This window comes from Xyrauchen texanus, chromosome 4, assembly GCF_025860055.1.
Source record: "Xyrauchen texanus isolate HMW12.3.18 chromosome 4, RBS_HiC_50CHRs, whole genome shotgun sequence".
Taxonomy (NCBI): Eukaryota; Metazoa; Chordata; class Actinopteri; order Cypriniformes; family Catostomidae; genus Xyrauchen; species Xyrauchen texanus.
In genome coordinates, this window is record NC_068279.1 from 31188668 (window position 1) to 31260756 (window position 72089).

At 38.4% G+C, this 72089-nt stretch overlaps 4 protein-coding genes and 1 long non-coding RNA gene across 8 annotated transcripts; 2 read left to right on the plus strand and 3 right to left on the minus strand.

Annotated features, from left to right (window-relative positions):
* Positions 1-4540: 4540 nt before the first annotated feature.
* On the plus strand, positions 4541-25729 carry LOC127635228 (protein RUFY3-like). Of its 4 annotated transcripts, none has more exons than XM_052115121.1 (18): positions 4543-5030; positions 14507-14680; positions 14993-15110; positions 15193-15294; positions 15417-15540; positions 15906-15970; positions 16475-16540; positions 16637-16706; positions 16926-17018; positions 17213-17296; positions 17763-17930; positions 18092-18189; positions 22221-22340; positions 22933-23056; positions 23169-23245; positions 24539-24563; positions 24669-24746; positions 25363-25729. In XM_052115121.1, exons 1-18 carry the CDS (start codon positions 4766-4768, stop codon positions 25504-25506), a joined length of 1995 nt encoding a protein of 664 aa, XP_051971081.1. In that variant the 5' UTR covers positions 4543-4765; the 3' UTR covers positions 25507-25729. The 4 variants fall into 4 exon arrangements, with proteins under 4 accessions (XP_051971093.1, XP_051971081.1, XP_051971102.1 ...); XM_052115129.1 differs by lacking the exon at positions 4543-5030 and adding an exon at positions 8477-9758; XM_052115133.1 differs by lacking the exons at positions 22221-22340; positions 22933-23056; positions 23169-23245; ... (1 more) ...; positions 24669-24746; positions 25363-25729 and adding an exon at positions 20876-22213 and having other exon boundaries at positions 4541-5030.
* A 78-nt stretch (positions 25730-25807) lies between these two features.
* Positions 25808-33742, minus strand: LOC127641237 (uncharacterized). Its single transcript, XM_052124074.1, has 3 exons — positions 31395-33742; positions 27339-27475; positions 25808-27225 (listed from the first exon to the last, which is right to left on the minus strand). The coding sequence occupies exon 1, from the start codon at positions 33740-33742 to the stop codon at positions 31778-31780; it is 1965 nt and encodes a 654-aa protein (XP_051980034.1). The 3' UTR covers positions 25808-27225; positions 27339-27475; positions 31395-31777.
* A 1473-nt stretch (positions 33743-35215) lies between these two features.
* On the minus strand, positions 35216-41439 carry grsf1 (G-rich RNA sequence binding factor 1; the record flags this gene model as incomplete). The annotated part of the gene is given in 9 exon segments (XM_052124097.1): positions 35216-35925; positions 36737-36755; positions 38136-38204; positions 38305-38404; positions 40515-40606; positions 40699-40781; positions 40784-40872; positions 40985-41138; positions 41277-41439. Coding segments are annotated over 9 exon segments (1479 nt in total), but the record flags the coding sequence as incomplete, so codon positions are not given.
* Positions 41440-43453: 2014 nt separating this feature from the next.
* mob1ba (MOB kinase activator 1Ba) lies at positions 43454-58236 on the plus strand. The gene is made up of 6 exons (XM_052115460.1): positions 43454-43607; positions 50182-50348; positions 54803-54896; positions 55011-55144; positions 55687-55850; positions 56107-58236. Exons 1-6 carry the CDS (start codon positions 43594-43596, stop codon positions 56182-56184), a joined length of 651 nt encoding a protein of 216 aa, XP_051971420.1. The 5' UTR covers positions 43454-43593; the 3' UTR covers positions 56185-58236.
* An 8960-nt stretch (positions 58237-67196) lies between these two features.
* On the minus strand, positions 67197-68076 carry LOC127635472 (uncharacterized). Its single transcript, XR_007969479.1, has 3 exons — positions 67957-68076; positions 67628-67808; positions 67197-67312 (listed from the first exon to the last, which is right to left on the minus strand). It is a non-coding gene; the product is annotated as an uncharacterized LOC127635472 (long non-coding RNA).
* Positions 68077-72089: the final 4013 nt, after the last annotated feature.

Here is a 72089-nt window from a genome sequence, read left to right on the forward strand (position 1 = left end):
AGTGCATGTGCAAACGTGTGCAAAAGGTACGGGACAGTACAATAAATTACAAAAAATTAACAGGACAATAGGCACAGTAAGAGACAGTGCAGTGCCGACCAGTACACAGTATTGCAAAAAGATGACAGTTTCTAAATATGCCAAATGTAAACATAACATACTATGAGATAGTGTTCTATGCACATAGCAGTTATTGAGGTAGCAGCCAGGCATAAAGTGACAATAATTAAAGTGCAACTCAGGACACGTGTGTGTGTGTGTGTGTCAGTCCAGTCTCTGAGTATTGAGGAGTCTGATGGCTTGGGGGAAGAAGCTGTTACACAGTCTGGTCGTGAGGGCCTGAATGCTTCGGTACCTCTTGCCAGACGGCAGGATGGTGAAGAGTTTGTGTGAGGGGTGTGTGGGGTCATCCACAATGCTGGTTGCTTTGCGGATGCAGTGTTTTTTGTAAATGTCTTTGATGGAGGGAAAAGAGACATCAATGATTTTCTCAGCTGTCCTCACTGTCCTCTGCAGGGCTTTGCGGTCTGAAACGGTGCAAGTCCCAAACCAGGCAGTGATGCAGCTGCTCAGGATGCTCTCAACAGTCCCTCTACAGAATGTAGTGAGGATTGGGGGGTGGGAGATGTGCTTTCCTCAGCCTTCAAAGAAAGTAGAGACACTGCTGGGCTTTCTTGGTAATAGAGCTGGTGTTGAGGGACCAGGTGAGGTTCTCCACCAGGTGAACACCAAGGAATTTGGTGCTCTTGACGATCTCCACAGAGGAGCTGTCGATGGTCAGTGGAAACCGGTCACTCTGTGCTCTCCTAAAGTCAACAACCATCTCTTCGTTCTTGCTGATGAGACCCACCACGGTGTCATCTGCGAACTTACATATTTACATACATATATGCATTTGGCAGATGCTTTTATCAGACCACATCTCTGTTATGCTAATTCCAGCATACAGACCGCTCATCAGATGCAATGCTGCACACTGGTAAAGCGCTTTGACTGCCTTGTAAAGCGCTATATAAATGTAAAGAATTATTATTACATTTAGACAGATTTTACACCCAGACTCACTGTTAACTATGTTAACAGTCTTAACAGTTACAGGTGATTTTTGTAGCAGCCTCTCTTTGATTGAGGCTTATACTGAAGACATATACATGGAAACAGTTCATCATTTACATGGTTTAAACCAGACATGTTTCAAAAATCCCAGATAGATCTTTGGTTTGTAACTGATATGTTCATTTATTAGTACCTGCTCTATTTCTCCTGCACCCCTTACTGACCATGCTTGCATTGACCTTGAAATATCTCAGGAAAAATGTAGAGCTTCTAGACAACCAGAATATTGGGAATTCAACACCTCTTTCTAACAAAACTCCATGATATGTTCAGGTATTAGAAATATTATTAGGAGTCATAAAACAAAACTAAATTTGCCAATCACAAAATGGAAATTGCTTAAATATGAATGTCGTAAATGTTCTATACAGTTTGGTAAATGACTTGCGAAAGCAAGGGAATCAAGATACTCTAAAATTATAAGAACAATATTTTGTGTCTGGCCTCACCAAGTGATCAGGAAAAAGAGAAGCTGTATTCGTTGAAGGAGGACATTAAGATGTTTTATGCTGAGAAGGCCAAAGGTTAATTTATCAGATTAAGGGCAAAGTGGCTAGAATTTGGAGAAAAAGAACTAAGCATATTTTTTTAACTTAGAAAAGAGAAGAGGTGATTTAAAGAAGATCTCTTCTCTTTACATTAATGATAACAAAAATCTCAAAGTTTGTATCGGAACTCTAGATATTATCGAGCCTTTCAACTATTTATTTTGTAAAGTAGAACCATTAGAACCAAACTTTGTGAAGAAAAGTGAGCGGTTTGTGAAGATGAGATAACTCTGTAGGAATTGGACATTTTAATTAAAAAACTCCTCTCAATAAGAGTCCGGGTCCTGACGGTTTGCCTTTTGAATTTTATCGCCTGTTTTGGAATGACATTAAAGAGTTAATTTTGGATGTATTCAATGAATGATTCTATGAAACAAGGGCTAATTACTTTAATACCAAAACCTAATAAAGATGTACTTTTTTAGGCAATTGTATAGTTAGTAGTTTGTAATCTTTGTTTAATTCAGATTACAAACTATTAGCTGCTTTATACACTAAAAGACTAAAACCCTGTTTGGAAGAAGTTATCTCGTTCACACAATCTGGCTTCATGAAAGGTAGACATATTTCAAATAATATTCATCTTGTTTTAGATATTTTAGATTACTCTGAGTTAGTTAATGATGCAATTATTTTGTTCTTAGATTTCTATAAGGCATTTGACACAGTGGAGCATGCTTTTATGTTTTAAGCTATGAGTCGGTTTGGTTTTGGGCCTAGGTTTGAAAACACTGTACAAATGTTATACAATAATATCAGAAGTAGTGTCTCTTTGTCTATAGGGACTTCCCCACATTTTGTCATTGGGAGAGGCATCACACAGGGATGTCCGATTTCTCCTATTTTATTTTTACTTGTTGCAGAGCTTCTTAACCTTTACACAGTACACTGCTCCAATGTTAATGGCATCCAAATTGCAGATAACTTAATTAGTAAACTTTCAGATGATATCTGGTTGTTTTTAAAAGATAAATGGCAGGTCCCAATTATATTAGATAGTTTAAAATTGTTTTCTGATGCATCTGGTCTCTTCATTAATCAGAAAAAAGAGATATTATAACAGTTAGTAATTTGGATGTTGATAATGTACAAACAGTTAGATATGTTGGCATTTTAATTAGTAAATCCCCAAATGACAGAATTGAATCAAATTTCAGTAGGAAATTCCGGTGTTCAGCAATTGACAGAGTTTTATACAAGATGGTGGCACTGCCCCAGCATGCAATGCGGCGTGACGTAGCTTCACATTCTCTTTACAAACAGGCAATGGTGAAGCATGCTGTTGTGTTTGATGCCATACCTCAGCAGGTTACACATTTTGTAAGAGCTTGTAGAAGTGATATTTCTGAGACAATATATGTAAAAGACAGCATGTTTATAGGAGATATTAATATACTTAAACACCATTGTACCAATAAACATATTAGAAATATTATAATAGGCGAAACAGCTACTCATAAAATGTCATTGTGGAACAATGTATTTAGAAATATAAACTGGACTAAAGCTTGGAACATCTGTGAAAAATATTGTTTAAATAATAAAGTAAACGAGGTTACATTCAAGGTTTTACATGGTATATATCCACCTAAAGGTGTATTAGAGAGATTTAATTTATATATTGATTATTACTGTGATTTTTGCTCAACAGAAAAATTATCTATTGTCCATCTTTTTTGTAATTGTGTATACTCTAAAGTTTTTTGTGTGGATATGGAAAAGTCAAACTAAATTATTTTGATATATGTATATATTATTCCAATGAAAATAATAAAAATAATTAGATTGTGCAACTTCTTATTATTTTAGGGAAGTTCCACATACATAAGAAGAAATGGTCAGAGGTAGGGTCCAAGCAAAATTTCATTAATTTTCTCCTGGAGATCAAGAACTACAGCACCTGTTTGGAGAATATTGTCAAAAAAAAAAGCAAAAAAGACTTGTAGTATTTTTCGTGATGTTTTTTTTTTTTTTTTTGGATTAAGGAACACACATGTTCTGTACACACTGGTATATTTGTACATATTTGTATACTGTTGTATATTATGTTCTGTTAATAATAATAATAATAATATAAAAAAAGCAATGGTGAAGCAGTTTGAAGCACAAAGTACTTGTGATGCGCCGTCTGGTGGTGCATAGGACAATCTGCATATTTATAACAATGAACCATAGTCAAATTAAAGGAGCAATATGTAATTTATTTACTGTACTAAAGCATAAAACTATCATAATAAATTATCAGAGATTTATGAATCATGCTAAATTGAAATACTGGCTTCTCCGAATACAATGATAACATTGACAGAGTTATAAATAATCCACATAAGATTGTTTATCATTTGCAAACAATAAAAACATTACAAACATATACATTAGCTGATCAACTTACAGGCTCGTCGCTTGCCATTGTCTGTTGCGTGTCCTCAACCTGGCTTCGAGTCTGTGGCGGGGGATAGGCTACGTCTCTCTAGAATATTTTTAATTTGGACTGCAGTACCCATTTTAAACAGTTGATGTCAATGTTACATATTGGGAACTCATCTCGGTTTTTGAGCAAGAATGTTCCTCAAGTACAGACTGTCAGTTTTTGCTGCTCATTTAAATAAAATAGGGTAGAAATTATTTATATAAAATAAGGTAGACATTATAGAAATAATTTATATAATATAGGGTAAATATTTAATTGGATTTTTGTATTTGTCAATGTTGTCATTACTGTTACTGTTTTTAATATTGTACCAATGAGAGAGTTGTATAATTGTGTGATATGACAAACAAATAATGAATATATAGTTAGGTCTACCGTTTGATGCGTCTCAGTTTGCCCTCCCACAGTTTATTCAGGTAAATGACAAACTTCTGTTTATGCTGCTGCTCCTTTAACTGCGCTCAGCCAGCTGGAAATCTACGTCACACCATATGACCTGCATTTATATCATTTGTTATATTAATTTATCTTTTCGACCGGGGATATTGCAACAGCGCAGACTGCAAGCTATTGATTTGCATCACATGAAAATGTCGCAAACGAGCGATAAATGATAAAATGATCACCAGAGCAGAGTTGTGTTGACGCAGAGCAGTCACATGAACTGAAGATGGCGGACCACAACTCAGGAGCATCCGAGCACCCGAGCACTGAAGTTTCGCCAACTTTAGTTTCATCGGATGAATTCATCAAACCCCAGATTCTGGACAGCGATGGACATTTAGCCAATAGTCCGGAAGAGTCGCTTTCTCCTGCCTCGGTCATTTACTTTAAGGAGGCGCTAACTTACAACTCAAGTATACAGGTTACAAAGCAAGGCTTATCATCTCTTCCTGCACCAGTGCAATATGAATACCAGGCTAAGAAAACAAGAAGTAAGTATAGGCTATCTGGTTATGTATATATGTATGTGATGTGTTGGTGTTTGTTTCACCATTACATTGAGTAACAGTTGATCCGAACTGTCAGATCAGCAATCTCCCGTTTCAATGTCAACATTGCAAAATGACAGATACTGCAGCGTGTATTCAAGGTTCAATTTATCAAATGTATCACTTCCTATTCAACGGGAAACTAAAATTTGAAGCCCAAAAAGTATAAATGCAGCATAAAATAATCCATGGGACTCCAGTGGTTTAATACATGCTTTCAGAAGTGATATGATAGGTGTGAGTGAGAAACAGATCAAGTAATTTTTTACTTTAAAGCTCCACTTTCAAACAAGCCATCCTAAGAACTCTTCTCTCCTAAAAGTTCTTTTACTGCTATTTGCAGTCTTCATGCTGGGCAGGGAGGGAGGATTCCTTTTTTACTATTAATTATTTATCTGTTTTTCACCCACACCTATCATATTGGTTCTTAAGATATGGATTTAACCACTGGAGTCTTATAAAGTAATTTTATGGTGCCTTTATAGCTTTTTGGACACAAAGGCTCGTAAGCTCATCTGTTAAGAACTACCGTGTTATGCCTGGAAGCATTTACTATTACATCTATGAAATATTTAATATATTAACAACCACATAAATGCAAGGTCAAAATGTGTGTGTTGAGTGTGAATGTCAGATGTAAAACACACTGTGGCTCAAAACCAAATGCGTTGCCTACATTGACTGCATGTTTGGGCATCAGAACAACCGGTTCTAATGTGAAAAAATGTTGTCTATATGTTTAAGCATCTGGCACAGCCTTAAAGTCTCAGTCTTCTGAATTCTTTTGCATCAAATGCACATCTAGAACTGTTGTGAAATATCTCATGGATATGTCATTGCTGTCATGTTATTTATTTACTTGCCTAGATTAGAGAGTTGGCCACAGGGGCATATCTAGCCTTTTATTAGGACTGGGGAGCAAGTAAAAAAGGTCAATTATTTATTTGAATAAATTTAATAAAATAATTGTTTACACAAAGATTTAAACTCTCGTAATTTGCTCACCCTCATTCCATCCCAGATGTGTATGACTTTCTGTCTTCTGCAAAACACAAACAATGATTATTTTAGAATAATATTTCAGCTCTGTTGGCCCATAAAATGCAAATCAACAGAGTCCAGAACTTTGAAGCTCCAAAAAGCACAAAAAGGCAGCCTTAATGTAATCCATATGACTTCAGTGGTTAAATCCATGTCCCCGGGGTAGAGGTTTGCATTCCCGCAGAACTCCCTTAGGATCTGCATGAGCGAGATGTCGTTCAGCTCACGCAGGCACAGCCATTCCCCATCCACCGGCACGCAGACGGTACGTCCATAAGTTGTGGATGGAGTGGGTGGTCAAAGAATACCCTGAAAAATACAATGTGGACATCTGTTTTTATTATATAAATTTATGAATACAAAAAAAACAATAATTCATATTTTATTTTACAACAAATTTATTTCTGACAACAATAAACAGAAAATGCAATGTAAAAATGTGCACACAGCACTTGCATCAAATTATTCAATATTTAGAGCATGCTATGCAGGTAGTCAATGGCACTTAAGATGAATGGCAGATCAGAGCGTGGAAACACTGTGACATCAAATGATGTGAAACTCGGTTTAAAAAATGGTCACTTTAGTTTTAAAAAATCAGATGGGCGTCATGTCACGCGCCATTCGAAATAGCAACAATACAAAAAAATGTTTTCTTTGTGTACACTTGTTGTTTATTTGTATGGCCCAATGTGGAAAATGAATGCGGGGTTGCGGTCGAGCAGAAATGACTGCATACAGAGAGTGGGTGAACTTGGTGAACTTAAAATTCAGCGGGAGCACTTGGGTGCAAGATAGCAAACTTGCGGGGGCGGTAGGTAAAAAACTGCCTGCATTGTCTTCTATTTAGAAGCAATATATATGTGGGTGAGAAATCTATCTATATTATGTTCTTTTTACTATAAATTCTCCTCCCTGCACAGTAGATGGTGATATGCACCATAACCTTTAGACAAGGTTTCTCACCTATACCCTCAGATTGCTACAGAAAATATAGATTTAGCCACTAGAGTCATATGGATTACTCTTATGCTGGCTTTGTGCTTTTTGAGCTTCAAAGTTATGAACACTGTTGATTTGCATTGTATGGACCAACAGAGCTGAAATATTCTTCTAAAAACCTTTGTGTTCAGCAGAAGAAAGTAAATCATACACATCTTGGATGGCATGGGGTGAGTAAATGATGAGAGAATTTTCATTTTTGAGTGTACTATTTCTTGAATATTTGGGAGAGCCCCCACTCACCAACCGAGCACCATGCATTCAATACGGTGACTTTGGGAGTGAGAAAACCCAAAACTATTCATTGCTTGAGTAAGCTGTGACTAAAATCAATTCAGAATATTTTGCTTACCTGCTTTACCAATCATTGAAATGACAGAGTCAACAGAATGATTCTGTTGTGAAATTGGGGCATTGTTTGTTCTAATTTTTGAACAACCGAAAAAAAAAAAAAAAGACAGACATGGTTGCTGAAATGCCAGGAAAATGCTTCTCGGTAAAGACAAGGATTGTCACAACAGAAGTGTATCGCGCACGTGCCCCTCATTGCCCATATTGAGACATTGGGCTTTATTCGTGAACCAATCAGTACACAATTTGTGTAAATAATTAAAAAAATATTCTTGTGTAAAATGTCCCATTGAATTCAAAGGGAATATTTACACAAGAATGGATTGAACAATTTACACACAAATATGTTCTGCTCATGTTTCACGAATTAGGCCCATTGTGTGTGCTGCTTAGTTGTGTTGTTTCACACAATGTGTTATTATTTAACTATATTTGTTGCCTGATTGCTTTTTTTGAGGAAGTAAATTATTAATGAGCATGGCCACAACTACTGTAGACATTCAAGGGGATGCCCCCTCTCTTTTATTCAGATTTTTGGTCAATCAGTACAGGTTGATTCAGTAACACATTCTTAGACTTTAATGGAATAATTCACCAAAAATGAAAATTCTTTCATCATTTACTCACCCTCATGCGATCCCAGATGTGTGTGACTTTCTTTCTTCTGCAGAACAAATTGTGATTTTTTTTTTTTAAAAACATGGAATTCAACATTTCAGAGAAAGTAAAACAAATCAAATAAAGGCCACATAAAAGAAATTCGGTGGTTAAATCCATATCTTTAGAAGTGATATGATAGGTGTGGGTGAGAAACCGATCAATGTTTAAGTTATTGTTTTACTATAAATCTCCACTTTCACTCTTTCACATTTTGAAAGTGAAAGTGGAGATTTATGGTAAAAAAGATTTAAATGTCCATAATTAGTTTTTTTTCTTCATCATATATATATTTTTTTTTACCCAAATCTATCATATTACTTCTAAAGATATGGATTTAATCACTGGAGCCTTATGGATTACATTTATGAAGCCTTTATATAATTTTTGGAGCTTTAAAGTTTTGGTCACCACATACAGATTTTAGATATTCTTCTAAAGATCTCAATTTGTGTTCTGCAGAAGGGAAAAATGTCACACACATCTGGAATGGGATGAGGGTGAGTAAATGATAAGAGAATGTTAATTTTTGTGTGAACTATCCCTTTAAAATTTGGTCCCCCCCAATACTGAAGATTTGGTTACATTCTTGTTGATGAGGTTTAAAAAAAAAAAGAAGAAGAATATTAGGTTCTTCTCTTTCAAGGGCTTTGTATTATGCTTTTTTCATAATTTCAAACACTGTGGACACATTGATTCGTCTTGCATGAAGTGCCGTGTTTATCCATCTGGCTCATCTTAAACACTTTGCCCAGTAAACAGCAGTTTTATCAGCAATTATCTGAATCAAGTCTTGACCATTAGGACATCCATCCTTCTGTTGTGCAGCATGTGGATCATTGACAACAGCCCCCCACATCTGACAGGCCTCTCGGGAGCCGTGTCTCTCTGCTAGCACCATCTGCTCACGTGACTCCCACAATCCTCCTCAGCATCATAACAGCCATCTTGGTCAACATCCTCCCTCTTGCAGTGTGTGCAGCCAATCCAGTTATTACAAGCTGCGCTGTGAGGGAGGGAGGAAGAGAGAGAGAGAGAGAGAGAGAGAAAGAGACATCTCTGATTGTAGCTCCACTGAGGCTCATGCAGCATTTCAATCCTCTGGCTGTGTAAAGCCAGACCAGAGAGCAGACGAGCCTTTATTCACATTGTGGATTTTAGCTGTTGTTGCTCATTCACAGGACAAGGCTATTTAGCCACAGCAAAATTGCATCCCTTCTGTCAGGTTTGCCGTGGACTGCTGTTTTCTCTTCCCTTGCTTCCTTCTTTGTTTTCTTGGTCTCTCTCCTTTTTCCTTCGTAGTGAAGAAGACTAGCGGTTGAAGTGGATTTTTTTGTTATTATTATTTAATTGCTTTGTTGGTGTTTTACACTGCATCTGTCTCTTCGCTGAGGGCCGCCTCTGGAAGTGTTGTTGTCATCGCAGCTATCAGCTGAGTCACCATGTCTGATCTGACGTCCCAGAGTGATGCCCCCACCCCCACTACAGACAAGATCACACAGGCTGCCAGAGAGACCATCTACCTATGCAACTTCCGTGTGTCGGTGGATGGGGAATGGCTGTGCCTGCGTGAGCTGAATGACATCTCGCTCACGCCAGATCCCGAGCCGGCTCATGAAGGTAGGCACGCACACCATCACTAGGCCTCTGTGGCTCTTATTGTACTGGGCGGTGCTGGCTCAGCCTTCCTCCATCATGCTCACAGCATTCCTGCAGGCCTGTTTGGAAATGTTTTTTTTTTTATGTAGAACAATTGTGTGTATTGGTTTTTATTTAATTTCAGTTAAATTACCACCGTTTTGTCTAGTTCTTTACCCAATACAAATTGATCCACTTTACAAAGAATATTGCTTTACAAACTTTATAGTTGTTTTAATTATTGTCACAATGAACAAATTAACCATATACACCATGCAGTATAGAAAACTCCTTGCACTGAAAGGCACTGCAATGCAAAAATAGTATCTAGTATCTGTTTTGACAGACTATTTCGGTTAGTATTTCAAACTGTTGGGATCATTAAATGTAAGACAATGTTTTGAATGCTTGAGCATACAATTTAAAATAACTAAAACAAATGGCCTATGTGACATCATAATGTACATTCTATGTATGCTAAAAGTGCTATGTTTTAAATTTTTTGTTCTGTTCTGAATATAAATAAAAGGCATTTTGGAAACGTGTTTTCTTTTGGTTTTTATTTATTCTCTTTTATAAAGAAAGAAGGTGGCATTTAATTGTTTTGGGTCTTAGAATAGTGTTGGGCTCAGAGCTCTTAATTGGCTGCCCTGACTATGTTGTATTAATCCAGTGCATGGAGAGTCAGGATTTACTGTGTCAGTTGTTAGAATAGCACACTGGGAAACACAATCATGTGGAAAGTTTCTATTGGAAACAATACTGTTGCCCTGGAGAGGGGCCTGAGATTCCCAGTCAATGAAATGGCTTAAAGGGATGTGATCATTCGGCAGTAGTGAAGTTTGACCAGCAGCCATGCAGGAGACTAACAGCAATGATTATCTCAGGCTAATTAACTGGCAGAGCTGGAAATGGACATTGACCAAGACCAGGACTAGACAACAAGTTTTATCTGTTTACAGCGTTGTGCTAATATGTCTCAACCAAGACATTTGCAAACATAAGAATTGCTGGACCAAAATGGCATGTTTTAGGTTCTGCATTTGTATTTTTGTTTTGGTAACACTTTACAATAATGTTCCATTTGTTAACATTAAGGAACTAACTAACAATGAAAAATACTTTTACAGCATTTATTAATCTTGGTTTGTTCATTTCAACATTATACATTTTTAAAATCAAAAGTTGTATTAGATAACATTAGTTAATGCAAAATGAAAGAAAATTGTATTTTTATTAACTAACATTTAACAAAGATTAATAAATGATGTAACACATATATTGTTAATTGTTTGTTTGTGATGCCTAATGCATTTACTAATGTTAACAAATGGAACCTTATTGTAAAGTGTTACCTCTTTTTTTTAAGTCTACCAAAAGATTCCAGGAGCTAAAAAATAATTTTTAGAGTAACTCTTATTTGCTGTCATATTTTATATAAATAGCCGATTTAAAGATGGTGACTAACAATCATATCATTAATGTTTTGTGATTCAACATCCCACATGTAGCTCTCATTTTAGTGTATGCTCACTTGACTAGACTCCAGTCTTACTGTTAATACATCTTCAAGGAAAGTCCCCTTGGAGACATTTGACATAAATAAATACATCGCAGTACCGGTGAGGTTTTTACCTTGTTTCAACATTTTCCTGGTGGCCTGGTCTGTTTCACTGCATGTAGGTGTTTTTTGTAATGTATTCAGTCTGCTCTTCTCTGCTTGTTTATGTTTTGATTTTATGATTGATTTTTATATTTTCCTCACAGCCAAGCCACATAGAAAACCTTAAAGCTAAAAAGCATGTATGAATATGTTCAACAAAAGGGATGTCATTTCAAAGGGTTTGAATAAAGAGGAAATAGTGAATTCTTTCTTGAGGAATTCTGTCATAAATAAGTTTAGATAAGTTGTCACTACAGTCTTGCAGAACAAATAGGCCATTGTTTGAGATACTGCTTTGTCTAGTGTTGACACATTCTGCCGAATTACTGAGAAGCACCATTCCCCATCATTCAATTCAGATGTAATCACCTTTCCATCTGTCCCTACTGATACTGCGTTGCACGAGCATTCTCAGAGACACTTGTTCTGGTCCCCTTTAAACCAGGAAGTATTCACATTCATATAAACCGTGGTGAGCATGGTTCAGAGGTTGCAATTTTCCTGTAATGTATGACAATCAGTAAGAGAGAGATAACGCAGGTACTACTATATGCTTGTTACACCAAAATATGCTAAAACATTGTGTATTCCCTCTTGTTGTAATGTTTTGGTTTACTCCCATGATGCGCATGACCCAATCCTTTTATGCATTTATTTTCCATGGCCTGTTGCAAAGACTCATTTGAGGATTTCAGAGATTTGGTGGAGCAAATACAAATGGTTGATTAGTTTAAAGGTGTGTATGGAGGAATAATTTTCCCTTTCCACCTCATTCCTGCCTCGGGCACCATCCTAAATCCACAGCAGGTGTGGCTGTGCAGCCCTGTTTTTACTTAACAGCAGCCTAAACTGCACATAGCACCAGAGATGACAGGCTCAATTTAGCAAGAGTCAAACACCTTGGCCTTTTATAAAGTTGATCCAAGCAACAAGAAATGTTTTAGTTCTCTTTGTAACTAGCAAAATATCTGGCTACCCATTTGGCTGATTTGCACTTGTCTGGCCTGGTTTAATTTTGCTTCTCATGTCTTGGCTGCCCCACCCCATTCTCAGGTTGATTTGTCTTTTTATTGCATGGTGTGACTAGCATTACATGCCAATTTCCTGGTTTTTCACATGTACTGTATCCACTTGGAGGCCTTCCAAAAAACTTAGATTGAAATTCTCCCATCATTTACTCACCCTTATGCCATTCCAGATGTTTAAGACTTTCTTTCTTCTGCAGAAGATTTTTAGAAAAATACTTCAGCTCTGTAGGTCCATACATTGCAAGTGAATGGTGACCGAAACTTTGAAGCTCCAAAAAGCAAATGAAGGCAGCTTAAAAGTAATCCATAATACTTCAGTGGTTTCATCCAAGCGATACAATCATTTTTGGGGGAGAACAGACCCAAATATATCCCCTTGATGATCATAACTACACTTCTAGCGCCATCTAGCGAAGTAATCGTGATGATTTCAAGTGGGAGTGGTGGTGGCATAGTGGCTAAAGCACAGGGCTGTTAATCAGAAGGTCGTTGGTTCGAACCCCACAGCCACCACCATTGTGTCCTTGAGCAAGGCACTTAACTCCAGATTGTTCCGGGGGGATTGTCCCTGTAATAAGTGCACTGTAAGTCGCTTTGGATAAAAGCGTCTGCCAAATGCATAAATGTAAATGTAAATGATGGTCCCTGGAGAATGCATCAAAAGACATGGATTAAACCACTGTAGTTGTATGGATTACTTTTATGCTGCTTTTAAATGCTTTTTGGAGCTTCAAAATTTTGGTCACATTCACTCGCATTGTATGGACCTACAGAGCAGAAATTTTCTTCTAAAAATCTTAGTTTGTGTTCTGCTGAAGAAAGAACGTCATACATATCTAGAATTTTTGAGGGTGAGTAAACGATGAGAGAATTTTCATTTTTGGGTGCAGGATTACTTAAACATTGGACATACTGTATATAATTTTAGGGACGCTGAATCAATCTCAGTTTTAAAGGAGGCAACCTTTCTGTGTTGCATAGTTTTGACATTCTGGTTTTGCTTGTGTAGCCATAATACAGCAGTTCCCAACTTTTGAACTTTCACAAATGTTAAGTTATGGTTTGCTTCACATTTTCTTGTGAGACTCAACAAAGCTACACAGCAACCCTACACTTAACATTTTCATTGACAATCCATTATTTTGTATGAGTGCTGGTAATTTAAAATAAACTTTAGTTGAAGCAACAACACTTAAAGACTCTCTCGTTCCATCGTTTTTAATTTTTACACTCAATGCACTGTGAAAAATGACCTGCCTCTTGGATTATAGCTCCTGTCTCGCCACCTGGAAAGCAATGAGTCTTTTTTGTGCTGTGTAAATGCAGGCTCAATTGAGCAATGAGTCAAACACCTTAGCCTTTTATAAAGTTGATCCAAACAACATTAAATGTTTTTGTACTCTTCAGCAGCCTTTGTCATTCCTAACAGACTCTCAAATTCTTACTGCTATTGCCAGACATGGATTAAGAATAATGATGTTGCAGTAATAATTGCATTAGTTTGGGTGTGTTTTGGATCAGGCTGGGTAAGGCTTGTGAACTGAAATGTGAAAATGTAATTATCTACTTTATGTAATTTTGATTCGTAGTGTGGTTGGAATGTTCTAGTTGGAGATTTACAACCACAATCAAAAGCATCATCTGTCAAGGAGTAGATTTTAATATGAATTTCTCTGCTCTTTGAAGAGAAGCATAACTGAGGAACATGAATGTGAAGTTTCAGTGGGGATGAAATCTATGACCATATACTATGTGTGCATGATATAATTTGAATGATGTTAATTGAATACATTTCATATTATATCAACCAGAACCCTGCTTTGATTTTGTGTAATGGCAGATGTAAAGGAATGCATGTAACCACAGTCAGTGGAAAGTTCCCATGAAGACTTTACTCTGAATTATCTGAGAAAATCTACATTCCAAACCTTCATTTACTTCTGTTAAATAATAAGTTGGATGTCTATGAGTTAGAGAATTGTATGATATCAAGCATAGAGTTATAATTTTTTATAAATCTCCAATTTGTTGAATTGCAGATCCTAAGGACCCCATTGCCATCGAGAGGCTGAACCTGATGAACATGGCCAAGCTAAGCATTAAAGGTTTGATTGAGTCTGCACTGAACCTGGGTCGCACACTGGACTCAGACTACGCCCCACTGCAGCAGTTCTTTGTCGTCATGGAGCACTGTCTGAAACACGGACTTAAAAGTAAGCACAACAATTCCCAACTCATATTTTACTGTACTCATATGGGAACATCTGGTCCAAATTTGTGTCATTTAATTTCACAAAATTGACATGAACTTCTGGGTGCAACCTTTTCCTAATTACAAATAGAAATAGTGTTTTGGTATGTTGTGTATACCTACACAGCACTTGTTAATTCTGCCATTACAGTGTACACAGTACAGTTTGTACTGTTTTGTAATGCTTAATCTTAACAGTTTTGTGAAACTACACAGTGGTTTAGACAATGCAACCAAAGTCTGAAGTCCAAAATTCATGTCTCCTACTTTTAAGGTAAGAAGACGTTCCTTGGTCAAAACAAGTCTTTTTGGGGTCCTTTGGAGCTGGTTGAAAAGTTGACTCCAGAAGCTGGGGAGATCACAGCCAGTGTCAAAGACCTCCCTGGGCTAAAGTAAGAAAAAACCCTCAACTTGAACAATGCATTTCTTTTATGAATTTTCTGTTTATCATTCTTAAGTTGTCTTTTTTATCAGAACCCCATTAGGTAGAGGCAGAGCATGGCTTCGCCTGGCCTTGATGCAGAAGAAGCTCTCAGACTACATGAAGACCATCATCAACAGAAAAGACCTGCTCAGGTACACTTCCTGCTATTGGTCCACCATCTGTTGATTGCTAGTTCTAAATTAATGACGTTAATGTGACATATAAAAGCCATTGTGGTCTTGTTCCTTATATTTGCCGCTGTTGGATTCCTCAGTGAATTCTATGAGACCAATGCTCTAATGATGGAGGAAGAAGGAGCAGTGATCGCTGGGCTGTTGGTTGGGCTGAACGTCATTGATGCTAACTTGTGTATGAAAGGAGAAGATTTAGACTCACAGGTAACTGTTAGTTATTATTTATATATATATATATAATTAAGCAGTGATTATCAACTGCTGGGTCACAGTTCTGTTCTGATAGTGTTCCAGACAGCAAGAAAAATTCTCAATGCAAATCATTAAATGCAATTAACTATGTATGTTGCATGTTTTTGTTTACTTTTGTACTGTAAAACATTTTAGTAATGCGTTGATGAACCACTTGATGTCAAATGTAAAATCTGATTTGTGAAGTAAAAAAAACATTCTTGTTGCATTTTATGTTATTATCGTTGTCCTCTGGTTGTTTGTCATAAAAGAGAACTAGTCAAAAGGTGAATTCATTGGTATTAGGGGGAAATAAGTTGTCCACTGATTCTCTTTAGGTTGGAGTTATAGATTTTTCAATGTATCTGAAAGACGGAGCCCACAGCAGCAAGAGTACTGAGGGGTAAGTTCATGTTCAACTTTCACAATAAAGCGATTTGTTGTTGACTGACAGGTTTTTTAAAGGGTTAGTTCACCCAAAAATGACAATTCTCTTATCATTTACTCACCTTCATGCCATCCCGGTTGTGTATGACTTTCTTTGTTCTGCAGAACACATTTGAAGAAAAATAGAAAAATATCTCAGCTCAGTAGGTCCTTAAAATGCAAGTGAATGGTGATCAGAATTTTGAAGCTCAAAATCAAAGACAGTCATCATAAACCTCATCCATATTGCTACAGTGGTTAAATTAATGTCTTCTAAAGTGATACGATCGCTTTTGGTGCGAAAAAGATCAATATTTAAGTAATTTGTAACTAATAAAACAAACAGATACGAAGACAGATTTAAACCAAAACCAACGAAGCTTCTGTACAGCATTCCTCTTTTTTTTTTTTTGGGTGCACTATTCCTTTAACTCAAGGTCAAAAGCTCCATATTACCTCTAAATATGCTCTTTGTTTGCAGTGATGGGCAAATCACAGCTATTCTTGACCAGAAGAATTACGTAGAGGAACTGAACAGACATTTAAGGTGTGGTCATGTCACCAACACGGCTGCAATTTTGTTTAGCTGCTGATTTGGAAAGCATGACTAATCTCACATTCTCTCTCTGAATTCCCATTTCAGTGCATCAGTGAATAACCTGCAAGCCAAAGTGGATGCACTGGAAAAGTCCAACACAAAACTTACAGAGGAGGTGGGTAATAATTATAACTTCATTGATTACTGAAGTCATACGAGACTAATAAAAAGGTGAATAATGATTTAACAGAACTAGATTAACATGCACACACTGTCTATTCAGTATGTAGTTGAGTGATACACTGGCTTTGTGGGATTTAATAAAGTAAATGAATAGATGTTAGTACTAACTCTAGCACTTGCTAACTCCAGCTAACATTTTCTCATTATTTAGCTTGCCGTCGCAAACAACAGGATCATCACTCTACAGGAGGAAATGGAAAGAGTGAAGGAGGAAAGCTGTTACTTAGTGGAGTCCAGTCGCAAGGTGAACTTCATTTGTTTTCAACCCACAATAATCATTAACTCGCACAACATTGGTTCACTTCATGTTACTCAAAATCTTATCTTGAACTATATACACAAACAGAGTTCCCTAGGAAGAGTGCATTCACATAACACAATTTATTTTGGAAGTGGTGTGCTATTTGGTCTGATATTTGAGCTGCATTCCTCTTGAAGGCCTTAAGGGCAGATGGTACTGCAAATGGTCAAGTTCTTGGAGAAACTCGCAAACAGCTCAAAGAGGAGACTCAGCTCAGACTGGTGAGTCATGCATTCATTACTGTGTGTCTGTACAATTTTCACTCTCACATCTATATCAAATACTTTTATCACTCTTGTGGAATGTTCAAAGGATCAAATCAATGTTCTGACATCTGAGAAACCTTATAGGTATAGTCTACCCAACATGAAAATGAGTTTCATTTACTTAACCTCATGTTGTCCCAAAACCTATAAGACGTTATGTCTTAAGTGGATATTAAAAGAAAATTTTAATTGGAATGTTGGAATGGACTGACAGCCTCAGTCACATTCACTTATATTGTATTAAACAATATGCAATGAATGAATGGTGATGAATATTAAACATTCTGCATAACAACAACTTTTGCATTCTATGGAAGATAGAAAGTCATATGGGTTTGGAACAAAATGAAGGTGTGTTAATGATGACTGAATTTCTTGGTAAATTATCCCTGTAAGATACTGAGTGTGTGTGTTTATGTAGGATGTAGAGAAGGAGCTGGAGGTGCAGATAGGGATGAAGCAGGAGATGGAGTTATCCATGAAAATGCTAGAAAAAGACATCTGTGAAAAACATGATGCTCTGGTGGAACTGAGACGGCAGTTAGATGACCTGCGTGCAATCAATCATGAGCTTTCCACCAAGTCACAGGTATAAGACACACACCCATCCACAAACAACCAAGACTTCATTGTTATTCAGATTAAGAATATTACAACTATGTTAGTACAACATTTATCTAATGTACAAAACTCCCTTTATTTTTTATGCAGCATGTTATTGGTGCCTGTTTTTATGTGTCTGGCCTGTAGAGCTCAGAGGCCAGTGCAAAACAGAAGAGTGACATCATCAGCCGCTTGGAGCAGAAAGCAAACCAGATGGCGAGCATTATTAAACAACTGGAGGGCAGGTGAGAACGTCTTACAAATCTTCACAGCAATCACAAATTACACAAATACTAAAAACCTAAAGCACACAATTCTTTCAGTTAACCATGAACTCAGCGGTTTATACATTGTGGCGTTTAACATTACATGGATTTCCAAGATTGTTCAGGATGGGCAGATTTTCTGCTCAGTGATCAAGAATAATCAAGACGTAGAGAAATCTGAAATCACGAGCATCATGGGGTTCAAAAGTCCATATTGATGATCTGGGATTCAAAATAAAATGTAATGTGATTTGTTCAAAAAGAAATGCATTAGCATAAAAAGATTCTACACTCTTTCTTGCTCATTAAAGGAATAGTTGAAATGAAAATTCTCTCATCATTTACTCATCCAAACGTGTATGACTTTTTCTTCTGCAGAACACAAATGAAGACTTTTAGATGAAATATCTAAAATCTGCCTCGCAATGCAAGTCAACAGGGTCCAAAACTTTGAAGCTAAAAATACACGTAAAGTCAGCATAAAAGTAATCCATACTACACCAGTGGTTAAATTAGGCTTGTGATGGTATAAAATGTTCATGTCACAATAATTGCTGAAGCTTTTATCATGGTATTTGGTATTATCATGATATTTAATTACATTACAAAAATGCGTTGAAAGATAATCAAACTTTATTGGTGTTCTCTTAATAACAAGTTTAATTACCTTTTCAATACCAAACTGGTCAAAGAACTTGGAAAAGAATCAACCATCAACACCATAGATACATAGCCAAATTTAACATTTAGTTGGTGTCTTAATATTTAAATGATCATTATGCCATGGGACCACTGATCATTATAGACCTTGTTTTGTTGAGGCTAATGTTAAAGTAAGGCTACACTAATTCAAGCCAGCTACGAGGCTATAGCCATTATGCATGTTTTTTTTTTCTGGATGGCAAGCAAGTTGCTAATAAAAAAAGCTAGGTACTAGCTACAAATTTGATAACTACAAGTTCACACACACACTGAATGGCAACATATGTTTGCGTGGCGTTTTAACTTGAAATTAATATTGAAATCATCATTGTGCCACATCGCCATTATTAATTACAGGACTTGGTATTACCTGATTCCAACTGTCTTTTAGTTTTTACTACGAGACGCAAACATTGCTGTGTAGCTTGCAGAGTTGTAGCAAGCTACTCTTCTGCCAACTAGACATTATCTGTAAATGACAACAACAGTTCACTTTCTTTGGCGTCTTAGTGGTCAATTAGCTAATTGTCTCTTAGAGTGATGTCTCTCAGTTTTCAAAAACTATTTGGAAAAACGAGCAGAACTGTCACAACGTACCTTTATCTTGCTGAATTGAACAGAATGATTGTCCTGCAAAAGAGCGATCATGTTAGAGGTGTTTCCGTGTTTCGCTGCCACTTGTCTGCCGCATGTTTTACACAAAGAGAAACCAACACTCCCTCTGCATTTTTATGGAACCCAAAATACTTCCACACTTCCGACTGATAAAGGGTCAGCTGTGTTCCTCATTCATTCATGTTCTTCTCTATGCTCATTTGTTTACATCAGAGTGTGCATGTGTCATTTGTGCCACGTACATGCAGTGTTGTAAATCTCAATTAGTTGATGGAATAAAAACTACTGTGCGATCAGAAAAATCGAAACAATTTGGATAAAAGGTTATCTGGAATTATTTACGGTATTTTGAAATGCCCATGATATACCGTGTAATCGAATACAGTCACATGCCTAGGTTAAATCCATATATTCAGAAGTGATAAAATAGATGTGGGTGAGAAACAGGTCAGTATTTCAGTCCTTTTTTTATATAAATATCCACTTAGCCCTCCTAAGAGCTCTTCTCTCCAAAGAGTTCTTCTTATTTGGTTTTTGGCGATTTGTATTCTTCACACAAATCGCCTCCTACTGGGCAGGGAGGACAATTTATAGTAAAAATGTACTAAAATATTGATCTGTTTCTCACCCAAACCTATCTATCTATACATACCTACCTTCACATTCTGAAGACATGGATTTAAACATTTATAAGGATTACTTTTATGTTGCCTTTATGTGCTTTTTGAGCTTCAAAATTGCTTTGGATGGAACTACAGAGCTGAGATATTCTTCTAAAAAATGTAATTTGTGTCCAGCAAAAGTAAGTCATTCACAAGTAAGACGGCATGATGGTGAGAAAATGATGAGAGAATTTCCTTTTTTGGGTGAACTATTCCTTTAATCAAATAAGAACATTTGTGACTTTGGCCATACTAACACCTTTTCCTAAAGGGCATATTTCATTGCTTCCATTGAAGTACACAAGATGCTCTTTGGAACATTCTCCGATCATGCTGGGATTTGGAACAGCTCAAGTACATGCTGCCATTAAAGTAAAAGAGGGGACATAATGTGCTAAATACTAAGACATTCTGAGATTCAAATTATTATTTGAACAATTCACTCAAATTGTCTTGCTGATAAAATTTTGAATAATGATAACATCTGGTGCTTGTAAAGCTAGTCCAATCTTTCCTGTATCAGTTCTTAGCAATGTTGCTGCATCTTGCAGGTGGGCATCAATCTTTTTCTACAATAACTTCTTTCCTTGTTGTTTTCTGTCTTATAATTTCTTTGCGCTTGCCTCTTCATTTTACATTTCTTCCATGCTCATTTTCTTCTCTTTCTACTCATCTTCCCTGATCAGTGAGAGTGACATGGCTAAACAAGCACGAAACTTGAACACAGTTGCTGGAAAACTCCTCCAGATGCCGCAATAAAATGATCGCAAACACTGGATATTTTCCAAAAAAGTCTAAATAAAAAAAAAAATCAGATCTTCAGTTTGCTTTTGCATAACATAGATGACTAGGGTATTTATTTTTTACTGGGGTTCAAATACGTTGCCGTTATTTTGTCTTATGGACTGAAAACGAAAAATGTTGCTTTCTTTGTCCCCCCAGCACCATCTCTCAATATTGTACTCCTAATTTAGTGCTCATGTCTATAGTCTCCTTCTGTGTGTTTTAGCAAAAGTAAAATGCAGCTGTTTTGGCCAATCATAGAACTGGCCTGTGCCCAAATTCAGATTGCTGATGGCCCTGATGACCATCTTTGATTGGTTTCGGTCAGATATGTAAATTTTAAGTGATGGCAGTGCATCTCTATTATTTCTCAATACTGAAAAAGAGGCAAACAAAGCTGGTGCTTTATAAAAGTCATAAACCTGTCGAACACAGCACGGGGATGCAAAATCATCCGAACAAAAATGTACAATCTTTTTTATTTGAACGTATGCAACACCATATTATAAGGTTAATTTGTTATCTCTCCTTGACCATGTTAAAATTTAAAACTTGGACCTAAATATTGACCAACTTGCTTTAAAGGGAAAGTTCACCCAAATATTTTAATTCTGACATGTTGTTCCAAACCCATATGAATTTGTTTCATCTGTGGAACACAAACAGAAATACTCAAGATGAAAGAGAGTCATATGTGTTTGGAACAACATAAGAGTGAGTAAATGATTGATTCGTTTACATTTTTGGGTGAACTTTCCCTTTAAATTACAAGATGTTGAGTGCTTGGATGGATGCCCAAGCTAAACAAACTAATTGAGTATGACTCTTCAAAGCATATTCAGAAGGTTATGTTAGCTTGTTTTGCAAGAAATTATGTTGAGTGCAAGATTGTGTGCCTGGATTATTCTAAAGCTTAATGTAAACTTATTTAAAACCTTAATTTGATGCAGTTGAAGTCGATGCCAAATGTCAAAGCTTTGTGAATGGACTGAAGTGTTTGTAGACATAATATAGATGTGAACTGTTGAACAAACATAGCTTAATAAAAAAACAATCAGACACTTGTCAGACTACTTTGCCTTCTTTAGCGTGTACAGTTTCTAGCCGTTTACATCATCCTGTCTTCTCCAGCTGTCTTTATGTCCCTCTCTCAGTTCTTTATTATGCTTTTATTATTTAATTCATCCTCCTTTCCCATGGCTTTTAGTTTTCATTTCACCTCATTAAGTTAATGTGGCCCAACTTCAGATGTAAGAAGGCAGAGCGAGAACGGGACCTGGCGGACGAGGCCAATTGGCTTTTCAAACAGGAGTTTGGGGACAAGATTGAAAGTCTGCAGCAAGAGGTGGAGCAGTTACGAAAGCAGAGGTACTGACATTTTCCTTACCATTGTTACTGTAATGCCAATATGATATAATACAGTTTATGAAGTGGATAGTTCTGGTCCTGGATGCTGATTGGTCAATACAACGTTCCAGCTGTGGTCAAATTAACAAAGTAATCAAATAGCTGATTATTAATGAAGAAAAGCTGATGATGCAAAACAAGTGTTCACCTAGCTACTGTGAATAACAGTACAAAGTACCCATTTAGAACATGTTGACGTTCTATAATTTTTTCATATCAGGGTCTATATCTTTTACTCTTTTGTAGTAGCTGAACTAAAAGAAATACTTGTTTTGCCAAGCGCTCGCATCTGCGTAGGCATTCTTGCATAAAATATGTTTCTGGCCTAACCATGCCCTTTACCCATACCCTTGACCCTCTTGTACCTTATTGCTTAATTATTGTTAAATGAGACATACATACAATTTAATTTTGACTGAAATTAAATAAACACATTTTAACTGCAATGTAATAAAAAAATCGAAGAGTTCATTTAAACCAAGTATAACACACTCATGGTCTCACGTGGTGTCCTAATGTCAAAAAGCCATTCTATTTTCTTGGTGTGCAATAGATCAGTTATGGAACATGAACTCAGGAAATGGAGAGAGCATCATAGAGTTCACAGTTCTGATGGTCTTTTTGGCACAACTCCACCACGGAGAGATGTGCGACAGCATGTGGAGGAGATCAGAAAGGTAAGACTTTCTTTTCACTTGAAATTTGGCATTGTAATCTATGAATTTCTGTTTCTTATTTTCTTGATCCGTATAAATAGAGTGTAATTCAGACTTTGTTGTGTTTATACAGGAGTTAGAGGCTGTCAAAAAAGAAAACTACACATTACGCACAGCACTGGAGGAAAAGTCAAGTCTTGGTTCAAGTTTGTAAGTATTTCTTACTACCCCAATTCCAAAAATGTTGGGACAATGCTAAGAAAAACAAAAAGGATTGATTTGTAAATTCTATTCACCCTTTGATATATTAAAAGCAATAACGCAACAAATTATTTCATGTTTTGTTATTTATTATTTCATGGTTTAGTTTTTTTTTTTTTGTCGTTGAAAATATACACTCATTTACCACATTAACTCTTAAATATTTGCGCACTGAAGACACAAGTTTAAGTTTAGCAAGCAGATTGTGCCCCATTTATCCATTATGCAGGTTATTATTATTCATTATGTCATTATTCAGCTGCTCAATTGTACAGGGTCTTCGTTGCTTTGTTTTGTGCATAATAATGTGCCACACATTCTCAGTTGGATATAGGTCTGGACTGCTGGCAGGCCAATCTAGCATCTGCACTTCTAATTACACAGCCATGAACTTCCGGGCAGTATGTGGTTTGGCATTGTCCTTATGGAAAACCATTTCTGAATGTGCATGATCTCTGATCCCTCAGATGTCACTGTCTTTTAAAACCTTAATTTGTCTTTTATGGATATCATGACACGCTGCACCCACAGATGCAAGTTAAGACATAACTTCTCTGGGCTCGGTCTCATCTGAGATGGAAAGTAGGACAGTTCTGTTGTCCATGTTCTAAATAGCTTTTGTAAAAGAGAAGCAGCCATCATGTTCTCCATGTCAAAGAGGAAAAGGACCATCCAAGCTGTTATCAGGATCAGGTCCAACAGCCAGTGTCTGTATGGGCCAGGGGTGTGTCAGTGCCATGGCATGGGTAACTCGCACATCTGTGAGGGCACCATTAATGCAGAAATATATGTACACATTTTGGAGCAACATATACTGCCAGTTACACAGCATCTTTTCCAGGAACATGCCTGCATTTTCCAGCAGGACAATGCCAAACCACATTGTGCGTGGCTGCATAAACGTAGGGTGCAGGTGATAGATTGGCCTGCCTGCAGTCTTGGCCTATCTCCAGTTGAGAATTTGTGGTGCATTATGTATACAACTGTTGTGCAGTTGAAGACCTGCATAATGGATGAATGGGGAAAATTCTGCTGGCTATATTTTACAAACTTGTGTCTTCAGTTATTAGAAGAAATGGTGATGTTACACATTGGTAAACACTCATACAGTACTATTCATCCTGTCCCAACATTTTAATTACTGGAGTTATAAATGCTGAAAGGGATTCACATAAAACTGTATAAACTTATGCAATGTTATTTAGAAGGAAACTTTTTATTTATTTTTTTTTTCTCCCTCAGGACACTTTCACATGAAGATGAACAGGTAATCTACATTCCACTGTCAGTTATCTTTGTAGTTTTTATCTTAGAGATTCTCTGTAATATTTTGGGATCTTTTATATTCATTAATGTCCCTCTTACTTGGTAGGATCAGTCTCTTTGTTCAGACATTGACCCATCTATCTGCCCTATGTGTGAAAACCAGGACTCCCTGACCACACCCAAGGTACCAAAACAATTCAAACTTTAGTAGCCTTCAAACAGAGTTCTCATTAAATGAAACATTTGAATATGCTTTTAATTGCCTTCAATGAATAACTTTTGATTGCTTATTTTAATTTAAGAATGTAATGGATGGTATTGTTTAATGTTGTGCTGCCTGATATGGTTTGCAGTTACCAATGCCATTGTATAAATGTGCTGTTTGTAGTCAGTCAGCCATTAACAGTTTTTGTTTTCAAAAATGTGTCCAATAATAGGGGCTTTTATAAAGATAAAGTCATGAACTCAACATGGCAGCCCCATGAGGCGGTCCAGCTCTCTGTAAAATAAAAGGTAGCCAAACGAATTACGCCACTGATATGACTGGAGTCTCTTATCTCATCTGAGTACATCATTTTTCAAAAGTACTATTTATTTCTTAATGGATAAAGCTTTTTTAAAGAGAATTTGTTTTTGTGAACCTTCAACCAATATTGTGTTTTTACTTTTTACATGTATAATTAATACATATTAAACATAAGTCCTGTTACATTACTTTCAAGTGACATGATCTTCAGAAACAGTGACACTTTTGCAGGTACATTCAGATTGCTTCAGATTGTGTCTCTTTATTATTTCAGAAGCAATGTAAGAACTGCAGTGGTGTGTTCTGTGAGAACTGCATGGTTAATGAAATCCCACTGCCTTCCTCGATCAACCCTGAACACGTGTGTGACATCTGCTACTCACAGTTACTGCAGCAGTACGCCTCCACCCCATCCTGAGGCATCTCCTTCATATCAGAGCATATGCTGTTCTATCAGTAGCATTAATCAATAGGTTATTTCTTAAAAAAAAAGTGCAGTTCTAAACTAACACATCACATTTTGTATCCTAAAACAGTACCAGACATCTCATTTCCATTTTTTTGAATGCAACATTTGCCAAAAAGTTATTTTACAAAGTGTGTATGAAATGCTTTAATATAAATATATATATATGTATATATATAAATAATAATAATAATATATATATATATATATATATATATATATATATATATATATATATTATTATTATTATATATATATATTTTTTTTTCATGAATTGTATAAGCATTTAATTTAACATCTTAATAATGAGTGATTGAAGCTGTCCACCAAGTGGATTTATGCCGGTCTTGTACTTGAATTGTGTCTCCATGTCATACATTCATGTGTTAAGAGTACATTTTGAAGATGTTGCCATATGTAATAATGTTATCCTGATTAAAAGAACAACTTTTAAATTAAGAGAAGAGGTCACAGACAGAGTATGTTTGGATTGTTGAAAGCTATACCAAGCAAGGCACAAACACTAGTTTTATCAGTCATGTTTAGAATTCATAAGTTGTGCAATAAATAATAGGGTACAACGAGGCTAAAGGCTTAGTGGGGTAAAAGGCTCTTTTAAAAAAATGTTTTCCCAAAACACTAAATAGAACCAAAAACTACCTTTCCTAAACACCTGTTTGTCACTAAGCACTGCACTATCTTCCTCTTCCATGAGATCATTGCATTTAAGGTCTAAAGGTTGATTTTGAGGCAATTTGATCTAATATTTAATAATTTTTAAAATGTTGCAAATTTATGTAGCTAGTGAATATCCTGAAAATTATTACATTTATGTTTAAACAAAATACTTGTAATTTTCATTGAAAGTTGACATTGATAGTATTTGTGGTAAAAAGCCCTCCTGTTGCAGGGGCTAAAGGCCCCTATTAAACACATTGTTTTTCTTAATTGGGGGAATAGATTTGAATGAAAATGTTTCAAAGTGGACTCACACTGACTGATCCAATCAAAATGGAGGTTTATGTTTATAGAACACTTGAGATGTTATGAAATGTCAAATGTGATTGAAATGAACAAGACATTATACACCCTTTTCTAAAGTGGTTCTTTTTAATAAGCCCTATCTTAATACCACAATTACCCCAAATTAATGTCATCCTGAAAAAAATGAAAAGAAATGAAAGGTAGTTTTAAGCCTGTATGTAATGTTCTGTATTGGATACATATTCACTTGACTAAACAGTACCATTTTATTGTAGATTTTGCAGTGCGAGTTCATTTTATACATGCAAGTTAACAGATGAACAATTATTTATGGCAGAATTGAAGGTTGGACGAAGACCGGATGGTTGTGCAGGTTAAGGTCACTCACAAAGTTTTAAGTTTAATGGAACAATTACAACTGTATGTTTCAATATTAGAACATTAATAGAGCAAAGAGAATTAATAAAAGAGGCATCATTTGGAAAGTTCTCTTGTGTTAAACTAAAAATGTTAGTTTTTATTTATTTTAAGTAATACAATTCTTGAATTATACACATAATTCTGATTGAATCATACACATCTTATAGAAAATCAAAGTTTTAGGACAGTTTAAAGAAAGTTCACATTCATTTAGTTGTTCCTCCCTTGATGGTGATGAATTCATGAACAGCTCTAGATATTACTCCACTGGATGATGGGAAAAACAAAGAAAACATGGTTAATTGTTATCATTTCATGTTTGCAATTACAGAATTTTAGTTTGTTTACATTAAGTGAAAAGTTACTCCAGATTAACACACATTCATTTCTTTCTATAACTTTCTTATATACTCTCTGTCTTAAGACATGGCTGACACTGTAAGGCTTTGCTTCGCCAGTGGGCCGTCCATCAGGACTGTACTCTGAGAACCCTTGCCACTCTGATGGGACAGAAAAACTGGAACAGAAAGAACGCTTCGGTCATTCAGTGTTGCAAATATGCATGTAAACATTGGCAAGATCAAATTGAGGAGTTATAAATGAGTAGAAAAACAATAAGAAAGCACTTGTTTATTTGACAGTGAAGCACATGGAGAACAAGCAAACAAAACTTCCTGCCATCTCGTCATAGCTGGGATTCCATCCACATATATTTATGCAACTTTTGGGATATCAAATAAAAAATGCCACAATAATACATCATTCATTTAGAAAATATCAATATCATGACATAGAATCTCAAATGTTGCTTGGGTTATTCTAAAAATGCTGGAGCCAAGACAGGTGTCGTGCCAAGGTACTTACCCCTGAAAGGAAGTGTATCCCCGGTCTCGGGAGCGCGCTCGCGTTCAGCAGAAGGTGGGTCATTGGTTTGACCAAGGTAAATGAAACTATAACACATGAATTGTTGAAGTTATAGTTTTACTATTGTTGTTTTATCAACGAGGTTTAGCATAGACCGCTATCACGTGGCCCATCTATCAAAATTAATTATTATCTGTAGGCTAACGATCGAACTTCATTGAACTGAATTGATCGATTCTCACGAGAATGTCTAAAGTTACTGAAAAACCAAGACGAATTTCACTCAAAGCAAACAGCCTGTGGATATTAAATTGTTCTGAATCCCCACTCCTCCTTCCATGGTGAATTATTATCAAAATTATTTAATAATGCATTGCACTTAAATAGTAGGCTGGTCAATGTCATACACAAAAAGCGATTGTACAGATGATGGCCTATCATCAAGTGTTTTATTTTTTTGAATACTTTACATCATGTCTAATAACAGCAGTGAATATGGACACATTTCTCGTTTCCTGACAAAAGTTATAGTGGGATACCGATTTTTTCAGACCGTATTTTCGACCTGCCAAAATATGTATCCCCCCCTCCAAAATCTTCAGATGATGGCCTATCATCAAGTGTTTTATTTTTTTAATACTTTACATTATGTCTAATAACAGCAGTGAATATGGACACTTTTCTTGTTTCCTGACAAGTTATAGTGGGATACAGATTTTTTCAGATTTTTATCAGGGGATGTTTTGGCAATCCAAATAATTGTCCTTATAATTGCTGTTAAACATCTTATCCAGCTATCAGAATTATTCCATACTTACCTAAAAAGTATTTGTGTGAAAAATGAAGAATTATAGATGCATGCTCTGTGTTTTTTGTTTTGTTTCTAAGATGACCTGACTGACATATGTCACTTCTGTGGATCAGAAGGGCCTGAGGCAGATTTGAGTTGGGTAAATCAAACTTAAGAAATGTGAAATAAAATATGTTTTGTTAAAAAGTTTTTAAGAATTTTCTTTTATTTTCTTGTATTGTTATTGTTATGGATATTTCTATTCTATTTTACCCAGGACTAACAAACATTTCATTACTCTTTTATCTCCACATGAATTACTGTATATTAAAAATATAACATCAGTTACACAGGAATGAAAATTTGCTGCCTCTTACTGAAGACCCAAAAATCCAAATAATTTGTTTTCCAGATTCAGTGTGACATTTGTTTGCGGTGGTTCCACCATATGTGCGTTCAAGGCCCACCAACGGAGGAGGCCTTCCTGTGTACTGCTTGTACTACTTAGTTTTGTGTACATTATTGTTCTGGAGGAATTTATGCATTAAATCTTGTTGTATTACATTACACCGTCCAAGTTTGTGTCTTCTTATCTTAAAATTATTATTTTTTGCTTGAAAAATGGCTTACAATATATTAATTAATAAAATATTTGCAGATTAACTTTCTTTCGATTGATTAATAAACTACTGCGATGGACTGGCGACCTGTCCAGGGTGTCCCCCGCCTTTCGCCCAATGTTAGCTGGGATAGGCTCCAGCCCCCCGCGACCCTGTACACAGGATAAGCGGTTGACGATGGATGGATGGATGGATGGATTAATAAACTAATACCTGGTATGTATACAGCATGTCAAAAACAGTCGCCAAAGTTATTGTCTTACTGTATATTTTGTACATTCAAGTGATGAAGAAAGTGGACACTGGATCTACTGTGTGTATCCTATTATACATTAAAACTGAAAGTGTACTGGAGACTCACTTCAAGTTCAGGCCTAAACTTTAAGAATTCCTAGATGCAAAAGGGGAGTACAAGTGTTCTGGTGTGTGGAAGTGTTCGATGTTCATCTTGCAGGAGCTTTGGTGTTTGTTGAGGAGAAACTGAAACTGTTTCATAGTCTGGTGGTGGCAGCGCGGATGCTCTGGTACCTCCTGCCAGAGGGTAGAATGGTGAAGTGTGTGTGTGGAGTCCTTCATGATGCTGACGGCCCTCCAAATACACTGAGCATTGCAGATGTCATAGATTGGTGGGAGTGCAGTTCCTATGATCTTACTAGCTGTCTTCACTATTGGCTGCGGTCGGAGGCCCTACAATTCCCACGCCAGAAAGTGATGCAACTGACTGAAACACTCTCTATAGTATCTCTGTAGAATGTGGTGAGGATGGGTGGTGGGGGGGCTTTCCTTGCTTTCTTGGCGCCACAGGAATTGGAGACGTTGATAGGCCATCATCTGTGCAATATGGAGAGGGGGGTACTTTTTATAGCAGGTTTAAATACGGTCTGAAAAAATCTGTATCCCACTATAACTTTTGTCAGGAAACAAGAAATGTGTCCATATTCACTGCTGTTATTAGACATGATGTAAAGTATTCAAAAAAATAAAACACTTGATGATAGGCCATCATCTGTACAATCGCTTTTTGTGTATGACATTGACCAGCCTACTATTTAAGTGCAATGCATTATTAAATAATTTTGATAATAATTCACCATGGAAGGAGGAGTGGGGATTCAGAACAATTTAATATCCACAGGCTGTTTGCTTTGAGTGAAATTCGTCTTGGTTTTTCAGTAACTTTAGACATTCTCGTGAGAATCGATCAATTCAGTTCAATGAAGTTCGATCGTTAGCCTACAGATAATAATTAATTTTGATAGATGGGCCACGTGATAGTGGTCTATGCTAAACCTCGTTGATAAAACAACAATAGTAAAACTATAACTTCAACAATTCATGTGTTATAGTTTCATTTACCTTGGTCAAACCAATGACCCACCTTCTGCTGAACGCGAGCGCGCTCCCGCGACCGGGGATACACTTCCTTTCAGGGGTAAGTACCTTGGCACGACACCTGTCATCAATATGACTGGCTACTTTTGCCTCCTAGAATAATAGGCATCTCCAACTGAACGCTAGCAAACATAAATTTCATCAGAGCATTTTGTCTGCACACTCTGAACCGCATGTAGGAATTTATTGCATTTAATAAAAGAGCCAAACATGCATCAACTGCCATTTTCATTTCAATCTTGTGCCCATTTTCCCAGAAGGGATTATTTTGTTCTCTTAAACATATGGGATAAATTGTTCTTGCAATAGTCCACATATTTTCTGGTAAATTAAAATTGTATCTTCGATTTAAGCATGACTATATCTTAAATGTTCTATCTTATGTGGCCACAGGAAAATGACACAGGACCAACAAATACAAATGGGGTTCTTATTTTATTCCTTATAATCAGTTAGGAGTTTCTGTTTCTCTTCTGGCAGTTACAGGCAGAAAACTCACAATAACACAAAATACAGTGCCAGTGTATCTTTAAATCACACAGCAGATTGTTTCCCAAAAATAAAGGAAAATGTAAAAGAAAGTACAACGTGTCACCTCTTTTTGGGTGCAATAATCAAAAGACAATGCAAATACTGGAACACCAGTGACAATAATACGGTAGTGGTACTTTCTAGAAAGAAAACATAAAATCTTAGAACTGCATGAACAGTTAGGCTAAAATAACACTCACAAAATACACCTGAAATGACATAGTATGTATATTACTCACTTTCTCCCGTGTTTCTCACGTTACACACTGTTAAATCACTTCAACGCAAACAGGCCTCGTCTGTACATGCGGCGCGTCAGCTCAGCCACACTCACACATTCACGCAATCCTGCGTAAACATCCAACTCCCTGAATGATGACAAATTAGACTCGAACAGCAGTCATACACACATGTGCAGCCTAACTCTGCGACTTCCTCATCGCGCGTTCATGATCATTTGTTCATGCGCATACGCAATGACGTCACCCGATGCCTCTTAAAGGACCCTTCAATACATATAGTACATATTCTACAGATATGTCTCTTATTCAAATTAAAAGCATAAAGGACCCTACCCAACACCTGGTTACATTCTCCCCTGCATGAGAGTAAGCGGCCTCGATTACTCATTAAAGGTCAGAGTATTCTTAACCTCCTTAACTGCTTCCCGGAACAGAACGGAACTCAAATCAGCCAATATCTGTGAAACTGCTGCCGGACTTATAGACGTACAATCTAAGACAGACTTTGGCTCATGGTGCACATTTGAATGCCGTCCAGCATTTGACCTCCTACTACATCTGCGTGGTGCCGCAACAGGGAGAGTTAACACACTAGTAGCTGCATCCAGCCTTTCCGCAGTCTCCAAGGCCTCAGCAGGCTCTTGTTGGTCAACGGACTGGGTACTAAGACCTCTTACTGTAGGCGTAAGAGACCTCTCCTCCCTCAAAACGACACCCTCCTCTGACTCCTCAGACTCCACTTCACTAAGGGACTCAGACATCTCCTCCCGCACCTTAGGCAGTCTCCTAGGGGCGGGAATAGGCGGACTCACACAGGACCTGATGTCTACTCTGTTAACTCTCTTTGTCGGCCCTCCTTCCAACGGCTCCACTGTGTAGGTGTTGTCCACGATTCCTACTACTTGATATACGATTGGCCCCCAGGCATCCTGGATCTTGTGACGGCCTACTGGTCTGCTCCTCAGGTACACGAGTGCTCCGACCTCGATCTTTGGGCAATAGACTCTATCCTTTTGCAAGGAAATGCGCTCAGCAGCCTTCTGTTCAGAATATTCTCTTGCCCTGGCATGAGCATCATTCAGACGCCTTTGGTGAACCAACAGCCAGTCGTGTTTCTGGTCAAAAACTCGCTCTTGTCCTAGAAGGGCATCCACAGGCAGGTAAGGATCAACCCCAAACAATAAATAATATGGAGAATATCCAGTAGTCGCGTGAGGCGTTGCATTGTACGCAAAAACCAACTCTGGTAAGTATTCAGGCCACCGTCGTTTCTTTTCAGGTGGCAGTGTTCTCAACAGGTCATGTAGCGTCCTGTTGAACCGCTCACACTGAGCGTTGCCAGTGGGGTGATATGGTGTGGTGCGGCTCTTTTTCACCCCATAGAGCTTACAAAGTTCAGCCACAACCTCGCTCTCAAAATTACGCCCCTGATCGGAATGCAGACGTGCAGGAATACCATACTTCATAAACCATTCCCGAAGCAGCACCTTGGCTGTGGTATCTGCTTTTTGATCTCGGGTGGGGAAGGCCTGAGTGAACTTCGTAAAGATGTCAGTGACTACCAGAACATTCTCTTGACCATTGGTTGCGGGTTCCAACACCGTAAAATCCACAGCAATCACCTCAAGCGGTCCAGAAGCCAAGAACGATTTCATGGGAGGGTGGACCCTCGGCTGCGGCATCTTGGTCATCACACAACGTTGACAATCTTTAATCCATTTGTCCACATCGTGGTGCATTCCTACCCAAAAACACCGTCGCCTCAGCAAGTGGAGGGTGCGCTCGATACCTTGGTGTCCCATAGAATCATGCACATACTCCAGAACAGGCTTCTTCAAATTGAGAGGTAACAAGAGCTGATAACATTCCCCGTGTCTCACATCCTCAAAGACACGGTACAATAGACCCTGGCGCTCCTTCATGCTGTTCCAGTGCTTCAGCATTGACCGAACAGGTTTTGGTAGAGCTTTTAGTTCTTTACCATAGGGTCTTCTCTTTTGATCCCAAAACTTCCTGAATCCGCCAATCACAGGGTCTTGCAGTTGAAAGCGGATCAATTCATCATTTGAATAACCTGGAAAGGTGGGTGTATTTCCTTGACCCAATCCATTACCATCATTCAGGGAGTTTGGCACTACAGCCCGCATTTGCCTCACTTGACAGCTGTGCATCCCAGCAGCCACAAGTGCTGAATCCAGGTCGGAACCTCTGTGAATCCAACCGCAGACGGCCACACATCCATCGTACTCTGCATCCTCTGAGGCTGGCTCAGGCTCCCCTGCAAATGGCTGCCTAGATAGTGTGTCAGCCACTGTGTTCCGATACCCCCGGACGATACTGGACATCGAAATCAAAGACGGATAGTTGTGAAATCCATCTTTGTTCAATCGCTCCAAACTTTGCTGTTTTCAAGTGGCACAGAGGATTATTGTCAGTTATCACAGTAAATTTGGATCCCAGCAAATACCCCCCGAAACTTCTCAACGATCGCCCACTTGAGAGCAAGGAGCTCGAGCTTCATGCTGCTATAATTTCTGTCATTTTTTTCTGCGTCTCTCAGCCGTCTACTAGCAAAGGCAATAACACGTTTTAGATCTCCTTGTTTCTGATATAAAATGGCGCCTAGCCCCTGATTACTGGCATCTGTCTCCACAATAAAGGGTTTCGAATAATCAGCCACCCCTAAGACAGGTGCACTAGTAAGCCGATCTTTGAGGGTGTCAAAAGCGGTTTGACATTGTTCAGTCCATAGACTCCCCAACAAGACATTAGTTCTGTTGGAGCTTTCAGTGGTCAGACATGAATTCACCACATCATGAAGTGGGCCAGCTATCTTGGAGAACCCCTGAATAAACCGTCTGTAGTAACTACAGAGCCCAAGGAATGATCTCAATTCCTTCAGTGTAGACGGAACCGGCCACTGTTTTATAACTGCCACTTTCTGAGGGTCTGTGCCAATACCATCGGCAGATATCTGATGTCCCAGAAACACAACCTCCGACTGAAGAAAGTGACATTTTTCTAACTTGACCTTGAGACCAGTGTCCTGCAGCCTGCTCAGTACAGTTTCCAGCCTTACCAAGTGCTCCCGAATGTTGAAGAATACACCAGGATATCATCTAGGTAAACTAACAGAATCTGGAAAACAAGATCATTCATGGTAGCCTGCATCAGTCTTTGGAAGGTTGCAGGTCCATTGCAGACCCGAACGGCATACGCAAGAATTCAAAGAGGCCAAAAGGGGTTGAGAAAGCCGTCTTGTGCCTGTCTTCTTCTGCCATGGCCACCTGATGATAGCCGCTTGCTAAATCAATTGTCGAGAAGAAACAAGCCCCCTGCAGAGCATCAAAGCTCTCATCGATTCGAGGTAAGGGAAATGCATCTTTTTTTGTTTTCTGATTTAGTTTACGGTAATCTACACATAGCCTGATACTGCCGTCTGCTTTACGTACCAGCACGATTGGCGATGCATAGGCACTATTACTATCTTGTATGACTCTTTTCCTTAACAGTTGTGAGATGTGATCCTTCACTTCTTTATACTGATTAGGAGGAATTCGACGATAGGGCTGTGTGACGGGCTCATCGTCAGTTAAGTGAATTTCATGTCTGATCTTGTCTGTGTAACCTAGGTCTTCATCCTCTAGGGCAAATATATCGATGTATTTCGTCAACAATGACCTGAGCTGAGCTTGCTCAGACTCACTTCCTCCTACTTCAATCTTATCCAAGATAACCTGCACCCGGTCTCGGTCTTGCCCATCCCTCATGTTTAAAGTCACCTGTTCAAGGTCCGCGAGATCCGTTGAAATTTTACTTCACACCGTGGCGAGCCGTCCACACACTCTACTTTTGACAGGACACCCAGACTGGTCCTTGGTGACAACCACACGTCCTCCCGAGACAAATTCAGAATTTTTACAGGGATACAGGGACCATGCGAAGTTAACGAGGGTGGGTATGACTATCAGACCTCCTGGCAATGGAGTACGGAGTGGTTCTAACAACATAGGACTTCCTTGACCACCACCCCTATTGAAACCCGTCGTTGTTATTGTCACCACCGATTCTGCAGGTATGTGCTCTGTCCATTTTCCAGCAACACGCACAACGGATTTTCTGTTCACAGTACATGTCTGGACTTTCTGGAAAACATGTCTCCACTCAGGATCTAATTTTCCTCCTAAGGTGGTATCAAATTCTGCTTGGACCAGCTGTCCACATTGACTGATTATATTCATTCCTATGATGCATGGTACTGTGTTGCCAGAGCTGGAGATGTCTTTGACCACTAGGAAACCACAATTCGGTATCTTAATTCCCTCTGCCTCCACCTCAAGCTCTAAATAACCCAGGTAGGGTATATCCAGACCATTGGCCGCTGTGAGCTTTAGCCAACCAGCCATGCAGAGAATGTCGTCATCTTTACCACTCAAATGGTCTCTGAAAAACTGCTCATTTATGGTGCTAACCTGACTTCCTGTGTCCAATAGGCCTTTAGTAGTGACGCCACAAATTGAAAGGTCTACTACAGGACATGTACCAACAGCACGTTGCAATAACTGGTCACAGGTTGGAGGTGTATCTTTTGAGTCGATATGTCTCCCCCGAATTGCCTGACTCACAACAACCGAGGGCTCCCGTTTCCCTGGGAGTCAGAAGATATGGACCTAGCTGTTCTAGAGCTCTGCTTCTGAGGGCAATTCTTTGCCACATGTCCAGCGACTTGACACTTGAAACATATTGGTTGTCCATCCTCAGTGAATTTTGGCTGTGATCTAGGCCTAAAGGTTTCTACCCTTGTACTACCACCCCTTACTGTCAGATTTTTGACGGCTTGAGTGAGTTCACTAATTGCTTTGCCTTGTTCGCCACCACCTCGAGAACATCCTCTAAGGTGACACTCTTTTTCTCTTGCACCCTGAGAATTGAACACTGTGTCATGTTAGTACTACACCGAGACTTAGTTGTTTTTGCTGAGGGCTCTTCTACTGAACCACAGCCTTGCTTCATCTCAGCACCTCTATCATCGTACACCTAGGGTGATCTCTCACAAATTTGAGAAGCTCTCTTAGCAGAGATGGATCATGGACTCCTTCAACAAATTGATCTCTCAATGCCACCCTTTCGATTCGCAATAGCATTGGGAGAACATTTCGAAACTAAGCCAAGGGCTTGTGACAGGGCATGAGAAAAGTCTCTAATGTTTTCCCCTCTAGTTGTCTTCGGCTGTAAAAACTGTGGAGGAGCTGAGGTGTGCTACGTCTATCTCTAAACGCCTCCCTGAGGTACTCAAACAAATCGTCAACCCCATCATCAGTAACACTGCGAAGACGTACCTCTTCCAAGGCTGTACCCCTTAACAGAGACATAACAAAATCATACTGATCTTGGTCAGACTGGTGCCTAACACGCAGCACCCGCTCGACTTCCTCTATAAAATCATCGACTGACCTGCCATCTTTCTCCATATCGCCGCAATATGGTAATATGTGTCTTTCTCTCGGGACATACACATAAGACTTCTGATTCAGTGAGGAAATCGCAGCCATTGCTTGATCATGTTTACTTTGCAACTCTCTAATTTGCTCTGTTAAATTAGCTCGGCTAGGGTCATCATCTGGGTCTGACATTGTAAAATCTCACGTCCTTAAATGTCTCTATGTAAAACTCTGAAAAGGATAAGTGCTTGTTGAAGTCCTTCCAATCTGATGCAACACTGTCGAACAGTCTCTCTTAGCCCCTGGCGATGAGATCCAGCTGGGCCCTGGCGATCATCCACGACGATCCGTCTCTTTGCTCGCCACAGCCGTTCCTCCTCGCCTGCAGAAATCTTCAGTCTCCTCTTCACCACTACCGTATTACTGCACTGTACTTTTTTTTTTTTTTTTTATTATTGCACACTCCAATAAAAACTGATTTTCCTAACTCTCTTGGAAGACCCCACTTCTGGTACCAAAATTGTGGCCACAGGAAAATGACACAGGACCAACAAATACAAATGGGGTTCTTATTTTATTCCTTATAATCAGTTAGGAGTTTCTGTTTCTCTTCTGGCAGTTACAGGCAGAAAACTCACAATAACACAAAATACAGTGCCAGTGTATCTTTAAATCACACAGCAGATTGTTTCCCAAAAAATAAAGGAAAATGTAAAAGAAAGTACAACGTGTCACCTCTTTTTGGGTGCAATAATCAAAAAGACAATGCAAATACTGGAACACCAGTGACAATAATACGGTAGTGGTACTTTCTAGAAAGAAAACATAAAATCTTAGAACTGCATGAACAGTTAGGCTAAAATAACACTCACAAAATACACCTGAAATGACATAGTATGTATATTACTCACTTTCTCCCGTGTTTCTCACGTTACACACTGTTAAATCACTTCAACGCAAACAGGCCTCGTCTGTACATGCGGCGCGTCAGCTCAGCCACACTCACACATTCACGCAATCCTGCGTAAACATCCAACTCCCTGAATGATGACAAATTAGACTCGAACAGCAGTCATACACACATGTGCAGCCTAACTCTGCGACTTCCTCATCGCGCGTTCATGATCATTTGTTCATGCGCATACGCAATGACGTCACCCGATGCCTCTTAAAGGACCCTTCAATACATATAGTACATATTCTACAGATATGTCTCTTATTCAAATTAAAAGCATAAAGGACCCTACCCAACACCTGGTTACACTTAAATAGCAAAATTTCAATAAAACTCTTTTACAATGTCCTCTCTAGTGGCGTCATAGGGTAGACCTCTCATGTGAACGAGGTTCTCCAGATTAGACAAACTCTGATGTGTTACTGATACAGGGCTACTGTTTCCTGTGGATAAAATTATTACAAAAATCACAATGAACAATTTCACCGATTTTCACTTTGCGCAGCATGACCGCATCCGTGGCCCCTAGTGTAATAGCTGAAGTCTCGTTTCATCCTCTTCCATACGGCACATGTATCTCACTCTTCCTGCTGGAAAAAATGTCAATGTACCTACATGTGAAGTAAAAAAAGAAGCAAAAACTTTGTAAACATGTTAAACCTTGATCAGTACTTAGCTATTCAACCAGTTAGTGGCTGTTCAACCGCAAATACAAAACAGCTGCGTTTGTTACACACCGCATTATGGTAACATATTACGAGGACAAAAACATAGGCCTACCACACTGAAAACACTGTACTGTACACTTATGTGGGATTTTGAGTCACTTTGAAATGAATAACTTTGCATCTTCACACTTTAAACCAATGATATTCCCCAAATGTTGTCCCAATTGGCCAGAGTTGTCTAAATGAGCAATTTCATAGAACAATGTTGTTAATTTGTGAGTTCTCAGCATGCATTGCAACATGAATAAATTATGAAATTAGTGTTATAGACGTATTTTTTGCTGTTTGCTGACTTAATTTAGGCTGTTAATGTTGTTTTTTGTTGCCACTGTTAGTCAGTTGTTGTGTGGTGTTGTTAGAAGCTCATCTTTTAACTTGAGTTCAAAGGTTTGTTGATAGTCATCATTATTGAGGTTTCTGTGTTAATGGGATAGTTCACCAAAAAATTAAAATCCTCTCATCATTTACTCACCCTCATGCCATCCCAGATGTGCATAACTTTCTTTCTTCACCAGAACACATTTGAAGAAAAGTAGAAAAATATCTTGTCTTAGAAGGTCCTTAAAATGCAAGTCGATGGTGATCAGACTTTTGAAGCTCCAAAAATCACCGACAGTCATCATAAACATCATCAATACGACTCCAGCGGTGAAATTAATGTCTTCTAAAGCAACATGAAAAAGATCAATATATAAGTACTTTTTAACCCTAAATCATCGCTTCTGTTCAGTGGCAGTATACACGTGTGTCGTAATCGCGTTTGCACATTCAAATGTTAACTGATGCAGATGTGACACACATGGAAGAGCAGCGCTGTTTACGAGTGAGTAGGAGGAACAGTCTACAGAAGCATAGTTGATTTTGGTTTAGATACAGTGGGTACGGAAAGTATTCAGACCCCCTTAAATTTTTCACTCTTTGTTATATTGCAGCCATTTGCTAAAATCATTTAAGTTCATTTTTTTTCCTCATTATTGTACACACAGCACCCCATATTGACAGAAAAACACAGAATTGTTGACATTTTTGCACATTTATTAAAAAAGAAAAACTGAAATATCACATATCAATACTTTCCATATCCACTGTATGTATTGATCACAATGATGCATTTGTGTGCTTATTCTGAATGTCTCAACCAGGAGAACGTAAGATTATGTCCGTAATATGCCAACATGAAGACGTCACACAAGAGACTGCATGAACTCGCCGCTCTCGTGAAGCCTAACAGAAGTGATGGACTATAATTAAAAAATACTTGAATATTGATATTTTTTCAAACCATAAGTGATCGTATCGCTTTAGAAGACATCAATTTAACCACTGGAGGCGTATAGATGTCGTTTATACTGACTGTCTGTGATTTTTGGAGCTTCAAAAGTCTGATCACCATCCACTTTTTAAGGACCTTTCAGAGCTGAGATATTTTTCAAATTTTGTTCAAATGTGTTCTGCTGAAGAAAAAAGTCATACACACCTGTGATATCATGAGGGTGAGTAAATGATTAGAGAATTTTACTTTTTTGGTGAACTATCCCTTTAAGGGTTGAGGTGTATTGTGTGTCTACATCAAATAATCATACATACTGCCTTTCCTCGCAAGAATTACCTGCCTTCAGAGGCAAAGTTTGTAGCTAACTTCATGTCAAGGTAATTTAAAGCCATATGTAAGATTGAAATGGTGACACAATGAAAGTTCTCATATTGAGAATTGATAGTTGGCAGAACAAGAAATTAGTAGTTCTCTCAACAAGAAGTTTTTGCATTTGAATAAATAAACACACTGAATAAACAAAGCAACATTACTGAGGACAATTATTATGAGAGAACTATTATGAGACATACTGCATCATGTTGCTTTTTTAAGTTTGCATTTTTTTGTTTTACAGGATAGTGCACAAATTCCTGTGGATGGTTCGTGATGAAATGCATATAGATGTTCGAAAATAAATGTCATGCTTTTGTGTCAAGCGTTACCTCTCGATATACTAACCTGTTTCCCATGACTTCTCTGTTCCTCTCTAGGGCCTTTTCAGCCATCTCTTTTGTTGCAAAGGCATCTCCTGAGTTTCTACCTCTCTTGTACTCTACTCCTCTACTGTCCATCCTCCACAATCTCCAACCCTGTTTTGAGAATGTCTAGTAACACTAATGAAGCATGAGGTTTTTATTAGTACCATGGTAATGCAATTAACATTTTTAAAGTGACTTAGAAAAGAAAAGGACTGAATGATATCTTTCTCTGTGCAGCTGAAGGGAAACCTTGGAGTCACACCACTCCATCTGACTCTGAACTGTCCTCCGTAGTGTTCATTATGGCATCAGCATCACAGTTTGTTACTTCATAACATGTGTATGAAATGTATGACATCATCGATCCATTATAACAGATAAATCGGACATATGAATGAAGCAAAGTCAACGTCTATGTGCCTCAAAATTGCACATCAAAGCCAAATGCCTTCAATATAGCATTGCCCCAAGTACTGCTTGTGCTGATCCAATGCTTTGCCAACATCCTCCTCATGCTCTCTAGCTCAATGAGCACCTGTCCAGTTGGCCTGCCGTTCCTGAAGTGCATTATGGATCACTTGAACTCCACCTTGGATCCTGCAATCTACAAAAACAACAAATGAGGAACTGAACTACATGTAATCAACAGATCAATAGTCTAATCAAGTACGGAAACATAAACAGAAAATATGCTAATCAAAAAAGAAATGATTATTTAGATTGCTAAAGATCAAACAAGCACCAGAGAAGAAGTTCAACAAGTCATCTGGAGTACATGACCAGGGAAGACACCTGGCCTGGATGATGAACACTTCCTTTGACTGGGTCTCCTTGGTGGGAGTGTATTCTGGTAGACATCTTCTAGAGTCTAGGTTGTCTAAAACATTAAAGTAATAAGAACTCAGTTAAGCCAGTTCAGTCAATTATGTAAGGAGATCAATAAACATCTCTGGGCTGTAATGCCCTTGCCTTGAAGATGCTCTCAAATGTTTATTTACAAACGGGTCACGTACCTCAGAAGACAGACCTCTTTGAAAAGATGTCCATGAATGTTTGTCTTTATGGTTCGCTAATTAGCTCGCTGACCGTAAATGAATATCTCGAGCTCGTGCTGCTGTGATATGCGGAGCTCTAATGTAATATTCTCCACGCATGAAAACTGATGTCTCCTCATTCAGCGAGTAAGAGAGAACTAATGAGAGTTCCTGCTGAATGCCATATTGTAGGCCTACTGTTTAAATATCACTCATTTCTACTTTTGAAACTTAAAGTTTAAGCTGCTTTAACAAAGCATGTTTTTTTTTTCTTCTTTCAAACAAACATTTATTTTAAACAAAAATGTTTACAGTACATCATTTAAACACTAGGAGGTGCTTAATATGAATTTACATACACGGATGTTAAGGAGGTTACAAATTGTAATAGTTTTGATTGCCTTTTGTTTCAGGGAATAACGGATTGAGTCAATATAATGTTTCATTTCCTTTCTAAAAGTTATAAAACAGGTTTTTTTGGAAGAACATTTTAAATTCAGAATATGAAATTTCGCCAATATAAGAAAAGGATTTATAACATATTCATGACTACCTTTGTATTTTTGTTTCTCTAGAAGACCAAACAATACATGTTCCCATTATAAAACAAATTGAGCATCAATACACTTGGCAATAAAGTCGCATATATTTTGCCAAAAATCCTTTACAAATAGTGCCAAAATAAATGTATCACAGTTTTTGGTCATATGCAATACGTCATATGCCAATAAGCACGTCTCTGAAGTCAATGAGACATTCAGCAGATTCATTTTGAGACATGTATGATTTAGAATGTTTGTAAATCTGATCTTTTTAAGATGTTTAGCAGATGTTTATTATATTGTGCTGCTTTCCAGATTAAAATATCTATAACAGACACCTCAAAGATGTACGTGTGCTATCTGTGTTTCAATAAACAAAAGTAAAAAAAAAAAAAGGCAACTGTCCCACGGAACATCACTATTATCCACACAGCACACGTCCATCACTGAGATGTCTATTTGAGTGTTTCATCGGGAAAGCATTGCATTCTAACTGAAACATCTTAAACAGTGCAGATGTACATATATTCTAAACAGAAACGTCACAAAGACATCTGCTGAATTTGCTTTTACACCCGAGAATAAACTACTTATAGACATAATACAGATACTGTATCTTATACGTGTTCCAGATGTAAACACACACAACTGACGTCTGGGTGGTGGACATGTGCTATCAAGGTGGTTAGCAGAATATTTTTTATTGGGTGTCATTTCCAATAAAGATATATATTTGGCAAATTATGAAAAAAGAATGAAAATGCTAACTGTATTTAGCATACATAAAATGTCAGCTATACAATTATCTTTAAAATCAAAGCAAACAAAAGAGTCATCCATTTTATTTCACAAACATTAAAAATGTAATTTCCATCGCCATCATTTCCACCACATGATTACAGAATTGGTGGAAATTACACTGGTGGAAATGTCTATTTCGTCTTTCAGAAAAAAAGAAAATATATATAATAACATAAATCGCCTGGGATGCATGTACATACACCATATACATTGTTAATAGACTAATTGAAAACAACTGAAAGCAATTTCAACGAGACTTTACTTTCAAGAAGTCCACAGCACAAAAGTTGCCTGAAACAATAATAATATATATATTTTTTAAATATAATAATAAGATCTCTCTCTCTATATATAATTATTATTTTATTTTTACAATGTTATTTCCTTTTGTTCACTAATGATGGATGTTCACAAGTCAACAAGAATTTAAATAAACAGTAGACAATCGTGTTTGTTTACGCTGAAGTAACTCTGCAGTGTGTCTTTTTCGTAATCTCGCGAGATGTGCGCTCTTCTGGAGAGACTTTGAATGAGAAGGAGAACTTTTGTACGGACGGGATCAGTGCTGGTGCTGGAGTGTTAAGGACATTACTGCTCCAATATCTTGCTTTTCATCAATCAACACTCAAGATAACGAATTGCTATCGATTTCCGAAGCACAGCGCTTTTTCTTCAAGGAGAGATGAGCTTTTTATTGTAAGTATGAGTTGGTTTTTATAAATGATAACACAGACTGCTAGTTAGCAAGGGTTTTTAATATTGCCTTTGTCCCCAATCTGTCTGTATATAATCCCTCATCCTAAATCACAGCCTTAATTTATTAGAAGTAAACAGTAATAATTTAAAGATGAAAGCTGATACGATCGCAGTTTTATCTCATCGCATCAGGTTGGCAGGTCACCATCATATAACATGAAATGTGTGGCTAATGAAGAAGAGTTAGCCAGTGTATGAGGCCATTAACAGCTGCATGAAAGAGTATTTGGTTACTCATATGTTATGGCTATGATTGGTTTAGTAACCAGAGAGCTACATTTCCCAACATAATGTAATTTGCCATCTAGTCGCGTGATGTGGATTAGAAACTAGTAGCGTCCTTCAATTTGGTCACTCTTTCATATAATATAATTAAGAAGAATTTTGTAAATCCTACTCTTTTACTAAAAATTACTACAAAAAAGGCATTTATTTTTTTTATTGTGTTTTGTCGCCTTCATGAAACAAGATTTGAAATCAAAGTGAAACCTGGTATCCAGACATGATCAGTATTTTGGGGTTATTCCAGACTAATCCCAATATTCTGTAAAGTGTACATATTCCAGTATTATAGTCAGCATAACCCCGATGCAATCGCACCTTGGTTTATGTACAGTTGAAGCCTGTGTCAGTGGTGAGGGGTAAATTGTGTGGTGAAAGCTTAATTTTAAAAAAGAAAAAAAAAATTAACAGCTGAAGTGTGTAATTAATGTGTCACTAGCTAGCACAATCAAATGGAATTGCAAAATAAACACTGTTTTCAAACAAATTGATTGTCCTGCCCCCAACTCATGCCATTGGTCGAGTGTTATGTTTACATGTCAGGCTGGATGTGTTGCTTAGAACAAATAGTGGAGTTTTAGAGTGCCACAGAGACACAGTTATACATGGACTTAAGAAAAAACAGTTTATTCCAGGGTTTTTGAAGAAAACTGCATTTTGAAACGTCATTGAAACAAGAATGCTAATTTCCTTAAGCCACTTAAAGGGATATTTCACCAAAAAATAAGAATTATCTAATAATTTTCTCACCCTAATGTCATCCCTGTTGTGTATGACTTTCTTTCTTCTGCTGAACACAAATTAAGATTTTTAGAAGAATATCTCGTTTGGTCCATACAATGCAAGTGAATGGGTGCCAACATTTTCAAGATCCAAAAATCACATAAGTCAGCATAAAAGTAATCAATAAGATAGCAGCGGTTAAATCAATGTCTCCAGAAGCTATTTGACATTGAAACTGATCAATGTTTAAGTCCTTTTTTAATCTAAATCCTCCCTGCTCTGTCAATCTCCACTTTAACTTTCAAATTCTTCTTCTTGTGTTTTTGGTGATTCACATTCTTCATGCATATCGCCCCCTACTGGGCAGGGAGAAGAATTTTCAACAAAAAAGGACTGCTTCTCACACTCACCTATCATATCACTTCTGAAAATATGGATTAAAACACTGGAGTCGTATGGATTACTTTCATGGTGCCTTTATGTGATTTTTGGAGCGTCAAAATTTTGGCACCCATTTACTTGCATTGTATGGACCTACAGAGCTGAAATATTCTTCTAAAAATCTTAATTTGTGTCTGCAGAAGAAAGAAAGTCATACAAATCTGTGATGGCATGAGGGTGAGTAAATGATGAGAGAATTTTCATTTTTGGGCTTTAAGGAATTAAGAGAAAGCAGTTTAACCCACATGGGTTTCTCTTGAAAAGGCTTATGTTGCCATGTAAACGCATAAGTGTCACCCGCACAAGAAGAGACAGTCACAATGAGAGTCAAAACTGCGTTTTATTGCAGAGCAGGCGAAGGTACAGTGGGGAAAATCCAGAGGGAGAATCGTCGAGGAAGCGTAGGGTCAAAAGCCGGGTAATCAAAGTAGAGAAGAGGGGCAAATCCGGGAGAGGGTGGTCAACGAGAGCGGGAGGTCGAAGCCGGGAATTAGATACAACTAGACGGGACTAGTGGGAGCAAAAGACAGGGGAACAAGGGGAGCTGGCAAGCTAAGGGGTAAACTAGAGGAGACGAGACTAGCAGGGGGCAAAGATACGTGGAAACTAAAAACAATAACCAACAGAAGTGAGACGAATGTGCTGTGGTATTTATAGAGACGAGTGCAGGTGTAAACAATGACAGGTGATAGGGACGAGTGCAGGTGTATACAATGAACATGAGTGCAGATGACGCGAGTGCAGGTGTACATAATGTTCTGGCGATAGAAGTGGGCATGTGAGCCCGAGGGGGTGAGATAGTGTACGAGCATGTGAGCTCGTAGGAGTAAAACAAGCGTGCAAGCTCGAGCGAGCAAACGAGCGTAGAAGCTCGAGGGGGCGGAGCGAGGGAGCGGGAAGCGAGCGAGTACGCTCGCGGAGTGCGTGTGTGTGCTCGGTGAAGCCGAGCGTGCGCGTGAGCTGGACGAAGGGGAGCGCGTGTGCGTGCTCGAGGAAGCGGGGATGGGGCAGAGGAGCGGGGTTCGTGACAATAAGCAGCATTCTTACAGGTTTTTGAGAAGTGCACATGTGCATGAACAGACCGGATAACAAACATCATATGATGGAGCCCAAAACTTCAACTGTTAAGCGGAAATAATTCAACATTTCATGCAGTGGAAAAGCACATGCACTATAAACAATACAATTTTATACACACCAATGTAAAATATTGACTGTCCCTCACTTTTGTATTTCTGCTTGTACATTGGGAGAATCCTGGAGTTTCACATAAGAGGGTAACCCCACTATTGCAGGGAACAAACCCAGCAAAAACGCTGGAGTATCTGAAAATAAAGCATTGAACAGAGAATAAAATAAAGAAGTCTTCCTCTGAGCCCACGATTGCTATTTACACAAGAATCGCGGGGAAATTACATTGCTGTGGAGAAAACTGCAAACGTTCTGTATATGGAGTAAAGAATATGCTGCTTCTACAGTGCATGTAAACGGTGACAGCCTCTTTCTCACAAAAAGCAGATTTCTGGTGTCCATGTAAACATAGTCAATGCTTATATATCTTTTTTTAAATAACTTAAAAATGACTTGCTTATAGTTGTCTCTGCATATTAAGTTGGGATAGGAGAAAGTGTTTTAACACAGAGAAAGTTACACACTTCAGCTTTAACTTGCTGTAATGTCTGTAGAAGGAAAGTATAATGTCAAGTGTATATTTGTTCTCTTCTGCTTACTATTGAAATCAGAACAGTAGACTGTGTTTGAACTCTGGCTGTATGATTGTGTGATTCAGTTGCGTGTGAAGCAATGCTTGAAGAAAAGACACAGTTTAGTGGAGCCTCTTAAGTGGAATTAAGCCTCCACATTTATACTTAATTTGATCTGCTCTAAGAGTGTCTTTCATCCACTTTGCTTTGTTGCTAGAGCAGCATAATTATTCCCACAAAGAGTTTGTGTTCAGTCTAGGTCTGTGTGTCCTCGTGTTTACAGATGTGTGAAGACTGGAATTTCCCATATGACTTCTGCTTGGTGTTTTAATGCCTCCTCTGTGTTTTAATGCCTGACTTGTGAAAATGTCATTAGGGGCAAAAGATAATGTTGTTTAGTAGAAAACTAACCCCTTTTCATACTCATTATAATTTACTTGGATATTACTAGATCTTGATTTACTGAAGAATTTGACCTATCGCTTAAGGTGAATGTAACTATCCAGTAGCCACAGACCATTTAGACTCCAGAACCAGTTACTCCCACACCATGTAAAAGTAGTGCTGCATAGTGATATTGCTGCCACTTCATTAAGGAAGGCATTTAACATTACAGGCATTGTGCCACTTTGGCAGAATGTTTTAATTAGTTCACAGATCTTCAGCTGTTTGGATTTCAGCTGAAGTCAGTTCTCTTTATTGTTAGATGACACATGTGTAGCAGCCAAAAATGTAATAACTGCCAATAACGTAATACATTTTCCAATCTTAATGTAATAGAAGTCAATAATGTAATAACTTATTACATTATGGGTACAAAGTTATTGTGTTATTGGTTCAGAAATGTTATTACATTATTGGTAAGATATTACATTATCGACTTTTATTACATTAAGAATGAAAAATGTATTACATTATTGGCAGTTATTACATTAATGGTAGTTATTAAATTATTGTCTTCTACACACATGTTTTTTATGCAGGTAAGTCCTTCAGAAGGTCATCCTTCTATTTGTTGATCAACTGCAGCATCCTGTCATTGCTTACTGTACAAACTGTCCTGTTTTTTGTGTGTAAACAGGTGGAGACACTGAACAGAGCAGCTGTTGAATTTTGAAAGACAGACTAGCTTTGTGGTGTTAATGAACCAGTAAAGGCACATACTGTAGGCCTATTGGCATCAGCTGTGTGTGGCTGCCTTGTATGTTCAACTCAAGAGGACGAGTGACCTGTCTACTGTTATTCCATGCTTTGGCTTCTGAAACTTAGTGATTACATCAAAAATATATATTTTTATAAAAAAATATATATATTAGGCTACTACTACATTTGTGAAGGTGAGAGTCTAAATGTAAGCAGACTAACTCACAAGTTCAGGGGCAAAAGAGGCTTTATCAGCGGATTTCAAAAAGTGTCCAATACTTCCCACTGACCTTAAACCCAAAATAAATTCATTTAAAAAAAAAAATTTGCAAACTCCATGAAATCAGCCCTATTGTTGGCAAAAGAAGATCGCTGGGACCAGATTGTCTACACCCGCTGTCGTATTGGTCACTCCAGGTTGACACACAAGTTTTTAATATTAGGAGAAGATTCACCAACATGTACCTTCTGCCAGAATACATTATCCCTGAAACATGTTTTATTAGACTGTACTGGTCTTAACTCCACAAGAAACCTTTTTTATTCAGTCAGAACTCAAACCGAATGCAGTTTTGGAGTTTTTAGGAACAATAGATTTTAAAAACCTTTTATGGAATTCCTTACACATTTCTCGCCATGGAAATAGCCATAGAAGCTGGCATGGCATTACAAACAAACAACAAACACATGTTCAGGGATTTATAAAAGATCATAACTAAAGCTCCAATTAAGTGTGCTTGAGTACCATAATTACTCTTTTGATTATTTTAACTTGTGTTACAAAATTGTGTGTGGTGTGAAAACCTAAATCTTGTCCAGATGGCAGCAGCTTGTTTTGATGCACATCAGGAATGCAAATGCATCTGTTCTCCCAGGCCCGATCTGTCTTTTTACTCTGTGTGATTGAGATAAGGATGTAGTTCCCACAGTATCCTAATACACACATTAAAATGTATTTGACCAAATATGACGCAACAACACCCCTGCTCGTCTACGTCACCCCACCTCTTCAAAGTCCGTTCTTCAGCCAGGTTCAGAACTGGTGTGGGCAGGAGAGAGGAGAGAGGAGGGGTGCAGATACTATCCTTATTTGGCACATCTGTAGCCAATTGAGCCTCATCACCGCTGCCTTTAAATGCAGAGCACGCCTCTCCTTGAGAGACTGATCTCTTCCCCCTGTTCATGCAAGCTGGCATCCTCACAGGTCTAGGACGGAAGTGGGTAGGGATGTTGGTGCTAGTTAGTTGTGTTGCCGGATCCGCTTCCCCAAATCCTCAGCATGAGTAACATGCTTCGCAAGGACTGGTGCACTTGTCATTGCTGTTGGGCTAGAAAGCCAATCCTCCATGCCCCTCATGCAGCTTGGCCCCAGGGAATCTGAGCCACTGCAGGAAGCTGCTGCCCCTTGCACTTTGGACCAGAAGGGGAACGAGTGTGGCCGCCAGACCCCACCCCTTTTACGTGGACCGAACCCTCACGTCACTCCCTAACGTTCAGACCCGTTGCACCGCAATGATGCTAGACACCCTTTTTATTTCTTTACCAATTTCCCCATGTACACTTTATTCACCTTTTTGCTTTCATCCAATTCTAGCCATTCTGGAACTTCCATCAGATTAGCTATTGAACAAGCGACGCCACCCTCTTTCCAAAATACCGGACTCCAAAGACACGTGTACACACATAAACACACTAGAGACCTTTGTGTTGGAGCAGATAGAGAGAGGATGGTCCTGCTGAGCAATTCTCCTACTGAGTATTTTGTGGGAGCGCAACACTGTACCTGCACTTATACAAGCATTTATGGGCTGCCTTGTGAACGAGCACAAGGATTGGCAAGCAGAATGTCTTTCTGAAACATTTCAGCCAGTTTTTATTTTTATTTTTTTGTCAACAATTGTCAAACAGTAGGCCTCACCAATTAAGCTTGCAGAAAGAATCATAATTGTCCAGTAGTACTTCCCTACAGTGCTGCTGCCATTGAAAGACTTTAATTTCTTAACTGCTATATTCATAAACTTGCAGAATCTCTCACAACTTGGCTTCAATAATTTTTCTGGAAAGTTGATGAATTGAAAGTTGATGAGTTGATGAAACTTAATGAAACTGTATTTTTTAATTTCAGTAGGAGTTTACTTTTGGTGCAGTGTTATATATAATGTGTCTGATTATAGTGTATGTTGTACAAACTGCTGCGTTCTTTCTCTACTGTAACTCCACAGTGGAAACCGCTCATCGAAGACGTTCAAGCCGAAGAAGAACATTCCAGAGGGCTCACATCAGTACGAGCTCTTGAAGCATGCAGAGGCTACACTGGGCAGCGGGAACCTGCGCATGGCTGTCATGCTGCCCGATGGAGAAGACCTCAATGAATGGGTGGCAGTCAACTGTAAGCATGTGACTACTCAATTCAGACACTGTTAGAATTAGTAGAATTTTGATCTCTAGCTAGGAGTCTGTAGCCAGGAGTTGGATGATCTCCCCTGTAGTTTTTAATTCTAACAAAAACAACGTATTTTCAGTTATAGTGATTTTTGGTGAATTTTTACTTACCCTGCCCCCACAACAAACACTTTTTAACTGTGTATTTTTATATGTGCCAGTGAGTAATGTACAGTACTCTGCAGTACTCTTAAGATGGTGATTTATATCGTCAGTTTTAGTATGTCAATAATAAATATAAATGATAGACTCCCAAACATTACTTTTGCACCAACAAATCCCCCCTCTAAACATTGTGTCAGTGTGATATTACATGAAGAGACAGAAGCATTTGAGACAAATAGATAGAAGAACTGTGGCGAATTCTCCAAGAAGCTTGGAACATCCTATCTGCCAACAACCAAGATAAACTGTGTCCAGGTGTACCTAGAATAATTGTTGCTGTTTTAAAGGCAAAGGAGCTTTTTTTGTTTACTTGACTTTGTATGACATTTAGTGATAAATTAAAACTATTTATGTAATTATTTAACACATCCTCACTATGCAACATTTTTCACAAGCGCCTAAAACCTTTGCTCAATACTGTATGTAAAGTTTGCTTTATTAAGAAATGTCAGGCTTTTAATTTGCAGTATGAAATTATACAACTGTTATGTAATAGCAGCTACATACCTTTCTGGAAACAAATACATACGATACAAAACATTACTGATTGGTTTTCATTTTGAGCCCTTTCTTTTTGATGCTTCCAAGACTTTCACAAACAAGCCAAACCTCATCTGTATATTAACCATCTCAATAACATTACCATGTTGACCATTTTAAATTAGCAGAATTTGCAACAACAATGTTCAATGCATCTCAGAAAACCAAATGTTTGCAAAACATTAAAACACACATACGAGATCAGCAAATGGCAGATCTAGTGAACACAGCACTGACCCAGCAGGCAAGTGACAGGTCCGTCAAGTGACCCAACCATCTCACACTGGCCCTGGGCCAGTGAGCCCTCATTATTGTTGAGCCCTGATTACATCAATTTCGGCTGTTTCTGTGGATTTATGTGCTTAAGCTGTTTTGGATGCATTCTGAAAGCCATTGGTTGCAGATCTTTTGGTAATGGTTGTGATTTGCTGTCCTTTTCCACTTTGGCAAACAAATCCAAGAGACTGAAATGACATGCACACTTATCTTAGATTATTTAAATAGACACAGTCCCATCGTTAAAGTCAGTTCTACATTAATGCTGAAGCTCACAGTTTTAAATGTGTTTAATTTGCACAAATTCGTCATGGTAATTATCTGTTTAGTGAGGGCCTGTTTGTAGGTCAGTTTTGCAACATTTGTAAAATGTATTTATTCATTCATTCATTCATTTCATGCATTTGCTTGTATTTATAGCATTTTACTTTTTTCTATTTATAACAATAATGACATGACAGTGGAATGAGCTTCCTCATTGTATTAGCCTCAGGGCCAGAAGGCTGAAAACTGACTCTGGCAGAGTTGATGTTAGCAGGACTTTGAATTTGAAATAAAGCTGTGGATGTATTCCAGCTTATGTTGTTTTATTAGAGATGGGGTTTCTTGAGAGAGAGATTGTGTGTGTGTGTGTGTGTGTGGTTTACGAGGACTTTTTTTTTAAGGTTACAAACTGGTAATTATGCTATAAATGTCGTTAATGAGGACATTTCTAGTGTCCCCATAATTCAAATCGCTTAAACATACTAAACGATGTTTTATTGAAGATGTAAAAATTCATGAAGTTTTTTGTGAGGGTTAGGTTTAGGGTATAGAATTTAGTTTCAGTATAAGTCTAAAAATCATTGTCTATGGAGAGTTCTCATAAGGACAGCCGCACCAACGCGCGCGCGCTTGTGTGTGTGCGTGCGCGTGCGTGCACATTCGTGAGAATGTGTGAGTGTACAGTTGACATAAAAGATATAACATACATTACTGTGCAAAATTTCAGACGCATAATTTTTTCGCAAAAACATTTGTCTTAATTTTTATTTGATATATTCTCCTTTTATTGTATTAGTAGGAAATATACATTTTAGATTTCAACATTCCCTTTGGAAATAGAATTGTATAGAAGATGAACAAGGAGCTCTACAACAGATGGTTTGGCCCTTACTGAGCCTCACTGAATCTCAACAATGTTGAGTCAGTCTGAGATTACTTGAAGGCTTTATACTGTGTGTATATATGTATATATATATTAGGGGTGTAACAGTTTGAATTTCTCACAGTTCTGTTCGTATCACGGTTTTAGTGTCACAGTTTTGTACGGTTTGGTTCGGTATTTTCTTCGTTCATAAAAAACAATTACAAAGAATAATCAATTTAGTAAACACTTCAACAGGTTTCACATTAAATAAAAATCATTGTTTAAAAATAGTAACCATAGTTTAACAATGGCATTTGTAGTAAAATCATAGTAACCACAATATAAACATGGTTAATGTCATGGCTACAATATATAGTAAAATCATTGTATACTATATAGAAACTTCAGAATTACTGTTATAAAACCATGGTTAATTGTATCAAAACCATGGTTTCAGTTCAGAAATCCATGGTGACAGCAGTCATGGTTACTACAATATTACTATAGTAAAACCGTGATTAATTTTCATCAGGGTCCTTAACATTAACACTGAACACTTATCAAAAAATAATAATTCTCTAATTACTAAATCAACATTTAACATTATACCTGCACTAATTTGCAACATGCATCAACATAAAGTGCACTTCAAATTAATCTCAACATATATTCAATATTTGGAAGCTGTACATCACTCTAAAAGGAATAACCTTGCTATTAGAATGCATACGAGAAGGGATGTTGTGATGATGCTGCTAGAGTATTTTAATAATTTACATGGAAATCCCACATGAACACCCCAAGTGATTTAGTTATTGTTTCATGTCTGTCTGAATTAGCACGGAGTATCTGCTTAAAATCGAAGGGAGTGTGTGCAAATATATCCAAACATATATATATATATGTATATTACACTCACCAGCCACTTTATTAGGGATGCCTGTACATCTGCTTATTCATTAATCTGATGGGCCAATTATGTAGCAGCAGTGTAATGTATAAAATCATGCAGATATGGGTCAGGAGCTTCAGTTCATGTTCACATCAACTATCAGAAAAAAATCTGAAATCATGATAGTTGGTGCTAGATGGGCTGGTTATGGAATTGCTGATCTCCTGAGATTTTTACGCTCAACAGTCTCTAGATTGTAAAGAGAAATACAAAAAGTATCCAGCTAGCAGCAGTTCTGTGAGCGAAAACAGCTTTTTAATGACAGAGGAGTATGGCCAGGCTGGTCCAAGCTGACAGAAAGGTGACAATAACCCAATTAACCACACGCTACAACAGTGCTATGCAGAAAAGCATTTCTGAACATGTTGAACATTGAGGCGGATGGGTTACAGCAGCAAAAGACCTCTACGGTTACCACAACTGTCAACTTAAAACAGGAAACTGTGGCTGCAGTGGGCACAGGATCACCAAAACTGGACAGTGGACAATTTGAAAAACATCGCCTTGTCTTTCAAATCTGGATTTCTGCTGAGGTACACAAATGGAAGGCCCATTACAGCCTCAGTTTTCTGTTGTTGGCTGACAGAAGTGGAACCCAATGTGGTCTTCTGTTGTAGCCCATCCACCTCAAGGCTCAACATGTTGTGCGTCCTGAGATTCTATTCTGCTCACTGCAGTTGTACAGAGCAGTTATCTGAGTTACCGTAGCCTTTCTGTCAGCTCGAACGAGTCTGGCCATTCTCCGTTGACCTCTCTCATCAACAAGGCATTTACGTCTGCTGAACTGCCGCTCACTGGATGTTTTCCGCACCATTCTCTTTACACTCTAGATACTGTTGAAAATCCCAGGAGATCAGCAGTTACAGAAGTACTCAAACCAGCCTGTCTGGCACCAAAAGTCACACAAACGTTCTTAATAACGGAGATCAAATTTTTTCCCCATTCTCCTGACCAACATGGGCGTGATTATATACATTACACTGCTGCCACATGACTGGCTGATTAAATAATCACATGAATAAGTAGATGTACAGGTGTACTGTACCTAATAAAGTGGCCAGTGAGTTGATATATTTAGTTGCAAATTTAAGAATTTGAGATTTAATCACATAAACACCTAAAACCTACACTCTTACATCCCTACATTCTTAAAATGACAATTTTAGTGTAAAAAGAAATTATACGGCGCATGGCCCGTCCTCTGAATGTTACACATTTACACATGCAGTTATTTAGGAAAATGATTTATTTCAGAGCTGTTATTTCAGGGTCTTTACATTGTAAACCATGTTCTGTCATATGTTTAGGCTATAATACTGTATGTGTTTTCTACTTGTAGCTGTGGACTTCTTCAACCAGATCAACATGCTGTATGGGACCATCACAGACTTCTGCACTGAGGAAAGCTGCCCACTTATGTCTGCTGGACCTAAGTCAGTATTAACAGGAAGTAAACAAAACAAATATTTTGGGCATTAGATACCTTATGTACTTGCTTGTAAAAAAAACAACAATTATTTTTAACGTTTCTTACATGCTATCTGCAGATATGAATATCACTGGGCTGATGGAACCAACATAAAAAAGCCAATAAAATGTTCTGCTCCAAAATACATTGATTACCTGATGACTTGGGTCCAGGATCAGCTTGATGATGAAACACTTTTCCCTTCAAAAATAGGTATTCTACCCATTTAACTTTTAATAGATATCTGTAAATCAGCTTTCATAATATTTGGTGGTCCAAGCAGCACAACTGGTTCTTCATTTTCACTTTGAGAAATGTTCCACCATTTTCTGAAACAACATAATCAAATTAAATTGTATGTTTATGATGTAGAAGTTGAAATTTGGCAAGCTTCTTTGGCATTAAACATCCTAAAATATAAATTGAGCAAATGGAGAACATGTCCAGAAAAAGAAAAAAGAAACATCAGTCAAAAAAATCATCAATATACGTATAAGGCAACTTCAAGGCTCTGTAAAAGTTTGTGAGATAATTGACCACAAGGTAGCATTATGATAAGTGAATTTACAAATTTGCTAGGCATTTACTCTAAAAGATCAACATAATATGCTTCAAACAAGTCAAACTTAGTATGTAAACGTTTTTATATTTTCTGGTGGTTTGCCGATCTCATCTGTGTGGACCCTTCTGAATGTTAACTATGGTTGTGTATCTGCTTGTTAGATTTATGTAATTTTTCTGTGTGACACTTATAGGCGTCCCCTTCCCAAAGAACTTCATGTCGGTAGCTAAGACAATTTTGAAGAGACTTTTCCGTGTTTACGCTCACATCTACCACCAGCACTTTGACTCTGTTATACAGCTCCAGGAAGAGGCCCACCTCAACACCTCTTTCAAGCACTTTATCTTCTTTGTTCAGGTGTGTGTTTGTGTTTATCACAAGGAGATCTTTGATTAATGTAATGTAGTGGTGAACTTTATAATCCTGTAATTGCGCTAGTCTAGATAATTAAGAACAATTCCTTGGAAACAATTTAAGCCTTCATTGATTACTGTTCTTAAATGTCTGTCTGCTGTTTGATTTAGGCATTGCAGCCTTTGTCCATACATGATCACTTGAATATTGTTGCTGGCTTAAATACAAATGTTTCATTTCTCCATTTCCATTGTTTCAGGAGTTTAATTTGATTGACCGGAAAGAACTAGCACCCCTTCAGGAGCTGATTGAGAAGCTCACCTCAAAGGACCGATAAATCTGCTCTTCCTGTCAGCACATCCTCTCTAATTTCTGTGTACAGGCAGTCTAGCTTTGCTCTCTCTTTGTTTGGCAGGTGTGTGGGAATGTTTCCTCAAAGAGTTGGAAAAGGGCTGATTCCACAAAACCCTCGATAAGCCACAACTCAAGTATAGGTCAAGGTCATAGTGGAATTAGACTGATGTCCTTTTGACGTTTCAAACACAATTTAAGTGCCTGATATGTCCACTTTCAAAAAGCACCAACACTGCTTCAAAACTTATTTAAGATTATTCTTTTGACTTTTTTTGTAGGTGAACATTGATATTAAAAAAGTAATTAGTGATAAGTAAGCTTGTTATCCTCTTAATCAGGGGTGCCCAATACGTCGATCGCGATCTACCAGTCGATCGCAAAGGCAATGCTGGTAGATCGCACAAAATTTTAATGTACTTTAGTTAAATTTTAATACAAATAAATATAATGTCTTTCCTCCTTTTAGTTTCTGTCTGACTTGCACTTGACGAGTAAGTATTGACCAGGCGAGGTTTTTGTTTATTCAGTTGCCATGACAACTAGGTTTGCGCATATGCGCCTTCCAAGGACTTCTGAGAACAGAGCGCGAAATTGCAATGCTACTGCCCTGATTAGGCAAAACTGTCTGATTCCATTCAAGTCATCAGAATAAGGTAAATGTTCTGGCTATTGTAATCTATTGTGCTGTAGGTGTTTTGGGTTTAGTTTTAAAACTGAATGATATCAACGTTGAACATTTATTATATATTTTTTTATTAATTAGAAGATTAATTCCATGTAGGGATACATGCAGTAGTCCCAACAAGCATTTTCTTATTTGAAATGAAACTGTTTTTTTTAGTTGGTAGATCTTATTGAGTTGGTCATTTAAAAGTAGATCATCAAACAAAAAAGTGTGGGCACCCCTGCTCTTAATGGATTTATTTAGAAGTTCCTAGATTAAAATAACGAATGAACCATGGAGATGAAACATCTTTAATTCTCTGCGTATTTTTTTTTTTTAAACCACTCCTGTGGAGATGTTTGGAAATTCTTTTATCAGTTTCTGTTATAAGACTGCTTTGTTTGCATCAGATTTTATCAAACCCTCAGTCTTTCTGTTGTTGTAACACATTTCACTCATAACTGATGAACTTTGCCCTGAGCCTACATTTTGCCTGATAATGCTTTTATACCACTACAATATTTATAAACAAGTACTTGTGTTGATGTGTCAGTTTTCGCAGATTGACTACCAGAGGTTAGGGGTTTGTCTGTTGGAAATTGGGATGAAATGTACTGACTATGCAAGATTGGGATGTCTTATTAATTATTAATATGAATAATTTATCTTTTTTTTTATACCCCATGACATACACCAGGGCTTTACATTATTTCGGCAAGTCCGCCATAGACATATTTCTGTGTACCCACAACAAATTTTATGTAATTATCAATTTCTCTAGCCCTAATTAACCTTTTCTCCCTGAAATTCTGTGTCTGTATCTTAATTATTTCAAGGATCCAGAATATAATCTTTTACTTAAAATACAAGATAATATATGAGAAGGTGAATACAAGTTGGATAAAAATCGATGACATATTTGATAATAGTTTAGCATAATAATAAACTTCTTTATCAATGATAATGTAATGACAAATTAGATGAATAAATATAGTACACAATCATCCTTTATCAACATGGAGACATAATTATATTGTTGGAAAAAAAGAAGAGGGCTGGTATTGTAAATAATTACATTCCCACTAATTTAAACAATGCATAACTTTGGTCTATGAAGTTTCACCCCATGAATGTTCATTTTTCTGAATGTTACAGAAAATATGTTATTATTCTAAATAACACATGACTAAAATATTTCTCAGAAATATTCTCTGTTTCAAAAGAGAATAAGATCGACTTAACACAAATGTACTAAACATTTTTGATGGCAAGTTGTAAATAATATAATCAGTAAAGGTATGCAATTGGAATAGCCTGAAATGCTAAAATCGCTTAACTTTTGTGGTACAATTCTGAATACTGTTTATAGGATAATAAACCTTGTTTGAACAAAATTGTGTCCTGTGTTGTTTTTGTTTATAATACAAAACAGTAGTAAGAAACAGAAGTATTTGCTTGTTCTTGTCAGGATTTATAAAAGGATTTATGTTGACCATGCAATATCAATTTTACAGGTAAATCTGTTTTTGGAATTCAAATTTATATAATAGAAAATAATTGAGTTATTGTAAATAATTTGGTAACAAATCTGAAGTAAACAATGTCCAAACAGCTAATATACAATATATAAACATATTTCTAACCTATGAGTCAGGATTAACCCCATTATATTCTTAATGTCCTAGATTGTTTTACAAAGAAACTGGTAATACTGAATCATTCATTTACCAGAACTGCAGTTAACTGTTCATGAAAATGCAAAGCCATTGGGACTGCTACTTCTGCAAACATCTGAAAAGTCCAGATTCTTTAAAGTTCCTTCATCTATTGAACACTAGAACTCTACAGAGCTCAGAAAGAATTCTCCCTTTCAGCTCTTCAATTTGTCAAGACAAGATTGTGCAGTCCCTCTGAAATCTAATGTGTGAGGAAAAGTCATTTAAAACAACATGAGGTTATGTGAGTGAATCAACGATTTAATTTATGTTAACTATCCCTTTAAACATCTTAACAGCCACTAGAGGGGGACAAAGGCTGCATCTGAAAGCTAAGGCAGCTGACTTCGTGCCTTGCTGACTAATCAGTCAATGGCTTAAAGGGATAGTTCACCAAAAAAATTACATTCTCTCATTTAATCACCTTTATGCCACCTCAGATGTGTATGACTTTCTTTTTTCTGCTAAACAAAAATGAAGACTTTTAGAAGAATATCTCAGTTATGTTGGTCCATACAATGCAAGTGAATGGGCACTTGAGTATTGAAGCTCCAAAAAGCACATTAGTAATCCAAGTATTCCAGCATAAAAGTAATCCATAAGACTCCAGTGGTTAAATCCAGGGGCAGAGCCAGGGTTTTTTAAAGGGGTGGCCAGGCAGGGCCAAGCGATCAGTCTGTGGTGGCACAGAAATGTTTGTGCAGCATTTTTTTTTATCATAGTGGGTTGAGAGGTACGGCGACCTTGGCGTGTGCACATGTTAAGTTTGTACATTTGATTACAGAGATTATTTCACCTCTAAAGAACTAAATTGTGCCAAAAAATTATTAAAACGGCAATTGCGAGTGGGATGGCCAATGGGGTGGCCAGGCTTCGGTCCATGGTGGCCATGGCTGCCCCTGGCCACCCCCTAGCTCCGCCACTAGTTAATTCTGAACAAAAGAAGAATGTGAAAGTGAAAGTGGAGGTATCACTTCTGAAGACATGGATTTAACTACTGGAATCGTATGGATGACTTTTTTAGCGCTTCAAAGTTTTGGTCACCATTCACTTGTATTGTATGGACCTACAGAGCTGAAATATTCTTCTACAAATCTTTGTTTGTGTTCTGCAGAAGAAAGTCATACACTTCTTGAATGGCATGAGGGTGAGTAAATGAAGAGATAATTTTTATTTTTGGGTGAACTATTCCTTCAACTAATAGGGTTTTTATATGAATGGACTTCATAAAGGGGCATTAAGTACATTTTTATTCATGTCATCTTGGACTTACACTGACACCTTGGGCACTGATGTCCTACTGTAGTTTAGCTTTGGTAAGGCCATCATCATTTATTGACTACTTCATTATATCATAAATGTTAATTTAATCTTGAATCCATAATGGTATTTAGTTGTGCAGAACTCCCAGTGATGACAACAATTTGATATATTTAGTTTACTATAATTACAACGTTTTGTCAAATATTTTGGTTGCTGTAAGACTATCCAATGACTCTCTTATTGTAGGTGTAAAGTCTTCATCAAATCATATCTTTGATGCCTCTCTCAAACAAATTTTGGCATCAAGAACAATTGAAGACAACTTGTTAAGCTTACTAAAGTCTGGAACTTATTACGCACTAATTAGTATTAACTTTAATATTTTACATGTTGTTGTCCTCAAGAGAATATAGACAGCTGCTGGATCTGGTATGTTGAAAGGATCATTCATATGAAAGTACACTCACAAAGAACACAAAGACAACATGGGCCTTCCTTTTTCCCAGCAGCACAATGAATAAACAGTATTGTGCTGGTTAACATCTTCTTTTTCTCAATGGCAAAGAATGAAACTTCTCTTGACACCTTCTTGAACATAAGATATTTACCCACTGTAAGTAGTTAACATGCGTTTTGCTAACTTATATACAGACCGTGCTCTCTAAAATCCCTATGGAATTTTTAGCACAAAGTAAGCTTGATTATTTGGAATGAACTGGCGCCACTTATGGTGCTATAATAAACAAACTAACTCGCAAAGACAAACATTCTTCTTATCAGCAAATCTCGAACTCCTGTGCAAAGCGGCCTAATTGAGCTGTAGTCTATTGATAAAGAAAGCATGTATGTTTTTTATTTTTACATTTTCAATGACACAATTTCATTTCAGTGGCAGATGTATGTACTGTGTCAACCAACACATTGGAGTTCTTCACATACACACTCATGCACACACACATCATATAATTTGCCCTCCTCTTTTCAAATGCATTTTTATCTTAATTCGAAACATTAATCCATACATAAAGTAACCATTAAAGTAATTTAATAATTTCAACAATAGCATTGCATACAACAATAATATTGTACAGATTTATGCATTTTAATTTGAGCACACCAGAAAGAATTCAATCTGGCAAATAAACAACAACAACAAAGTCAAACAAAAAACAAATCCACAAAAAACAAAACAAAAGGTGAGGCTTACAAATATTGTAAATATAGGAAATAATCAGATGATTATAGCTCACTGACTAAATGTGTGATAGATCTGAGTTCATGGGCAATTGAGGAGTCAGGAGACAACGAAAATAGTTCGAGGTCAAAGTTTAAGTCTAGATTCTTTACGCTGTTGACTTTTCAGTCTCATTGCACACCCTTTAGATTCATTACACTGTTGACTTTTCAGTCCCGTTTCACACCCTTTAGATTCTTTACACTGTTGACTTTTCAGTCTCGTTTCACACCCTTTAGATTCTTTACACTGTTGAATTTTCAGTCTCGTTGCACACCCTTTAGATTCATTACACTGTTGACTTTTCAGTCCCGTTTCACACCCTTTAGATTCTTTACACTGTTGACTTTTCAGTCTCGTTTCACACCCTTTAGATTCTTTACACTGTTGAATTTTCAGTCTCGTTGCACACCCTTTAGATTCTTTACGCTGTCGACTTTTCAGTCCCGTTTCACACCCTTTAGATTCTTTACGCTGTCGACTTTTCAGTCCCGTTTCACACCCTTTAGATTCTTTACGCTGTTGACTTTTCAGTCCCGTTTCACACCCTTTAGATTCTTTACACTGTTGACTTTTCAGTCCCGTTTCACACCCTTTAGATTCTTTACACTGTTGACTTTTCAGTCCCGTTTCACACCCTTTAGATTCTTTACACTGTTGACTTTTCAGTCCCGTTTCACACCCTTTAGATTCTTTACACTGTTGACTTTTCAGTCCCGTTTCACACCCTTTAGATTCATTACACTGTTGACTTTTCAGTCCCGTTTCACACCCTTTAGATTCATTACACTGTCCACTTTTCAGTCTCGTTGCACACCCTTTAGATTCTTTACACTGTCGACTTTTCAGTCCCGTTTCACACCCTTTAGATTCTTTACACTGTCGACTTTTCAGTCCCGTTTCACACCCTTTAGATTCTTTACACTGTCGACTTTTCAGTCTCGTTTCACACCCTTTAGATTCTTTACGCTGTCGACTTTTCAGTCTCGTTTCACACCCTTTAGATTCTTTACGCTGTCGACTTTTCAGTCCCGTTTCACACCCTTTAGATTCTTTACGCTGTCGACTTTTCAGTCCCGTTTCACACCCTTTAGATTCTTTACGCTGTCGACTTTTCAGTCCCGTTGCACACCCTTTAGATTCTTTACGCTGTCGACTTTTCAGTCCCGTTGCAAACCCTTTAGATTCTTTACGCTGTCGACTTTTCAGTCTCTTGCACACCCTTTAGATTCTTTACGCTGTCGACTTTTCAGTCCCGTTGCAAACCCTTTAGATTCTTTACGCTGTCGACTTTTCAGTCTCGTTTCACACCCTTTAGATTCTTTACGCTGTCGACTTTTCAGTCTCGTTGCAAACCCCTTAGATTCTTTACGCTGTCGACTTTTCAGTCCCGTTGCACACCCTTTAGATTCTTTACGCTGTCGACTTTTCAGTCCCGTTGCACACCCTTTAGATTCTTTACGCTGTCGACTTTTCAGTCTCGTTGCACACCCCTTAGATTCTTTACAATGTCGACTTTTCAGTCTCGTTTCACACCCTTTAGATTCTTTATGCTGTCGACTTTTCAGTCCCGTTTCACACCCTTTAGATTCATTACACTGTTGACTTTTCAGTCTCGTTTCACACCCTTTAGATTCTTTACACTGTTGACTTTTCAGTCCCGTTTCACACCCTTTAGATTCATTACACTGTTGACTTTTCAGTCTCGTTTCACACCCTTTAGATTATTTACGCTGTCGACTTTTCAGTCCCGTTTCACACCCTTTAGATTCTTTACACTGTCGAATTTTCAGTCCCGTTTCACACCCTTTAGATTATTTACGCTGTCGACTTTTCAGTCCCGTTTCACACCCTTTAGATTCTTTACACTGTCGACTTTTCAGTCTCGTTTCACACCCTTTAGATTCTTTACACTGTTGAATTTTCAGTCTCGTTGCACACCCTTTAGATTCATTACACTGTCCACTTTTCAGTCTCGTTGCACACCTTTAGATTCTTTACACTGTTGAATTTTCAGTCTCGTTTCACACTTTTTAGATTCTTTAAACTGCCGACTTTTCAGTATCGTTTCACACCCTTTAGATTCTTTACGCTGTCGACATTTCAGTCTCGATGCAAACCCCTTAGATTCTTTACGCTGTCGACTTTTCAGTCCCGTTGCACACCCTTTAGATTCTTTACGCTGTCGACTTTTCAGTCTCGTTGCACACCCTTTAGATTCTTTACGCTGTCGACTTTTCAGTCTCGTTGCACACCTTTAAATTCTTTACACTGTTGAATTTTCAGTCTCGTTTCACACTTTTTAGATTCTTTAAACTGCCGACTTTTCAGTATCGTTTCACACCCTTTAGACTCTTTACGCTGTCGACTTTTCAGTCTCGTTGCACACCCTTTAGATTCTTTACACTGTCGACTTTTCAGTCTCGTTGCACACCCTTTAAATTCTTTACACTGTTGAATTTTCAGTCTCGTTTCACACTTTTTAGATTCTTTAAACTGCCGACTTTTCAGTATCGTTTCACACCCTTTAGACTCTTTACGCTGTCGACTTTTCAGTCTCGTTGCACACCCTTTAGATTCTTTACACTGTCGACTTTTCAGTCTCGTTGCACACCCTTTAGATTCTTTACGCTGTCGACTTTTCAGTCTCGTTGCACACCCTTTAGATTCTTTACGCTGTCGACTTTTCAGTCTCGTTGCACACCCTTTAGATTCTTTACGCTGTCGACTTTTTCAGTCTCGTTGCACACCCTTTAGATTCTTTACGCTGTCGACTTTTCAGTCTCGTTGCACACCCTTTAGATTCTTTACGCTGTCGACTTTTCAGTCTCGTTGCACACCTTTAAATTCTTTACACTGTCGAATTTTCAGTCTCGTTTCACACTTTTTAGATTCTTTAAACTGCCGACTTTTCAGTATCGTTTCACACCCTTTAGACTCTTTACGCTGTCGACTTTTCAGTCTCGTTGCACACCCTTTAGATTCTTTACACTGTCGACTTTTCAGTCTCGTTGCACACCCTTTAAATTCTTTACACTGTTGAATTTTCAGTCTCGTTTCACACTTTTTAGATTCTTTAAACTGCCGACTTTTCAGTATCGTTTCACACCCTTTAGACTCTTTACGCTGTCGACTTTTCAGTCTCGTTGCACACCCTTTAGATTCTTTACGCTGTCGACTTTTCAGTCTCGTTGCACACCCTTTAGATTCTTTACGCTGTCGACTTTTCAGTCTCGTTGCACACCCTTTAGATTCTTTACGCTGTCGACTTTTCAGTCTCGTTGCACACCCTTTAGATTCTTTACGCTGTCGACTTTTCAGTCCCGTTGCACACCCTTTAGATTCTTTACGCTGTCGACTTTTCAGTCCCGATTCACACCCTTTAGATTCTTTACGCTGTCGACTTTTCAGTCTCGTTTCACACCCTTTAGATTCTTTACGCTGTCGACTTTTCAGTCCCGATTCACACCCTTTAGATTCTTTACGCTGTCGACTTTTCAGTCCCGTTTCACACCCTTTAGATTCTTTACGCTGTCGACTTTTCAGTCCCGTTTCACACCCTTTAGATTCTTTACGCTGTTGACTTTTCAGTCTCGTTTCACACCCTTTAGATTCTTTACGCTGTCGACTTTTCAGTCTCGTTTCACACCCTTTAGATTCTTTACGCTGTCGACTTTTCAGTCCCGATTCACACCCTTTAGATTCTTTACGCTGTCGACTTTTCAGTCCCGTTGCACACCCTTTAGATTCTTTACGCTGTCGACTTTTCAGTCCCGATTCACACCCTTTAGATTCTTTACGCTGTCGACTTTTCAGTCTCGTTTCACACCCTTTAGATTCTTTACGCTGTCGACTTTTCAGTCCCGATTCACACCCTTTAGATTCTTTACGCTGTCGACTTTTCAGTCTCGTTGCAAACCCCTTAGATTCTTTACGCTGTCGACTTTTCAGTCCCGTTGCACACCCTTTAGATTCTTTACGCTGTCGACTTTTCAGTCCCGTTGCACACCCTTTAGATTCTTTACGCTGTCGACTTTTCAGTCCCGTTGCACACATTTACATTTACATTTACATTTATTCATTTGGCAGACGCTTTTATCCAAAGCTTACTTACAAAAGAGGAAGAACATCAGCGTAATCATCTTAGGGAGACAGTGGTACAAAAAGTGCCATATTACAAAGTTTTACTATCATCATAATAGTATACAAAACAGATTTAAGTGCAACAAGAAATGTAAATATATATATATATTTTTTTTTTTTTTTTTTTTTATTATTATTATTGACCGGTTAAGTGCTTTTGGAAAAGATGTGTTTTTAGCCGCTTTTTGAAGATAGAGAGTGAGTTAGCTTCCCGGATTGAGTTGGAAAGGTCATTCCACCACCGCGGTATGATGAAACTGAAAGTCCGGGAAAGTGTTTTGGTGCCTCTTTGTTTTGGTACGACAAGGCGACGCTCTTAGCCGACCGCGAGGCTTCTGGTGGGAACGTAGCTCTGCATAAATGTTTTTAGGTATGCTGGAGCAGACCCAGTGACTGTTTTATATGCCAGCATCAGGGCCTTGAATTTAATACGTGCATGAACCGCAGCCAGTGGAGAGAGACAAAGAGTGGTGTAACATGTGCTCTCTTAGGTTCATTAAAGACCAGACGTGCTGCTGCATTCTGGATCATTTGGAGAGGTCTAATAGCACATGCAGGAAGGCCTGCAATGAGAGCATTACAGTAGTCCAGTCTAGTTATGACAAGGGACTGAACGAGCAGTTGTGTGGCATGTACAGAGAGGAAGGGTCTTATCTTCCTGATATTGTAGAGTGTAAATCTACAAGATCTTGCAGTTTTTGAAATGTGGTCTCAGAAATTTAGCTCATCATCAATGGTTACCCCTAGATTTCTGACCGCTTTGGAAGGCTGAAACTGTAGTTGGACCCAGCTGCACGGTGATGTTGTGTTCAACAGCAGGGTTGGCTGGAAAGACAAGGAGTTCTGTCTTGGCAGGGTTGAGTTGAAGGTGGTGTTCCTTCATCCAGGCCGAGATGTCTGCCAGACAGGCAGCTGATCTCGAACGGTCACTGTGGTGTCGCTGGGCTGGAAAGACAAGTAGAGTTGCGTGTCATCAGCGTAGCAGTGGTAAGAGAAACCATGTGACTGGATGATGGGTCCCAGTGATGTTGTGTATATGGAGAAGAGAAGTGGCCCAAGCACTGATCCCTGAGGTACCCCAGTAAGTAACTGGTGTGGCTTGGATACTTCCCTCCATGCTACCTCAAAGGACCTTTCTGAGAGATAAGAGTTGAACCAGTCAAGCACAGTTCCAGTGATACCCAGTTTAGAGAGGGTGGAGAGTAGGATCTGATGGTTGACTGTGTCAAAGGCAGCAGAAAGGTCCAGCAAAATCAGAACGGATGATCTCGATTCAGCTCTCGCCAGTCTCAGCGACCGATGACAGACAGCAGGGCAGTCTCAGTGGAGTGTCCACTTTTGAAGCCCGACTGATTGTCATCCAGCAGCTTGTTCTGTGAGAGATAGGCGGAGATCTGATTGAAAACTGCCCTTTCAAGTGTTTTTGCCATGAATGGGATGAGAGAGACTGGTCTGTAGTGTTCTATCTGTGTGGGGTTAAGTGCAGGTTTTTTCAGCAGTGGGGTTACTCGAGCCTGCTTAAATGTAGTGGGAAAAGTGCCTGCAAGAAGAGATGTGTTAATTATGTGTGTAAGTGCCGGTAGGATGGACGGAGAGATGGCCTGGAGAAGGTGTGATGGAATGGGGTCAAGGGAACAGGTTGTGGGGTGGTTGGAGAGGAGGAGTTTAGAGACCTCAGTGTCAGTTAAAGGAGAGAACATAGTGAAAGAAGGGTTGCATACAGGAGCCAGGTGTTTGACAGGGTGTGGTGCTGTGAATGTATTGCTGATGGCTGTAACCTTATCAGTAAAAAATGTGGCTAATATATCTGCTGTCAGTGATGTGTCAGGTGGTGGAGGGGAGGGCAGAGAAGTGTGTTAAATGTTCTAAACAAGCTACGAAGTGTCTGTGGTGCTGTTGATTTTGGTCTGGTAATATGAAGTTTTTGCAGTTTTAACGCTATTTGAAAAAGTTATGCAGCAGAAGCTGATATTTACCTAGATCAGCTGGATCTTTAGATTTCCGCCATCTCCTCTCAGCTGCCCTGAGAACAGTCCGATGTTCACGAAGGATGTCAGACAGCCAGGGGCTGGGTGGTGTAGTCCGTGCTGGTCTAGAGGAGAGAGGACAGATGTTGTCTAGACAGGTTGTTAAAGTAGAGCTAAGTGTGTCTGTGGCAGTGTTCACATCAAGCATGGAAAATACATTTATTGTGGGAAGAGAGGCAGAGACATCAGTGGAAAGGCGAGAGGGTGAGAGGGAACGGAGGTTACGGCTAAAGGAAACCAAAGGTGGGGTCGGTTTTACAATGGATGGGAGAATCATGTTGAATTGAACAAAGTAGTGATCAGAAACATGTAAAGGTGTAACAAGAATATTAGAGGTGGTACAGTTACGTGTAAAAATGAGGTCCAGCTGGTTGCCCGACCTGTGAGTTGCTGTGGTGTGTAGTCTTTCCAAGTCAAATGAGGCCAGAAGAGTATTCAGTTCAATGGCCTGGGGTTTGTCCTGGTGTATGTTGAAATCACCAAGAACCACAAGTGGCCTGCCATCCTCTGGCAAGGAGGACAGCAGGACATCCAATTCCTCAAGAAAGCTTGTCAGCTGACCTGGGGGCGTATAGATGACAACAACATGTATTTTTGTGGGTTGCATTGTAGTAATGGCATGGAATTCAAAAGATGTATTGTTACATAGTGAAGCATGTGGTGAAAAAGTCCAGTTATTATGAATGAGCAATCTGTTCCCCACCCCTACCAGTATGTCGAGGGGTGTGGGAGAAGGAGAAGTTGTTAGAGAGAGCAGCAGGTGTTGCTGTATCCTCAGGACGTATCCATGTCTCTGTCAGTGCCAGGATGCTGAGGGTGGACTGCGTGGCTAAAGCCGGAATGAAGGCAGCTTTGTTCACAGCAGACTGGCAGTTCCAGAGTCCCACTGAGAACGAGAGTGGAGCAGGTGTTGAAGTGCAAAGCGGCCGTAGGGTTGTGTGGGTTGCGTTTTGTCTTGCATCTGTATCTTGTGAACGGTCTACAACAGATAACAGGGATGTGCTTGAAGGCATGTGTTATTAGTGAACTAGACATGTTAGTATGTATGTATAAGTAAAATAATAAAAGAGATAGAATAGAAAAATACTTAAGTGCTTTGGTGAGTAGTGCCTTGTCGGTGTCCTTGCTCGGTGGACTCAGCACAGGTAGACTCCGCTGGTCTTTACCCAAGTAGGTCTTCACACAGGAGGGCCACCACTTCCGCTGCCGCTTCTGCGCCAGCATTAAGTCCAATAAATAACAACTTTTACGAGCCGCTCAGTGGAAAAAAGCAGCCACGCTTTAATGCTACTTATCACAACAAAGCTAGTCACGTGGTCACCCGAAACCGAAACTCAGGGTTGCGCTGAACAAACGCAACTTCTGTACAGCGCAAATAAATTATGCTGCACTTAGCAATAAATAATACTCTGAAACCAGTGAAGCACTGTTTGCAGACACTAAAACGACGAAAGTTTTACACACACACAGGATAACCAACCCAAGTCTAAGCAAATCTAGCAACTAATCCTACGTGACAAGTTTAAACAAGTCTAGCAATTCTATCAGCGTAATACTATGGGACAAGTCAACACAAATATAGCGCAAGACACACCAAACACACGCCTAAGCTTAATCCGCGTAAAGACAGTAAACAAACAGCACCTGATCTAGCAATGAATACCACTATAACAACGTTAAAAACAATGAAATAAACACACTTACATACAACTGCAGACTCCTGTAGATAGATCGCTTCTCCTGAATGACTATGTTTCTAACAGTTTAAATAGTTTACCTGGCGCTGGCCACGCCTTTAATGCTACTTATCACAACAAAGCTAGTCACGTGGTCACCCGAAACCGAAACTCAGGGTTGCGCGGAACAAACGCAACTTCTGTACAGCGCAAATAAATTATGCTGCACTTAGCAATAAATAATACTCTGAAACCAGTGAAGCACTGTTTGCAGACACTAAAACGATCGAAAGTTTTACACACACACAGGATAACCAACCCAAGTCTAAGCAAATCTAGCAACTAATCCTACGTGACAAGTTTAAACAAGTCTAGCAATTCTATCAGCGTAATACTATGGGACAAGTCAACACAAATATAGCCAAGACACACCAAACACACGCCTAAGCTGACCCGCGTTAAAGACAGTAAACAAACAGCACCTGATCTAGCAATGAATACCACTATAACAACGTTAAAAACAATGAAATAAACACACTTACATACAACTGCAGACTCCTGTAGAAAGATCGCTTCTCCTGAGCGATCTTTCTACAGGAGACCCTTTAGATTCTTTACGCTGTCGACTTTTCAGTCTCGTTGCAAACCCCTTAGATTCTTTACGCTGTCGACTTTTCAGTCCCGTTGCAAACCCTTTAGATTCTTTACGCTGTCGACTTTTCAGTCTCGTTGCAAACCCCTTAGATTCTTTACGCTGTCGACTTTTCAGTCCCGTTGCACACCCTTTAGATTCATTACACTGTTGACTTTTCAGTCCCGTTTCACACCCTTTAGATTCATTACACTGTTGACTTTTCAGTCCCGTTTCACACCCTTTAGATTCATTACACTATTGACTTTTCAGTCCCGTTTCACACCCTTTAGATTCTTTACACTGTTGACTTTTCAGTCCCGTTTCACACCCTTTAGATTCATTACACTGTTGACTTTTCAGTCTCATTGCACACCTTTAGATTCTTTACGCTGTTGACTTTTCAGTATCGTTTCACACCCCTTAGATTCTTTACGCTGTTGACTTTTCAGTCTCATTGCACACCCTTTAGATTCTTTACACTGTTGACTTTTCAGTCTCATTGCACACCTTTAGATTCTTTATGCTGTTGACTTTTCAGTATCGTTTCACACCCTTAGATTGTTTACGCTGTTGACTTTTCAGTCTCATTGCACACCCTTTAGATTCATTACACTGTTGACTTTTCAGTCCCGTTTCACACCCTTTAGATTCTTTACACTGTTGACTTTTCAGTCTCGTTGCACACCCTTAGATTCTTTACACCGTTGACTTTTCAGTCCCGTTGCACACCCTTTAGATTCTTTACACTGTCGACTTTTCAGTCTCGTTGCACACCCCTTAGATTCTTTACACCGTTGACATTTCAGTCTCGTTGCACACCCCTTAGATTCTTTACAATGTCGACTTTTCAGTCTCGTTTCACACCCTTTAGATTCTTTACGCTGTCGACTTTTCAGTCCCGTTTCACACCCTTTAGATTCTTTACACTGTCGACTTTTCAGTCTCGTTGCACACCCTTTAGATTCTTTACGCTGTCGACTTTTCAGTCTCGTTGCACACCTTTAGATTCTTTACACTGTTGAATTTTCAGTCTCGTTTCACACTTTTTAGATTCTTTAAACTGCCGACTTTTCAGTATCGTTTCACACCCTTTAGACTCTTTACGCTGTCGACTTTTCAGTCTCGTTGCACACCCTTTAGATTCTTTACGCTGTCGACTTTTCAGTCTCGTTGCACACCCTTTAGATTCTTTACGCTGTCGACTTTTCAGTCTCGTTGCACACCCTTTAGATTCTTTACGCTGTCGACTTTTCAGTCTCGTTGCACACCCTTTAGATTCTTTACGCTGTCGACTTTTCAGTCTCGTTTCACACCCTTTAGATTCTTTACGCTGTCGACTTTTCAGTCTCGTTTCACACTTTTTAGATTCTTTAAACTGCCGACTTTTCAGTATCGTTTCACACCCTTTAGACTCTATACGCTGTCGCCTTTTCAGTCTCGTTGCACACCCTTTAGATTCTTTACGCTGTCGACTTTTCAGTCTCGTTGCACACCCTTTAGATTCTTTACGCTGTCGACTTTTCAGTCTCGTTGCACACCCTTTAGATTCTTTACGCTGTCGACTTTTCAGTCTCGTTGCACACCCTTTAGATTCTTTACGCTGTCGACTTTTCAGTCTCGTTTCACACCCTTTAGATTCTTTACGCTGTCGACTTTTCAGTCTCGTTTCACACCCTTTAGATTCTTTACGTTGTCGACTTTTCAGTCTCGTTTCACACCCTTTAGATTCTTTACGCTGTCGACTTTTCAGTCTCGTTGCACACCCTTTAGATTCTTTACGCTGTCGACTTTTCAGTCTCGTTTCACACCCTTTAGATTCTTTACGCTGTCGACTTTTCAGTCTCGTTGCAAACCCCTTAGATTCTTTACGCTGTCGACTTTTCAGTCCCGTTGCACACCCTTTAGATTCTTTACGCTGTCGACTTTTCAGTCCCGTTGCACACCCTTTAGATTCTTTACGCTGTCGACTTTTCAGTCCCGTTGCACACCCCTTAGACTCTTTACACCGTTGACATTTCAGTCTCGTTGCACACCCCTTAGATTCTTTACAATGTCGACTTTTCAGTCTCGTTTCACACCCTTTAGATTCTTTACGCTGTCGACTTTTCAGTCCCGTTTCACACCCTTTAGATTCTTTACACTGTCGACTTTTCAGTCCCGTTTCACACCCTTTAGATTCTTTACACTGTTGACTTTTCAGTCCCGTTTCACACCCTTTAGATTCTTTACACTGTTGACTTTTCAGTCCCGTTTCACACCCTTTAGATTCATTACACTATTGACTTTTCAGTCCCGTTTCACACCCTTTAGATTCATTACACTGTTGACTTTTCAGTCCCGTTTCACACCCTTTAGATTCATTACACTGTTGACTTTTCAGTCCCGTTTCACACCCTTTAGATTCATTACACTATTGACTTTTCAGTCCCGTTTCACACCCTTTAGATTCTTTACACTGTTGACTTTTCAGTCCCGTTTCACACCCTTTAGATTCATTACACTGTTGACTTTTCAGTCTCATTGCACACCTTT

Coding starts and splice junctions, on each gene's coding strand:
- mob1ba (XM_052115460.1), top strand. Junction 50,349..54,802: donor TGAATGGGTGGCAGTCAACT/GTAAGCATGTGA, acceptor TTCTACTTGTAG/CTGTGGACTTCTTCAACCAG. Junction 55,145..55,686: donor ACTTTTCCCTTCAAAAATAG/GTATTCTACCCA, acceptor TGACACTTATAG/GCGTCCCCTTCCCAAAGAAC.
- LOC127641237 (XM_052124074.1), bottom strand. CDS start 33,742: ATGTCCAGTATCGTCCGGGGGTATCGGAACACAGTGGCTGACACACTA.
- LOC127635228 (XM_052115121.1), top strand. CDS start 4,766: ATGGCGGACCACAACTCAGGAGCATCCGAGCACCCGAGCACTGAAGTT. Junction 5,031..14,506: donor CCAGGCTAAGAAAACAAGAA/GTAAGTATAGGC, acceptor GTTGAATTGCAG/ATCCTAAGGACCCCATTGCC. Junction 24,747..25,362: donor ACTCCCTGACCACACCCAAG/GTACCAAAACAA, acceptor TTATTATTTCAG/AAGCAATGTAAGAACTGCAG.